Raw genomic sequence first — 72,089 nt, 5'->3', positions numbered from 1 at the left:
GGTTTTCCTCACTGATGATTTTCTCTCGAAGTCTTCGAGGATTGTGTTGCTCTCAAATGACAAGTGTTAGTTTCTCTCATGAAGGAGCCAACCAACTAGTGGTTATGGGTGGTGGCTATTTATAGCCAGGGAGCAATCCCGACATGAATTGACATTAATGCCCCAATGATATGACTGTTAGGTGGATAAGGCTAGGGACAGCTCGCGCGTAGCACAGCAACAGTCGAAACCTTTCAACTGTGAACGTCCTCATTTCACTCATGTTCCTTACATGTAGGTGATTTGCATTGGCAAAGACCTAACTCCTTAGTTAGAGAAAATTCTTTAGAGACCAACATATCTTCGTCTCTGTCACTAAAATTTTTGACTAAGCTGTTGAAGATTTCCAAAGGCTTCATCCGAAGGGTTTGAATGTGTAGGCCTTGAAATGAGAATCACTTGGAAACTTTTCCTTAGTTTTACCTCGACTCCATTTAACAGTAAGGTGGTCCTATGACACAGAATACAGAAAATGAAACTATGAAAATGAAGTCTTCACACTTCAGAGTCTTCACATCGATTTCCTCACGGACACACCAATTTCCTCACTTTCAAAGTCTTTAGAGTAAATACCAAAGTCTTCACTCGAAGACATACATTTTTAGGGGTCGATATTCTTCGAATAACTCAAACTCCTCACAACTTATAGAGCATGTGTACACTCACAAACATACCAGTCTCTTAACCTATAAGTCTTCAATACACGATAATCACTAAGGGGCATTAGATGCACTTACACTAGTCCCCGTATGAAGTGAGGGCATGGAGACCACTCTTTCGCCTGCCTTGGAGTGGGCACCACCGGGCCTTCCTCCGGCGCACGGTGAGCAATATCCGACGAAAGATAGCCGACGTCCTTCAGCTCTCGGATGTCTTGGTCGGAGATGCATGAGACCTCCGAGTTTCCGTGAGAAGCTCATACGGCCATGGCTGGTTTTGGGGGAGGACAGCTAGGAGAGGATGGAAAGAGAAATGGATATGTGTGCTTGGAAGCTAGAATGGGAGGGGTCAAGTCTGGAATGCATGTGGTGGTTGTGTGGATCTTTTCCTTTTTATGGGGGGGGCACAAGGCCAAGGGTTCCTGTTTATTACACTACAGGCCCGGCCACTTCCCGAAATGACCGCTCCGGTGAACGCGTGTGGGATTGCCTAGACAATTACCCGTATCCCCTTAAATGCGGTGCACGATCCACACGTTGAAAAGACGCGCCCGTGAAAAAGCGGCCTCGAACCGCGAATTGAGTTTTTGGCATAACTCGCTATTGCGATCTTTCGTCAGAAAGGTTGTCAGATGAGGAACTGCTCACACTCGGGCCTTTTGACCTTCTGATTAAGCAGTACCTGTAAAGGTGTGACGCCACCAAATGACCAAGTTTAAACTAGTCGAGCATGAAGGGAACTCACCTTGCAAGCCGATTACTCTGGATACAAGGAGCTCCCAAAGACCATGTACATCGGTGTTGGATGCAAGTTCGGGGGCTAATGAGGGAGTCCTGGACTAAGGGGTCCTCGGATGGTCGGCCCATCTCTTAGAGGCCGGCCATATGGGCCATATTAATGAAGACCGGACTACATGACGACTTCGTATTCAAGAAGGAAAGCTCTAAAGACTGGCGTGTCATCCAAGTTGAGTAGGCTAGTTCGGCTCATCTATCCCCAACTGGAGGCCAATTGTATGTAACCCTAGGCCCCCTGGTGTCTATATAAACCAGAGGTTTTCATCCGCATAGGCAAGTTGATACATCTAGGGTTTTAGCTCACATGATCTCGAGGTAGATCAACTTTGTAATCCTCATACACCATCAATATAATCAAGGAGGACATAGGGTTTTACCTCCTCAAGAGGACCCGAACCTGGGTAAATAATATCTCCTTCGTCCCCTGCAACCCATCGATTTAAGGTCCATAGTTCGGGACCCCCTACCCAAGATCCCCCGATTTTGACACCGACACCCTCATCCATTGTTGGATGCTCAACAAAGATTGCCCCAAGTTCAAAGATCAATATGATGCTCTAAAGAAGTATGGAGGGCTGGCAACTATGGTTGGGCATGAATATGGAGTGAACAGGCCTAGGGTCAACACTCAACACCAACTCAAAGGTGGACGAGAAGCGTGACAAGACATAGTTTGCCTTGCAAGAAACTTTACAAGGCATGATGATCCAAAAGGAAGCAAGGGGCTGTTGGAAATATGCCCTAGAGGCAATAATAAAATAGTTATTATTATATTTCCTGTTTCAAGATAATTGTTTATTATCCATGCTATAGTTGTATTGAATGGAAACATAAATGCATGTGTGGATATACAGACAAAACAATGTCCCTAGTGAGCCTCTAGTTGACTAGCTTGTTGATCAAGGATGGTTAAGGTTTCCTAGCTAGTTAAGGTTTCCTAGCCATATACAAGTGTTGTCACTTGATAACGGGATCATATTATTCGGAGAATGATGTGATGGACAAGACCCAAACTATAAACGTAGCATATGATCGTGTCATTTTGTTGCTACTGTTTTCTGTATGTCAAGTATACATTCCTATGACCATGAGATCATGTAACTCACTGACACCGGAAGAATGCATTGTGTGTATCAAATGTCACAATGTTACCGAGTGACTATAAAGGTGCTCTATAGGTATCTCCGAAGGTGTCCGTTGAGTTAGCATGGATCAAGACTGGGATTTGTCACTCCGTGTGACGGAGAGGTATCTTGGGGCCCACTTGGTAATACAACATCACAAACAAGCCTTGTAAGCAATGTGACTAAAGAGTTAACCACGGGATCTTGTATTACGAAACGAGTAAAGAGACTTGCCGGTAACGAGATTGAAATAGGTATGTCGATACCGACGATCGAATCTCGGGCAAGTAACATACTGAAGGACAAAGGGAATGATATATGGGATTATGTGAATCCTTGACATAGAGGTTCAACCCATAAGATCTTCGTAGAATATGTAGGATCCAATATGTACTTCCAGGTACCACTATTGGATATTGATCGAAGAGTGTCTCGGTCATGTCTACATAGTGCTCGAACCCGCAGGGTCTGCACACTTAAGGATCGGTGATGTTTTAGGTATAGTTAATTATTGATGTTGGTAATCGAATGTTGTTCAGAGTCCTGGATGAGATCCTGGACATCACTAGTTTCTCCGAAATGGTCCGAAAACGAAGATTGATATATAGGATTGTTGCATTTGGCTTCCGGAAAGATTTCAGGCATTGTCTGTAAAGTACCGGGAGTGACGAATGGGTTCCACGGTTTTACCGGGTGGGGCCATCCACCCGGGAGAGAACCAAATAGGCCCATGGGTGGCGCATCAGCCCTTAGTGGGCTGGTGAGGCCAGCCCAATAGGGCTATTTCGGCCAAGGCAAAAAAGGAAGGAAAAAAAGAAGGAGGTGGACAAGATAGGAAGGAGTCCTCCACCAAACCGAATTGGAGGAGGACTCCTCCCTCCTTGCCTCGGTCGAAGCCTCCTCCTTGGAGTAGGAAGCAAGCCACCCTCCCCTTGGTTCAACCTATATATAGTGGAGGGTTTTAGGGTTTTTGCACCTCAAGCCTTTGTGCAACCCTCTCTCCGTCCACTACTTCATGACACCTCGTAGCTAGATCGGTATGGCACGACGAAGCCCTACTGGAGTAGCTCCACCATCATCACCGCCACACCGTCATGTTGCCGGAGAATTCAGCTACCTCTTCGTCTCTCTTGCTGGATCAAGAAAGCGGAGATCATCATCGAGCTATACGTGTGCTGAACGCGGAGGTGTCGTCCGTTCGGCGCTAGATCGGGACGGATCATGGAACGGCAGCGATTTGAATCGCGGAAGACGTTCCACTACATCAACCACGTTTATTAATGCTTTACACTTAGCGATCTACAAGGGTATGTAGATCCAATCTCCCTCTCGTAGATGATCATCACCATGATAGGTCTTCGTGTGCGTAGGAATTTTTTTGTTTCCCATGCAACGTTCCCAGTAGTGGCATCATGAGCTCGGTTCATGTGTAGATGATATCTCGAGTAGAACACAAAATAGTTTGTGGGCGTTGATGCTCAATTTGCAGCCCTCCTTAGTCTTTTCTTGATTCAACGGTATTGTTGGATTGAATCGGCCCGGACCAGTATTACTCGTACGATTATGAGAGACCATTTTCATCGACTAACATGCAACTTGTTGCATAAAGATGCCTGGCGGGTGCCTAATTCTTCAACTTTAGTTGAATCGGATTTGACCGAGGCGGTCCTTGGAGAAGGTTAAATAGCAATTTGCATATCACCGTCACAGCTTTGCGTAAGTAAGATGCAATCATACTAGATACCCATAGCAGCCACTTAAAACATGCAACAACAAATTAGAGGATGTCTAACTTGTTTTTGCAGGGTATGCATGTGATGTGATATGGCCAAAGACATGATATGATATATTGAATCTTTGAGATGATCATGTTGTAATAGTTAAATATCGACTTCACGTTGATGCTACGGCAACCGACAGGAGCCATAGGGTTGTCTTTAATTATTTTGCACTTGCATATGCTCTTGCTACATTGCTAGGCAGTAGCTTTAGTAGTAACAACATAGATAGCGCGACAACCTCGACGGCAGCACAATGATGGAGATCATGGGTGGCGCCGGTGACGATGGAGGTCATGCCGGTGCTTCGGTGATGGAGATCAAGAAGCACAAGTTCATGGCCATATCATGTCACTTATGATGTGCATGTGATGTTAATCCTTTTATGCACCTTATTTTGCTTAGAACGACGGTAGCATTATAAGGTGATCCCTCACTAAAATTTCAACATAAAATTGTGTTCTCCCCGACTGTGCACTCTTGCGACAGTTCGTCGTTTCGAGACACCACGTGATGATCGGGTGTGATAGACTCAATGTTCACATGCAACAGGTGCAAAACAGTTACACGCGCGGAACACACGGGTCAAACTTGACGAGCCTAGCATGTACAGACATGGCCTCGGAACACAAGAGATCGAAAGGTTGAGCATGAATCATATAATTGATATGATCAACATGGAGATGTTTACCACTGAAACTATACTCAACTCACGTGATGATCGGACTTGAGTTAGTGAATTTGGATCATGCGACACTCGAATGACTAGAGGGATGTTAATTTGAGTGGGAGTTTATTAGTAATATGATTAACTAAACTCAATTGTCTTGAACATAGTCTAAGTAATCTTTGCAAAATTTTGTGTTGTAGATCAATGGCTCGCGCAGTAGCAACACTGAATTTTAATACGTTCCTAGAGAAAGCTAAGCTAAAAGATGATGGAAGCAACTTTATTGACTGGCTCGAAATCTGAGGCTTCTCCTCACAGCTGACCAAAAGCAATATGTGCTTGATGCTGCGCTAGGTGATGCACCACCCGCTACGGCGACCCAAGATGTTTTGAACGCTTGGCAAGCGCGTAAGGATGACTACTCACTAGTTCAATGTGCAGTTTTGTATGCCTTAGAACCGGGACTTGAAAGACGTTTTGAACGTCTTGGAGCATATGAGATGTTCCAGGAGTTGAAGTTTATCTTTGAGAAGAATGCCCGGATCGAGAGGTATGAGACCTCCGATAAGTTTTATGCTTGCAAAATGCAGGAGAATTTGTCTGTCACTGAATACGTGCTCAGAATGTCTGGGTACTCTAACCGTTGATACGTCCCAAACGTATCTATAATTTCTGCTTGTTCCATGATCTTTTGGGTGACATTGTTATATGTTTTGCTACACTTTTATATCATTTTACACATATTTGGACTAACCTACTAACTCAGTGCAATAAGTGCCAGTTTCTGTCTGCTGATGTCTATTTTGCAGGGGCTTTTACCCAATTTTCCGTAGCCCAAAAAATCCCAAGAAAAATATGTAAAAAGTCAGCGTAACGGAAGCTTACAGATCACCGAAGATGGGCCAGAGGGGGGCCAGGGGCCGTCCAGGCGACCTCCTGGCGCAGCCTACCCCCTAGCCGTGCCCACAGGCCTCCTGGGTGGGTCCCACCTCCTCCGGTGCCCTCCTTGTGCCTATATTTACCTCTTCGTGAGGAAACCCTTCGAGGATATCCAGAATCACGAATTTCTCCATCGTTCCGCCGCCGCAGCGCTACCGAGATAGGGAGCACTAGAAGACCCCTTCCCGGCACCCTGCTGGAGGGAGAATTGACCTCCGGGAGCTTTTCCAACGCCATGGACACTTCCCATACCTGCTGTCAGTAGTCCTCCTTGGACCATGACTCCACGACCAGTAGCTATGTGATGTCTTCTCTATAATCTTGTGCTTCAATGGTTAGTCCTTGTGAGCTACCCTACATGATCAAGACATCTATGTAATTCTCTTGCTATTGACATGCTCAGTTTGTTGGGATCCGATGGATTATGAGATTATGTTTAGATTGTTATGAGTTATATATTTGATTATCTTTTATATTATGTTCCTTAGTGGTTCATGCATGTTCTTCATTGCTATTTATTGCTTTGGCAGAGTAGTAGATTGTAACTCCAAGAGGGAGCGTTATGCATGATTGTGGGTTCATGCCCCTCGATGTCTAGCTTGAGTGACAGAAACATGAGACTAGGGGATGTGTTGTTGCCACCAGGGAGAAAACAACTGTGCTTGTGACCACGGTTGCAAGGATTGTTTATCTTACGCATAGTTCGTTAATGCAGTTGTCCATTGCTTTGAGTTTACACTTTGGGTGGTGCTCGCAACCTAATACCAGCGAGATGTTCTGGATAGATATCTCAAGGTGGATGATTAGTAAGTAGATGCTGATGAATAAACGGTCTACTTGTCTTGGCGTACTGCCCATTACCATTGAACCTCTAACTATCAAGTAGCATAATTAGCATTGTGGTGCGTTCATAATTCTAACAATTGCCCAACTGTAATTTGTTTACCCAAGCATAGTTTTTTATCATCTTTTGGGAGAAAGACATCACTAGTGAACATCATGTGACTCCGGTCCATATCATCATCATTGTTTACACCTCCACCATTTACCGTTTTCATTTACTTTTCCGTTACAATCACTATTACTATTCCCGCTTGTGTTTTGCTCATTTGCAAACTACAAGGACGGAGAGATTGACAACCTCTCTGTACTCGTTGGGAGAAAATTTATTTGTTGTGTGTATAGGTACATGCCTTCTGCTAGCGCCATGGTGGGATACACCTACTTGTTGATCCTAGGAGTCCTCCTGGTTCGATAAACCTTACAGTCTTCATGTAAGGGAAAACTTGTTGCTGACTACATCTCAACCTTCCACTTGGGGTAACCAACGAGGTGCGAGAAGTATATACATCATCACATCATCAAGCAAAGTTTTTTGGCGCCGTTGTCGGGGACTTCAGTCTTCAAGATAGGGGAGTTGCACACTATCCTTTACCTTTGCTTTTTAGTCTTGCTAGTTTTATTTCTAGTTTTTGCTTTAGAGTGTTATACCAAAAACAACAACAAAATTATTTGCTTTGTTCTTGCTTGTTGCTTCTACTATGGGTTCCACCGAAAACACTAAGTTGTGGGACTTCACTAGTCACAACAACAATGACTTTATCCGCACTCCTATTGCTGCTCCCTCCAGTGAGGCTACATCCTATGAGATTAAACCTGCTTTACTGAACCTAGTTATGAAAGATCAATTTTCCGGTGCTGGAGATGATGCTGATTTGCACTCGAATAATTTTGTTGAGATTTGTGACATGCAAAAATATAAAGAAGTAGATGGTGATATCGTTAAACTTAAGCTTTTTCCTTTTTCCTTGAGAGGAGGAGCTAAACTGTGGCTTCAATCTTTGCCTAGGAATAGCATAGATTCTTGGGATCTTGCAAAGATGCTTTTATAGGGAAGTATTACCCGCCTGCTAAGATTATCCAATTAAGAAGTAACATTATGAATTTTAGGCAATTGGACAATGAACATGTTGCTCAAGCTTAGGAACGTATGAAATCTCTTGTTAAGAATTGCCCTACACATGGTTTGACTACTTGGATGGTTATCCAAACTTTCTATGCAGGATTGAACTTTACCTCGCGGAATCTGTTAGACTCGGCCGCGGAAGGAACCTTTATGTCAACTACACTTGGTGCTTCCACAAAGCTATTGGATGAGATAATGGTAAATTATTCTCAATGGCACACCGAGAGAGCTCCAACAGGTAGGAGGGTAAACTTTGTTGAGGAGATTTCCTCCCTTAATGATAAGGTTGACATGATCATGACTTTACTCACTAAGCAAGCTCCTATTGATCCTCATGATGTTCCTTTAAATTCTTTGGTTGATCAAGAAAGAGAGCAAGTTGATGTTAATTTTATATTTAGGAACAACTTTAATAATAATGCCTATAGGAGTAATTTTGGTAGCAATCCTAGACCGTTTCCATCCAACAACTATGGGAACAACAACAATTATCCTAGCACCAAAAACTCCACTTCTGAATTAGAGAGCATGCTTAAAGACTTTATCACTTCTCAAAAAGCCTTCAATAAGAATGTAGAAGAGAAACTAGAAAAATTAGATAGTCTCTCTTTGAAGGTAGACAACATAGCTCATGATGTAGAGATGCTTAAAATTATAACTTCCCCACTTGAGGAAAGGAACACCACACCAACCAATGCTATCCAAGTCCAAATTAATGAGAACATAAGAATGCTAGCCAAACTTAAGGATAGATGGGCTAGAGAAAAAGAAGAGGAAGAGAGAATTAAGAGTCGTCCTACACACACTACCCTTGCTACTATACAAGTTGTTGAGGATCTCAAAACTTTTAGCACCCATCGCACTCCTAGTCCCATTGGACCTATTAATGATGATGTTAATACCTCAACTATAGGACAAGAAGGTCCTTTGAATTTATAGATTACCAAAAGAATGAGCTTAGATGACATCACTACCACTTTAATTAATGGTAGTAATCTTGATTTTGACAATTGTAGTCTTTCCGAAGTGATCATCTTTTTTGCAAAGAATGGCTAAAGACCCCCACACTAGTGAACTTAATATTGCCTTCACCCAGCATATTACCAATGCTCGTATCAAAGCTAGGGAGGAGAAGCTCAAGCTAGGGACTTCTATTCCTAGGAAACTAGAATATGGTTGGGATCCTATGGTCAAAATTAAATTGAATAATATCTCATGCTTTGCTTTATGTGATGTTGGAGCTAGTGCTTCCGTTATGCCCAAAAGAATGTATGATATGCTTAATTTGAAACCTTATGATCAATGTTCTTTTGGTGTTTGTCTTATTGATTCTTCCATAAAGAAACCATTAGGGATAATCGATGATGTGATTATTATTGTCAATGATAATTATGTGCCCGTTCGTTTTCTTATTATGGACATTGAGTGTGATGCCTCATGTCCAATTATTTTGGGACGTCCTTTTCTCCGCACCGTTGGTGCTATAATTGACATGAAAGAGGGGACCATTAAATTTCAATTTCTCCTTAAAAATGAAATGGAACACTTAAGATTAAGTTACCTTATGAGTCTGTTACTCGGGCAAGTTATTCTTATGGAGTTGATAATACTTGATCTTCTAGCATTATGCCTAGCTCAAAGGCATAAAAGAAAGCGCTTGTTGGGAGGCAACCCAATTTGTTTTTACTTTCCGTTTTAGTGGTCTTTATGCTTGTTACAACTGTAGCAACATCATTGTATCTTTATTTTTAAGCTTTGTGCCAAGTTATAGCCTCTAATTGCAAGAAAGTTCAAAAATTGTGACATGTTGTCTAGAAAAGATTTTGTCTGCCTGACGGAACAATTCGCCAAAAATCACCAGATCATATTTTTGATCTGATTTTTTTACAGCATGCTATATATAATTGCATTTCTGGCGTATGTTCTTAGTTTTTTGATTTGAGTTGTAGAAGTGCCACAAATAAATTATTTACTACCTGTTGTTCTGTTTTCACAGATTCTACCCTGTTTTGCATTTTCATTGTTTTGCAGATCCTAAGCTTACTTTTTATTTGCAAAATACTTTTGGAAATCATGAGAAACAGTATATATTCATGAAATCTTTATTTCTAGTAGGGAATATATTATTTTATTAAGTGCACTAACCACTCTAATCAGCTTACGATGAGTTTCGTATGAAGGGAGTTTTCAAGTATGCGATGGGAGATGATGAAGGAAGATACATGAGTGTCAAGCGCTCAAGCTTGGATATTCCCCCATGCACCCCAAGAAATATTCAAGGAGACTCAAGGTCTAAGCTTGGGATGCACCCGTGCATCCCTTTCTCTATCAACAATCATTAGTTCGTCCATCTCCATGCTATATTTTTATCACTTCATATGTTATGTGCTATGCTTGGAGCGTCCCGCTCTTTAATTTTTAGTTTGTTTTAGTTTTGCTTGCTGTTCATAACAAGTCGGAACCTAGCCTACCTTTTTTGGGAGAGAAACACGCTCCATTCCACTCTACAACACAACATAGGTTTTCATGCTTATCTCTTTTTGTGTGTTCTTTATCTTTTCATAGCTATTGTCATGCTTAGCTCTTAGTTTTCATGCCTACCTTTGTAAGAGCTTTTATTTAGGTTGCTTTTGGAACTATATTGAGTTATCATGATTATCTTGTCTACAGAGTTGGCTCGTTGCACTGAGTTATGTGTCTTGCATGAGTAGGTAATTAAGATTGCTATTTAAGTATAGTAGTAACTTGCAATAGTTTTGAGGTACTGATACGTCTCCAACGTATCTCTAATTTTTGATGGTTTCATGCTATTATCCTGTCAAACTTTGGATGTTTTGTACGCCTTTTATATCTTTTTTGGGACTAACCTATTAACTCAGTGCCAAGTGCCAGTTCTTGTTTTTCCGTGTTTTTGACCCTTTTCAGAGGAGGATTTTAAACGGAGTCCAAACGAAATAAAACTTCCGAAAAGATTTTTTTCCGAAACATAAGAAGATCGGGAAGCTTGAGAACCAAGGCAGGGGGCCACCACGGACCCCACAAGCCCCCTAGCCGCGGCCAGGGGGGCCCGCGCCTCCCAGGCTTGTGGGCCCCCTGGGCCACCTCTGCCCTAGGTATTTCGCCTATAAATTCCCATAAATTCCACAAAAAATCAAGAGATCATCGAAAGTACTTTTCCGCCGCCACAAGCTTCTGTCTCCGCAAGATCCCATCTGGGGTACGTTCTGGTGCCCTGCCGGAGGGGGGATTCGGATACGGAGAGCTTCTTCATCAACACCATGACCTCCCCGATGATGCGTGAGTAGTTCACCATAGACCTACGGGTCCATAGCTAGTAGCTAGATGGCTTCTTCTCTCTCTTGGATCTTCAATACAAAGTTCTCCATGATCTTCATGGAGATCTATCCGATGTAATCTTCTTTTGTGGTGTGTTTGTCGAGATCCGATGAATTGTGGATTTATGATCAGATTATCTATGAATCTTATTTGAGTTTCTTCTGATCTCTCTTATGCATGATTTCATATCCTTGTAATTCTCTGGGTTTTGTTTGTCCAGCTTGATCTATGATTCTTTCAATGGGAGAAGTGCTTGGTTTTGGGTTCATACCATGCGGTGACCTCACCCAGTGACAGAAGGGGTAGCGAGGCATGCATCGTGTTGTTGCCATCAAGGATAAAAAGATGGGGTTTTCATCATTGGTTTGAGTTCATCCCTCTACAGTCATCTTGCTTAAGGCGTTACTCTGTTCATCATGAACTCGATACACTAGAATGCATGCTGGATAGCGGTCGATGTGTGGAGTAATAGTAGTAGATGCATAAAGTATCGGTCTACTTGTCTCGGACGTGATGCCTATATGTATGATCATTGCCTTAGATATCGTCATGACTTTGCGCGGTTCTGTCAATTGCTCGACAGTAATTTGTTCACCCACCGTAATATTTGCTATTTTGAGAGAAGCCTCTAGTGAACACTATGGCCCCCGGGTCTACTCCACACCATATTTTCAGCCTTACACTTTTTCTTCATTGCACTTTCCGCCTTCAGATCTCACTTTGCAATCAATCTTGAAGGGATTGACAACCCCTTTATAGCGTTGGGTGCAAGCTCTTTTGTGTTTGTGCAGGTACTCTGGACTTGACGAGATTCTCCTACTGGATTGATACCTTGGTTCTCAAACTGAGGGAAATACTTACTGCTCCTGTGCTGCATCACCCTTTCCTCTTCAAGGGAAAAACCAACGCAAGCAAGTCTCCGTCAACGTGTCAATTTATGGCGCTTTTGTTTGAGAAGTAGCAGAAGGATTTCTGGCACCGTTGCCGGGGAGGATCAAGTCAAGAACTCATCCAAGTAAGTGTCGCAAACTCATCTCTTGCATTTACCTTTTTTGCCTCTCGTTTTCCTCTCCCCCACTTCTGAAAAACAAAAATTTACAAAAAAATATTTGCCTTTTTCGTTCGCCCTTTTCTCTCGCTTGCTTTCTATTCGCTTGTCTGCCTGCTAAGACATGTATGTCCCAACCAAGGGATTTTGATGCTCACTATGCGAGGTTGGAAGACATTGAAACTAGTGTTAAAGGCTTCATGTCTACATAGTTTTATTATAACAGTTACTTCTATAGGGGACTGAAGGAGAAAATTTTGTTTTTGGCCTTTATGAATAAAGAAGTTGATGATATGGCTAAAGAATTCCTTGCGGTAAATTCTCAGTTTGCTCGTCCTGAAAAGTTGGTAGGCCAGATTTCTGATAAGCAGGCTACCTTAGTCAATAAAATGGCCGCTAAACCTGAAACTCGTGATCCGAATCACGAAGATCTTAAAGTGCTTGGTGTGACTCCGATTGAATCTTTGTTTTCTTGTGTCAAACCTAATGATGATGGGGCTGGATATGAATCCACGTTGGTTGAAAAACGCCCCAATGATTCGGAATCCATCTATCTTGATGCTAAAAGCATTAAAAGTAAAGTAGAAGATATTAAAACTTTGAGTAGTAATGAAATTACTACTTTGGATTTCAAGGGATTCAATTATGATAGTTGCTCCTTGATTGGATGCATTTCCTTGATGCAATCCATGCTAAACTCTCCACACGCTTATAGCCAAAACAAGGCCTTTATCGATCATATCGTCGAAGCTATGATAAAATCTCTTGAAGAGAAACTTGAATTGGAAGTCTCTATCCCTAGAAAGATTCATGATGAGTGGGAACCTACTATCAAAATCAAAATCAAAAACTATGAATGTAATGCTTTGTGTGATTTGGGTGCTAGTGTTTCCGCGATTCCAAAGTCTTTATGTGATGTTCTGGGTTTTAATGAGATTGAGGAGTGTTCTCTTAATTTGCATCTTGCGGATTCTACTCTCAAGAAACCCATGGGAAGGATCAATGATGTTCTTATCATTGCAAATAGGAACTATGTACCCATGGATTTCATGGTGCTTGACATTGATTGCAATCCTACATGCCCTATCATTCTTGGTAGACCTTTCCTAAGGACTATCGGTGCTATCATCGATATGAAGGAAGGGAATATTAGATTTCAATTTCCTTTAAAAATGGCATCGAGAATTTTCCTAGAAAGAAAATAAGATTGCCTTATGAATCCATGATGAGGGCTACTTATGGTTTGAGCACCAAAGACGACGATACGTGATTCTATCGCTTTATGCCTAGCTAAGGGCGTTAAACAATAGCGCTTGTTGGGAGGAAACCCAATGAATTTATCTTTTTATTTTCTGTTTTGTTGCGTCCACACTATCATAATTCTGTTTTGATTGTGTCTTTTATGTTTCTTTTTGTGTTTGAACCAAGCAAAACCTTTATGACTAGTCTTGGTGATGGTTGTTTGATCCTGCTGGAAAAAGACAAAAACTTTTCGCTCACGATATTATTTTTCATTTTTATTCAGAAAGAGTTTTTGAGTTGATTCTTTTTTCTGCTGGTTTATATGCCCTTTTACCAGGCATTCGTAATGTTTCAGAATTTTTGAGGTACCAGAAGTTAACGGAGTATACATATTGCTACAGACTCGTCTGTTTTTGACAGATTCTGTTTTTGTTGAGTTGGTTGCTTGTTTTGATGAAACTATGGATAGTATCGGGGGGTACAAGCCATGGAAAAGTGAGAATACAGTAATCTAACACCAATATAAATAGAAATCAAGATAGCTACAGTACCTAAAGAGGTGGTAGTTTGTTTTCTTGTGCTAATGTTATCACGAGTTTCTGTTTAAGTTTTGTGTTGTGAAGTTTTCAAGTTTTGGGTGATGTTCTCATGGACAAAGATATAAGGAGTGGAAAGAGCTCAAGCTTGGGGATGCCCAAGGCATCCCAAGCCAAATTCAAGGACACCAAAAAGCTTAAGCTTGGGGATGCCCCGGGAAGGCATCCCCTCTTTCGTCTTCAATCCATCGGTAACGTTACTTGGAGCTATATTTTTATTCACCACATGATATGTGTTTTCCTTGGAGCGTCTTGTATCGTAGGAGTATTTTCTTTTCGTTATGTCACAATCATCCTTGCTGCACACCTTTTGAGAGAGACATGCACTCATCGTGATTTTGCTAGAATGCTCATCGTGCTTCACTTATATATTTTGAGCTAGATAATTTTGCTCTATGTGCTTCACTTAGATCTTTTAGAGCACGGCGGTGCATAATTTGGGAGTTGGCTTGTGCTATGAAAGTAGTCCCAAAGGTGATAGGTACCCAAAGAGTATACAAAAACTTCCATCTTCATGTGCATTGAGTAGAAAGAGAAGTTTTGATTCCTCTCAATTAGTTTTGAGACGTGGATTTGGTAATATTAAGAGTTATGTTAGTAGGGTGTTGTCAATCTAGAAATACTTGTGTTGAAGTTAGTGATTCCCGTAGCTTGCACGTATGGTGAACCTCTATGTTAGGAAGTCGGAGCATAATTCATTTATTGATTGTCATCCTTTGTGTTGCGGTCGGGATCGCGGGATGGTTAACACCTACCAACCCTTCCCCTAGGAGTATGCGTTTAGCACTTTGTTTCGATTACTAATAAAAACTTTCGCAACAAGTATGTGAGTTATTCATGACTAATGTGAGTCCATGGCATAGATTCACTTTCACCTTCCACCATTGCTAGCCTCTCTAGTGTCGCGCAATTCTCGCCGGTGCACAAACCCACCATATGCCTTCCTCAAAACAGCCACCATACCTACCTACTATGGCATTTTCATAACCATTCCGAGATATATTGCCATGCAATTCCCACCGTTCCGTCTCATGACTTATACCGTTACTCCTATATTGCCATTGCATGATCGTAAGATAGCTAGCAAGATGTTTCAACGTCATACGCCAAGCTAGATCTTTGCACATCCCGGTACACTGCCGGAGGCATTTCCTATAGAGTCATCATCGTTCTGAGTTTGAGCTGTGAGTAAATAAAAGTGTGATGATCATCATTATTAGATCATTGTCCCATGTGAGGAAATAAAATAAAAAAGAGGCCAAAGAGCCCAAATAAAAATAAAATAAAATAAGAGGCTCAAGAGCCCAAATAAAAAAAGAGAAAAAGAGAGAAGGGACAATGCTACTATCTTTTTCCACACTTGTGCTTCATTATAGCACCATGTTCTTCATGATTGAGAGCCTCTCGTTTCGTCACCACCATATGCTAGTGGGAATCTGCATTATATAACTTGGCTTGTATATTCCAATGATGGGCTTCCTCAAAATTGCCCTAGGTCTTCGTGAGCAAGCAAGTTGGATGCACACCCACTAGTTCTCCTTTTGAGCTTTCAAATACCTATAGCTCTAGTGCATCCTTTGTATGGCAATCCCTACTCATTCACATTGATATCTATTAATGGGCATCTCCATAGCCCTTTAATACGACAAGTTAATGTGACCATCTCCTCCTTTTTTGTCTCACAACCACCACCACACTCTATTCAACCTATAGTGTTATATCCATGGCTCACGCTCATGTATTGCGTGAGAGTTGTAAAAGGTTTGAGAAAGTAAGAGTGCGAAAACAATTACTTGGCCAATACGGGGTTCTGCATGATTTAAATTAGTTGTGTGGGGATGATGGAGCATAGCCACACTATATGATATTGTAGGGATAAATTTCTTTGGCCTTGTTATTTTGAAAGTTCATGATTACCTTGCTAGTTTGCTTGAAGTATTAATGTTTTCATGTCAATAGCAAACTATTGTTTTGAATCTTACTGATCTGAACATTCATGTCACACGAAAGAAGTTGCAAAGGACAACTATGCTAGGTAGCATTCCACATCAAAAATTCAGTCTTTATCACTTCCCTACTCGAGGATGAGCAGGAGTTAAGCTTGGGGATGCTTGATACATCTCCAACGTATCTATAATTTTTGATGGTTTCATGCTATTATCCTGTCAAACTTTGGATGTTTTGTATGCCTTTTATATATTTTTTGGGACTAACCTATTCACTCAGTGCCAAGTGCCAGTTCCTGTTTTTCCGTGTTTTTGACCCTTTTCAGAGGAGGATTTTAAACGGAGTCCAAACGGAATAAAACTTCTGAAAAGATTTTTTCCGAAACAGAAGAAGACCAGAAAGCTTGAGAACCAAGGGAGGGGGGCACCAGGGACTCCCCCAAGCCCCCTAGCCGTAGCCAGGGGGCCCGCGCCTCCCAGGCTTGTGGGCTCCCTGGGCCACCTCTGCCCTAGGTCTATCGCCTATAAATTCCCATAAATTCCAGAAAAAATCAGGAGATCATCGAAAGTACTTTTCCGCCCCCGCAAGCTTCTGTCTCCGCAAGATCCCATCTGGGGCATGTTCTGGTGCCCTGCCGGAGGGGGGATTCGGATACGGAGGGCTTCTTCATCAACACCATGACCTCTCCGATGATGCGTGAGTAGTTCAGCATAGACCTATGGGTCCATAGCTAGTATCTAGATGGCTTCTTCTCTCTCTTGGATCTTCAATACAAAGTTCTCCATGATCTTCATGGAGATCTATCCGATGTAATCTTCTTTTGCGGTGTGTTTGTCGAGATCCGATGAATTGTGGATTTATGATCAGATTATCTATGAATCTTATTTGAGTTTCTTCTAATCTCTCTTATGCATGATTTCATATCCTTGTAATTCTCTTCGAGTTGTCGGTTTTGTTTGGCCAGCTTGATCTATGATTCTTGCAATGGGAGAAGTGCTTGGTTTTGGGTTCATACCGTGCGGTGACCTCACCCAGTGACAGAAGGGGTAGCGAGGCACGCATCGTGTTGTTGCCATCAAGGGTAAAAAGATGGGGTTTTCATCATTGGTTTGAGTTTACCCTCTACATCATGTCATCTTGCTTAAGGCATTACTCTGTTCGTCATGAACTCAATACACTAGATGCATGCTGGATAGCGGTCGATGTGTGGAGTAATAGTAGTAGATGCAGAAAGTATCGGTCTACTTGTCTCGGACGTGATGCCTATATGTATGATCATTGCCTTAGATATCGTCATGACTTTGCGCGGTTCTATCAATTGCTCGACAGTAGTTTCTTCACCCACCGTAATATTTGCTATTTTGAGGGAAGCCTCTAGTGAACACTATGGCCCCCGGGTCTACTCCAGACCATATTTTCAGCGTTCCACTTTTTCTTCGTTGCACTTTCCGCCTTCGGATCTCACTTTGCAATCAATCTTGAAGGAATTGACAACCCCTTATAGCGTTGGGTGCAAGCTCTTTTGTGTTTGTGCAGGTACTCTAGACTTGACGAGATTCTCCTACTGGATTGATACCTTGCTTCTCAAACTGAGGGAAATACTTACTGCTCGTGTGCTGCATCACCCTTTCCTCTTCAATGGAAAAAACCAACGCAAGCAAGTCTCTGTCAACGTGTCAATTTCTGGCGTTGTTGTTTGAGAAGTAGCAGGTACTGATTTGAGTAATGTTTGGACTATTGGTGCCAAGAGCTTGTGCCTATTAGTGATAGGTGTCATATTTTGGGAAATCCGTGTGTTTTTCAAAAACTAAAAATTAGTTGAGAACTCTAGCTACTAAATTGATCGCTAACTTCTGGAGGGGTTGGAATATATAGAGTACCCTCACGTTATCATGGGTTGAGGATGCGCAAGGATAACCAAACCCCCAAACACTCCTCCTCGGGGTACTTGTCTCTTTGTGAATTTCCTGACTAGATAGAGAGTTACCGATAATAAGTGTATGAGTTCTTCAGACTAACGTGAGTATTCAATTGTTGGCACTTCCACCATCCATATTTTGCTAGCCTCTTCGGTACCGTGCGTTGCCCTTTCTCACATTGAGAGTTGGTGCAAACTCCGACGGTGCGTAAAACCCATGACATGATACACTCTGTCATACATAAGCCTCATTATATCTTTCCTCAAAACAGCCACCATACCTACCTATTAAGGCATTTCCATAGCCTTTCCGAGATACATTGCCATGCAACATCCACCATCTCATGACTTGATATTCATGTCATACATGCTTTTGCTTGATCGCAAAGCCGCATGCTAGTTGGGCATTGCCCTTATTATTGCTACATGAGGCGCTAGTATCATTGCATATCCTGCTACATTGGCAGATGCATACATTTGCATACATCATGATAGTTTTCACGTGGCTTTATGTTGAGTACTTCTTCTAAAGTGTGATGATCTTCTTTTTATTCATGTAAAACATAGAGTGTTGCTCTTAAGTGAGGGAAGGATCCCAAAGAGGACAAAACAAAAGATCCCAAAGAGGACAAATGAGAGATAAATAGAAAGAGCCAAAGAGGCCACAAAAAAGAGAAAAAAAGAAATGAAAAGAGAGAAGGGGCAACATCACTATTCCATTTGAAGATCCACACTCGTACCCCATTGTTATATTTGTACTACATAGAGATTATCATTCATGCATAACTATGTGGGGTCCCTTACACTATAGAACTTGGTTTGCATATTCCAATGATGAGCCTCCCCAAATGAACTCTAGGTCTTCATGAGCAAACAAGTTGGATGAACCCCCACTAGTTCCATTGAAGATCTTACCTTAGCTCATATGTGCATCCATTACATGGAAATCCCTACTCCTCACATCATATCTATCATTTGGCTTTCTCTCACCTATGGTCGTCCTCATTGATGTGAGCCTTTCACACCTTTTTGTCTTCCTTCCCCATCATTATTCTATTTGCCATCCTAAGTGCCAACATATATTTCTTACGCTCATCCATTGCATGAGTGCTCAAAGTCGAAAGGGAGAGGATCATTTTGACTTGTGCCTGACTAGTGGTCTCGGGATGAGTAAAAATAAGATTCCGAAGGAGACCAAGTGTGAAATTTTAGTAGATTGAGTTCTCAATTAAAAAATATCTTTTTATAATCTCAACCCATCTCCCACTTCTTGCACGCAAACACCATTTGGAGACATTCGAGTCACGGACAGCGAGAGCTCTTGCACCTTTATGTTCTTACTTTACTAATTTCAATACTAGATATAGACTCTTGCTTGTTATTGTCATGACTTGAATTGCATATCTTACTTGATTTACTTTGAAGTTCTTATATGTGTGTTAGCATATCACCACAGAAATTATTGTGTTATCATTTATCTACTCGAGGACGAGCAGAAATTAAGCTTGGGGATGTTGACACGTCCCAAATGTATCTATAATTTATGCTTGTTCCATGATCTTTTGGGTGACATTGTTATATGTTTTGCTACACTTTTATATCATTTTACACATATTTGGACCAACCTACTAACTCAGTGCACCGAGTGCCAGTTTCTGTGTGCTCGTGCCTATTTTGCAGGAGCTTTTACCCAATTTCCGAAGCCCGAAAAATCCCGAGAAAAATATATAAAAAATCAGCATAACGAAAGCTTCGAGATCATCGAAGATGGGCCAAAGGGGGGCCAGGGGCCGTCCAGGCGACCTCCTGGAGCGGCCTACCCCCTGGTCGCGCCCACAAGCCGCCTAGGTGGGTCCCACCTCCTCCGATGCCCTCCTTCGGCCTATATTTACCCCTTCGAGAGGAAACCCTTCCAGGATATCCAGAGTCGCAAATTTCTCCATTGTTTTGCCGCCGCGGCGCTTCCGAGATCGAGAGCACCAAAAGACCCCTTCCCGGCACCCTCCCGGGGGAGGATTGACCTTCGGGAGCTTCTCCACCGCCATGGACGCTTCCCGGACTTGCCGTGAGCAGTCCTCCTTGGACCATGAGTCTATGACCATTAGTTATCTGATGTCTTCTATCTAATCTTGTGCTTCAATGGTTAGTCCTTGTGAGCTACCCTACATGACCAAGGCATCTATGTAATTCTCTTGCTATTGCTATGCTCAGTTTGTTGGGATCCGATGGATTATGAGATTATGTTCAGATTGTTATGAGTTATAGATTTGATTATCCTTTTATATTATGTTCCTTAGTGATTCATGCATGTTCTCCGTTGCTATTTATTGGTTTCGCCGAGTAGTAGATTGTAACTCCAAGAGGGAGCATTATGCATGATTGTGGGTTCATGCCCCTTGATGTCTAGCTTGAGTGACAGAAACATGAGACTAGGGGATGTGCTATTGCCACCACGGAGAAAATAGTGGTGTTTGTGACCACGGTTTCAAGGATTGTTTACCTTACACATAGTTCATTAATGCAGTTGTCCGTTGCTTTGAGTTTACACTTTGGGTGGGGCTCGCATCTTAATACAAACGAGATGTTCTAGATAGATATCTCAAGGTGGATGATTAGTAAGTAGATGCTGATGAATAAACGGTCTACTTGTCTTGGCGCACTGCCCATTACTATTGAACCTCTAACTATCAATTAGCGTAATTAGCATTGTGATGCGTTCATAATTCTGTCAATTGCCCAACTGTAATTTGTTTACCCAAGCATAGTTGTTTATCGTCTTTTGGGAGAGAGACATCACTAGTGAACATCATGTGACTCCGGTCCATATGACCATCATTGTTTACACCTCCAGCATTTACCGTTTTCATATACTTTTCTGTTACAATCACTATTACTATTCCCGCTTGTGTTTTGATCCTTTGAAAACTACAAGGCCGGAGAGATTGACAACCTCCCTGTACTTGTTGGGAGCGAAGTTATTTATTGTGTGTGCATGTCCACGTATTCTGCTAGCGCCAGGTGGGAGACACCTACTTGTTGATCCTAGGAGTCCTCCTGGTTCGATAAACCTTACAGTCTCCATGTAAGGGAAAACTTGTTGTTGACTACATCTCAACCTTCCACTTGGGGTAACCAACGAGGTGCGAGAAGTATATACATCATCTGGTCATCAACCTTCTAGCTGAGCTGGGGATTGAACTCCCGCAAGAAGCTTTCACTGACAGAATTCTTCAGTCACTGCCACCTAGCTATAAGAGCTTCGTGTTGAACTATAACATGCAAGGGATGAATAAGTCACCCGGCGAGTTATTTGCGATGCTGAAAGTCGCTGAGTCGGAAATCCAGAAATAACATCAAGTGTTGATAGTCAAGAAGACCAATAGTTTCAAGAAAATGGCAAAGGCAAGAAGGGTAACTCCAAGAAGAGTGGCAAAGTTGTTGCCCCTTCGACGAAGAAACCCAAGGCTGGACCTAAGCCGAAAACTGAGTGCTATTATTGCAAGGGGACTGGTCACTGGAAGCACAACTCCCTAAGTATCTGACCGATAAGAAGGCGGCCAACACCAAACAAGGTATATTTGATAGACATGTTATTGATGTGTACCTCACTAGCTCTCGTAGTAGTGCCTCGGTATTTGATACCGGTTCTGTTGCTCACATTTGCAACTTGAAACAGGAACTACGAAGTAAACGAAGGCTGGCGAAGGATGAGGTGACGATGCGTGTGGGAAATGGTTCCAAGGTTGATGCGATCGCCATCGCCACGCTCTCACTTCAGTTACCATCGGGATTCGTGATGAACTTAAATATTTGTTATTTAGTGCATGTGTTGAGCATGAACATTATATCTGGATCTTGTTTATTGCGAGACACTTACTCATTTAAGTCAGAGAATAATGGTTGTTCTATTTATATGAGTACTCCCTCCGTCCCAAAATAACTGTCTCAACCTTAGTACAAATTTATACTAGAGCTAGTACAAAGTTGAGACACTTATTTTGGGACGGAGGGAGTAATATATTTTATGGTCATGCACCCAATGTGAGGGGTTTGTTCATATTGAATCTCGATTGTGATGACACTCATGTCCATAGCATTGAGACCAAAAGATGTAGATATAACAATGATAGTGCCACTTTCTTGTGGCACTGCCGCTTAGGTCATATTGATGTAAAGCGCATGAAGAAACTCCATGCTGATGGACTTTTGGAGTCACTTGATTTTGAATCACTTGACACATGCGAACCATGTCTCATGGGCAAGATGACTAAGACTTCGTTCTCTGGAACAATGGAGCGTGCAAGTGACTTGTTGGAGATCATCATACTGATGTGTGTAGACCAATGAGCATAGAGCGTGCGGCGGATATCATTATTTTCTCACCTTCACTGACGATTTGAGTAAGTATGGCTATATCTACTTGATGAAGAACAAGTACGAAACGTTTGAAAACTTCAAACAATTTCAAAGTGAAGTTGAAAATCATCGTAGCAAGAAGATCAAGTTCCTACGATCTGATCGAGGAGGTAAATATTGGAGTTACGAGTTTGGTGCTCACTTAAGACAATGTGGAATTGCTTCACAGTTGACACCGCCTGGAACACCACAGCGTAATGGTGTATCCGAACATTGTAATCATACTTTGTTAGATATGGTGCGTTCAATGATGTCTCTTACCGATTTGCCATTATCATTCTGGGGCTATGCATTGGAGATAAATGCATTCACTTTAAATAGGGCACCATCAAAATCCATTGAGACGACACCATATGAGTTATGGTATGGCAAGAAGCCAAAGTTGTCGTTTCTTAAAGTTTGGGCATGTGATACTTATGTCAAAAAACTTTAGCCTGAAAAGCTGGAACCAAAAGCGGAAAAGAGCGTCTTCATAGGTTACCCAAAAGAGACAGTCGGGTATACCTTCTATCTCAGATCCGAGGGGAAAGTGTTTGTCGCTAAGAATGAAGATTTTCTTGAGAAAGAGTTTCTCTCGAAAGAATTGAGTGGGAGGAAGATAGAACTTGATGAGGTTTCGGAACCTCTGCTTCAACAAGATGGTGGTGCACGGCAGAAAGAAATATTTGTCGAGGCAATACCAGTTGAAGAGGAAGCTAATGATGGTGATCATGAAGCTTCAGATCAAGTTATTGTCGGACCTCGCAGGTCGACAAGAGCACGTACCTCTTCTGAGGGTACGGGAATCATGTCTTGTCAATCATGTTGTTGGACAATAATGAGCCTGCGAATTATGGAGAAGAAATGGTGGGTCCAGATTCCAACAAATGGTTAGAAGCCATGAAATCCGAGATATGATCTATGTATGAAAACAAAGTATGGACTTTGGAAGTATTACCTGAAGGTCGAAAGGCTATTCAGAACAAATGGATCTTTAAGAAGAAGACGGACGCAGACGGTAACGTGACCATTTATAAAGCTCGACTTGTGGCAAAAGGTTTTTCACAAGTTCAAGGAGTTGACTACAATGAGACATTCTCACTCGTAGCGATGCTTAAGTACGTCCGAATCATGATAGCAATAGCTTGATTTTCGATTATGAAATCTGGCAGATGGATGTCAAAACGGCGTTCCTTAATGGGTTTCTTAAGGAAGAGTTGTATAGGATGCAACCCGAAGGTTTTGTCGATCCTGAGAATGCTGACAAAGTGTGCAAACTCCAGCGATCCATTTATGAACTGGTGCAAGCATCTCGGAGTTGGCATTAGCGCTTTTATGAGGTGATCAAGGCGTTTGGGTTTATACAAGTTTTTGGAGAAGCTTGTATTTGCAAGAAAGTGAGTGGGAGCTCTATAGCGCTAATATTATATGTGGATGGCATATTGTTGATTGGAAACAATGTAGAGTTTTTGTAAAGTGTAAATGATTACTTGAATAAAAGTTTTTCAATGAAGGACCTAGGAGAAGCTGCTTACATATTGGGCATAAAGATCTATATAGATAGGTCAAAGCGCCTAATAGCTCTTTCACAAAGCACGTACCTTGATAAAGTTTTGAAGAAGTTCAAAATGGAACAATCCAAGAAGGGGTTCTTGCCTGTGTTACAAGGTATAAAGTTGAGTAAGACTCAATGTCCAGTAACTGCAGAAGATAGAGAAACGATGAATGTCGTCCCCTATGCTTCAGCCATAGGGTCTATCATGTATGCAATGTTGTGCACAAGACAGGATGTCAGCCTGGCCATAAGTATGGCAGGTGGGTTTTAAAGTGATCCAGGAGTTGAACACGGCGAGGCGGTCAAGAATATTCTGAAGTACCTGAAAAGGACTAAGGAAATGTTTCTCGTTTATGGAAGTGACAAAGAGCTTGTCATAAAGGGTTACGTCGATGCAAGCTTTGACACTGATCTGGATGACTCTAAGTCTCAAACCGGATACGTATTTATTCTTAACGGGGGTGCGGTAAGCTGGTGCAGTTCCAGCAAAGCGTCGTAGCTGATTCTACATGCGAAGCGTAGTACATAGCTGCCTTGGAGGCGGTTAAGGAGGGTGTCTCAATGAAGCATTTCATGTCAGATCTTGGAGTAGTGCCAAGTGCACTAGACCCAATCAATCTGTTCTGTGACAACACTAGTGCCATTGCTCTAGCCAAGGAACCAATGTTTCACAAGAGGACCAGACACATAAAGTGACGCTTCAATGACATCCGCGATTACATCAAGGACGAGGACATAAATATTTGCAAAGTGCACACGGATCTGAATGTTGCAGATCCGCTGACTAAACCTCTTCCACAAGCAAATCATGATCAACACCAGAACTGTATGGGTGTTAGATTCATTACATTGTAAATCACATAGAGATGTGAAGCTAGATTATTGACTCTAGTGCTAATGGGAGACTGTTGGAAATATGTCCTAGAGGCAATAATAAAATAGTTATTATTATATTTCCTGTTTCAAGATAATCGTTTATTATCCATGCTATAATTGTATTGAATGGAAACATAAATGCATATGTAGATATATAGACAAAACAATGTCCCTAATGAGCCTCTAGTTGACTAGCTTGTTGATCAAGGATGGTTAAGGTTTCCTAGCCATAGACAAGTGTTGTCACTTGATAACGGGATCACATCATTAGGAGAATGATGTGATGGACAAGACCCAAACTATAAACATAGCATATGATCGTGTCATTTTGTTGCTATTGTTTTCTGCATGTCAAGTATACATTCCTATGACCATGAGATCATGTAACTCATTTACACCAGAAGAATGCCTTGTGTGTATCAAATGTCGCAACGTTACTGGGTGACTATAAAGGTGCTCTACAGGTATCTTCGAAGGTGTCCTTTGAGTTAGCATGGATCAAGACTGGGATTTGTCACTCCGTGTGAAGGAGAGGTATCTCGGGGCCCACTCGGTAATACAACATCACAAACAAGCCTTGCAAGCAATGTGACTAAAGATTTAGCCACGAGATCTTGTATTACGGAACAAGTAAAGAGACTTGTTGGTAACGATATTGAAATAGGTATGTCGATGCCGACGATCGAATCTCGGGCAAGTAACATACCGAAGGACAAAGGGAATGATATACATGATTATGTGAATTCTTGACATAGAGGTTCAACCAAAAAGATCTTCGTAGAATATGTAGGATCCAATATGGATGTCCAGGTCCCACTATTGGATATTGACCGGAGAGTGTCTCGGTCATGTCTACATAGTTCTCAAACCCGCAGGGTCTGCACACTTACAGATCGGTGACGTTTTAGGTATAGTTGAATTATTGATGTTGGTAACCAAATGTTGTTTGGAGTCCCGGATGAGATCTTGGACGTCACGAGTGTCTCCGGAATGGTCCAGAAACGAAGATTGACATATATGATTGTTGCATTTGGCTTCCGAAAATATTTCGGCCATTACCGGTAAAGTACGGGGAGTAACGAATGGGTTCCGGGGTTTTACCGGGAGGGCTACCCACCCGGGAGAGAACCAAATAGGCCCATGGGTGGCGCACCATCCCTTAGTGGGCTGGTGAGGCTAGCCCAATAAGGCTATTTCGGCCAAGGCAAAAAAAAGGAAAAAAGAAGAAGGAGGTGGACAAGATGGGAAGGAGTCCTCCACCAAACCGAATTGGAGGAGGACTCCTCCCTCCTTGCCTCGGTCGAAGACTCCTCCTTGGAGTAGGAGGCAAGCCACACTCCCTTTGGTTCCTCCTATATATAGTGGAGGGTTTTAGGGGTTTTGCACCTCAAGCTTTTGTGCAGCCCTCTCTCCCTCCACTACTTCGTGACACCTCGTAGCTAGATCGGTACGACACGACGAAGTCCTATCGGAGTAGCTCCACCATCATCACCCACGCCGTCGTGTTGCCGGAGAATTCAGCTACCTCTTCGTCTCTCTTGTTGTATCAAGAACGCGGAGATCGTCATCGAGCTTTACGTGTGCTGAACGCGGATGTGTCGTCCGTTCAGCGCTAGATCGGGATGGATCGTGGGACGGCGGCGATTTGAATCAGGGAAGACGTTCCACTACATCAACCGCATTTATTAACGTTTCCCGCTTAGCGATCAACAAGGATATGTAGATCCGATCTCCCTCTCATAGATGATCATCACCATGATAGGTCTTCGTGTGCGTAGGAATTTTTTTGTTTCCCATGCAACGTTCCCCAACCGGGACTAGAGGAAGCACCAAGAAAAAAGGAGCAAATGAAGGCCTAAATCGAGCTCCTCATGAAGAAATTCGACATGAAGGAGGCTGCCAAGAGGAGGAAGCTCGAGATCGGAGGCCATCCAAACGAAGGAGCTCGAGATCGAGACCACTAATGCGAACACCAAATTGAAAAGAGGGGACACTAGCTTTCATGACCGTGAACTTGAGCAAGATGCCTGTGACGCCCTCGATTTAATCGTACGCTAATCATGCACGCAAATGTGTATGATCAAACCCAAGGACTCACGGGAAGATATCACAACACAACTCTAGACACAAATAAAAACAATATCAGCTTCATATTACAAGCCAGGGGCCTCGAGGGCTAGAATACGGAAGGTCGATAACACACGAGTCAACGGAAGCGACAATATCTGAGTACAGACATAAAACATGGGGTGCCTTAGAGAAGGCTAGCACAAAAGATACAATGATCGAACAAGGCGAGGCCTCCTGCCTCGGAGCCTCCTAACTACTCCTGATCATCAACGGCCTCCACGTAGTAGTAGGCACCATCGGGGTAGCAGTCGTCGTCTGCTGGGACCTCCATCTCCTGGGCTCCATCATCTGGTCGCAGCAAACGGATCAAGGGGACAAGGGGGGAGCAAAGCAGCGGTGAGTACTCATCCAAAGTAATCGCAAGTCTTACATCAGAATTATTCTAAGTATGCATCAGTATCAAAGAAGGGGGTGGTTATATGTGGACTGACTGCAGCAATGCGAGAATAGAGAGAGAAGGCCTAGTTCTATCGAAGACTAGCATCTTCAGGGTCTTGCAACAATAGACGAGAGTAGAACAGGTGGTAACACAAATTAATAGTCCTATTGTTGCAGCATTATTAACGTGAGGTCACGCCTAGAGATCCTCCCTCGAATCCCTGCGAGGAAGCAATCCCGAGGCAACTAATTCCGATTAAGTAACAATTGTAGTTGTATAAGATCAGGGCACAACTCCAAGTCGTCCTGTAACCGTGGACACGGCTATCCGAATAGTTAATTTTCATCCCTGCAGGGGTGCACCACATGTCCCGACACGCTCGATAACACTCTGGCCGGACACACTTTTCTCGGTCCTGCCCGACCTCGGAATATCGACACGTCGGACCCCCACCTAAGACTAATCAGAGAGGCCAGCCCGCCGGTCTAAATCCTAAGCGCAAAGGGTTCATGGGCCCAGTTCCCCTCCGCGCTCTTGCACAATGCGAGGGCGGATGACGTCAATCCTAGCATCCCTTAATCAGAAGTGCAATGCATCTCGGGACCACTCGGGCGCGCGCCACTATGTTGCTGGCATCTGAAAAGCTTCGGCTGATACCACGACGTCGAGTACCCATAATTCTTCCCACGCAGACGGTTAGTGCGAAAAGTTCTCCGACCAACCCAGATCAAATACCCAAATCCATGAACATTTTAATTAGGCCATCAACACAGTCTCGCGGGAATCCACCCGTCTTAACAACTAATCACCAATGATCCCAGTAACATGGTCGAGTAATTGTGTGGTTGTAACATCGGGGGGAATCCGAGGTATCACCCTCGTTGGATTCCGAACGATGTATCCGTCAAGGCGGGCTTAGAGGAATCACCCTCGGGGGTCCCACACTTGAGGGGTTGCACGAGAGGGGCATCGTCGGGAATGGTGAAAGAGGAATCACCCTCGATAACCACGACCGACTAGCTGTACTACAGAGATATCATCAGGAGTACTTAACGAGGTGTCACCCACGGTACTCGATAGTATCTCTGTAGCGTCGTACAACAAAGGGGGTGTATGTGTTGTGTCGGGTCTGGATCGTCGATCAGGGATCAAGATTTGAAAACAAGCGGGGCAACCGGGCTACGGGGTCAGAGGGGATGACTGCTCCACCTATACTAAGCATATTAAAGGTACAAGACTGAAAGTAGCAGTTCATCAAAAATAGGCTATGCATGAGATATAGGAGCTAACTACAACGGTAGCAAAATACTAATGCAAGCAGTAGGAAGAAAGACATAGGCGATATAGGAATGATCAAGGGGGTTTGCTTGCCTTGCTGCTCTGCGGCAAAGGACCGATCGGCAGGGTCGTATATGTACCTGGCAGCAGCGTCAGTCTCGGGGTCTACCGGTAAGAAAAGGGGGAAGAAACAATAAATAATAGCAACGGTGCAACACAATGCATGACATGACAAGATGCAGGCTAGACATGAGCTAACGCAACAACATCCGTCATAGACGGGTCGGAAGAATATTTGACGATATTTTCCGGGTTATGGGCTACTACCGGATAGATGGAAAACAATGGAAATGTTCCATATTTGCTATGCTAGGGACGCCTGACAGACGAATGGACCGTGTATCCGGGTTCGTCTCGTTCTGCTGATCAACTTTCATGTTGAAAATATTTTTGATTTGACTTACGGATTATTTTATATTAATTTTTTAAAGTTTTATTCAATAATTAGGAATTAAAAACAGATTTAAATAATTTCATAAAATCCTATTATGACATCAGCATGATGTTATGCTGACATCAGCAGTTGACTGGTCAACTGACCAGTGGGTCCCCAACGTCATAGACACAAGTTTTTAATTAAGACTAAATAGTAATTAATCAGATTAATTTAGTGGGGGACCCACGTGTCATACTCTAACTATTATAATTACCCAATTAATTAATTAAATAATTTATCTATTTATTGATTTAATAAAAACATTATTTTTATTTTTATATTTTAATTTTCACTTTTCTTTAAAAGAGGTTGTGGGGGCTCCCTGTCATAGACAGCGGGGTGCGTTGGTCCCAACGGTAAGTGGCTTAGGCCAAATACACATATTTCCTACATACACGTATTATCCATATACCTACATACATAATTACATACATCGTGCATCTCATACATACAAAATATGTACGACATTTATACATACATACATACGCAAATACATCATTTATTTTTATTTCTCTCAAAGACTCTCTCTCTCCAACCTCTCTACTTAACAGAGAACTCAACATCACACACAGAGGGACACATCTCCAAGATCACCTACGCGAACCTAACGGCGTCGGATCGGAACGCCGTTTGCCGAAACGAAACCGGGACGGTGCGAGGAAGGAGATGGTGGGAGGAGCCTGAGGAGGGGCTCACCGACGTGACGAGAGGGCCCAGTGAAGCCGGAGTTCTCGGGAGGCAGAGGTGACGGCGAGGAGGTGGACGAGACGGTGACGGTGGTGACGATGGTGTTGGTGCCGGTGAGGACGGTCGGCGGAGAGGCCTCCCGGAGGGGCCGACCAACGTGACGAGGACGAGGGGCCTCCCTGCCCGGTCCCTCGTGGACCGAATGGGAGGAAGGGGTTGACGGGGGGAGGGGGGCGGTGCAGGGGAGGGCCGGTCGACGGGGCTTGTAAGGGAGGGACCTAGGGTCGGCCGGCGGGGATGGATGCGGTACCGAGAGGAGGGGCTGGGAGGCCGACGGGGGTTGAGGGTGACCGAGATCTGGGGAGAGGCGGCGCTGGGGGAGGATGAGGTGAGGGGCGATGGGACCCCCGGGGCGGCGGCCGGTGCGGTTGCCGGCGACCGGTGCGGCTGCAGGTGGCTCGTGCTCTCGGTCCTCGGGTGGGGCTCGGCTCGGGGGGCTCTGTCGTGGGGAGATTGGGAGGGTGACGAGAGAGAGAGCCGAGAGGAGGCGGACGCGTGGGTGTGTGCGAGCGAGAGGGGTCGAGGGGGGTGGATCGGGATTTGGTGGGTGGTGGGATCGAGAGAGCAGGGGGGCTCTCTCGTGGGGAGTGGGGGTTGTTGGGAACTGTCGGTGGGGAGGGGTTGGTGGCGAGGTGGGTTGTAGGGGGCGAGAGGCTGGGGGGTGTGGCGCTCGCGGGGGGGGGGGGGGGGGGGGAAGCCTCTGGAGGCGGCGGGGGAGAGCTCGGAGGGATGAGGGGTCGCGCTAGCTAGGGTTTCCCGTGCGGGGGCTGGTGGCATGGCCGGCTCGGCCACTAGGCCTAGTTGGGCGAGGGGGTCTCCCACACTTGTTTGATTTTTTTATCTCATTATTATTATTTCTAATTCTTTTTATTACCAAATTTTATTTACTTTCTTTTATAATTTATTATATATACTTTTAATTCTTTCTTTTATTTATTTATTTTCATTTACTATCTTTCTTTTATTTGTTTGATTTAAAGCTCCACTTTTAAATATATAGGGGTTACCCATAATTCCTAAAGTGCCCGATTTGATATTATAATCCGCTAGAGAATTTTATAACTCCCCACGTTGTTATCTCAACAACATAAAATATTTTATTGTTCGACTTTAATTTTAAGTTCCGAACTTTGATTCGGTTTCAACCAACACGAGATCATTGGTATAATCCACGGTGACGTGGCATCATTAGCGCTGGATCACTGACGCTTAATTACAATCATCACTGTATCAAAAGTCGAGGATGTCACAATTCTCCCCTACTAACAAGAATTCTCGTCCCGAGAATTAAGAGGTAGAAGGAAAGAGCCCGGGGTATTCATCACGAAGATGATCCTCGCGTTCCCAAGTGGCTTGATATTCAGAATGATTTGACCATTGCACTTTAAGGAACTTGGTGACTTTGCGACGAGTCTTACGTTCAGCTTGGTCGAGAATGCGGACCGGATTCTCTTTATAAAAGAGGTCTTTTTTCAGCTCAAGCATATCATGGTTTACTGCTCGAATAGGATCCTTGAAGCAGTGGCGGAGCTGTGAAACATGGAAGACATCGTGAACCTGAGAAAGGTTCGCCGGCAGTTCCAATTGATAAGCCACTCTTCCACGCCTTTCGAGAACATTGAAAGGACCAATATAGCGAGGAGCTAACTTGCCCTTGACCCCAAAACGGTGTGCGCCTCTCATTGGTGTGACACGAAGATAAGCCTTTTCGCCGGATTGATAGACCATATCTTCATGATGACGGTCATACTGCCTCTTCTCACGAGACTGAGCAGCCTTCAGATTCTCCAGAACAACACGGATTTGATCTCCAACATGTTGGATAAATATCCGGACCGAAGAGTGATCGGCCCATTGAACGGTGGCTCGAGAATTTCATATGAAGCCAAGTGTAAGGGATGCCTTGGAGTCAAAGATGTACAGGAGAGTCAGGTTTCAATCCTGTGGAAATTTGGGTTATGGGTCTACCATGTGGGCCGGGAGTAGGCAGAGGGGTGACATATTATACGGTCTTGGTAGCAAGACATGTCAGGGTTTAACCTGTCAGTTATGTTGGCAAGCACGTCGGTACCAATGACGGGGGACGACTAGAACCATTTTCCTGCTCGTTGAAACGAGGCGGACCAATAGGCAAGGTCCTCGTCCACCGACGGCTACCGGAATGTTATCCACAATAGTAACAGGGTCTTACTGACAGAGTCGTATACTGAGAATTTTACCTAAGCAGGAAATTAACACTGCTTAGATAAGTAATGCCACTAGAAAGGTCAAACAGACCAATAGGAAGGCAAATGTGTTTACACACACAGTTATTAAAGTATACCATTCCTGAGGAAAACATAGGGTATTATATGCATGATAGGTCATCCAGTACATAACCATCTTGATAAAGAGACAAGAAGCATCATGATGTTTACCCATACCATACGATTTGGATAATTGATCAGGAACAATTTAGCATTGCGCTTCCAATGTTCCTGTTGAAATCTAAAGTACCACATCCGTGCTTTGGGGTAGCATCGACATGGTCATCAGATAGAGGTTGGACTTATGGGTATACAAAGAGGAACCAGGAGGAACAACTTACAAAGCTAAGTCATACAATTTCCTCATGGTAGAATGGTGAACCTTACATATAGAAGGATTTATAACAATAAGTCTTGCGGCCCGGTGTGCCAAACAAGACATCACCGTACCGGGTTACATAAGACCAAAGTTATAACTATTGGAAAAATGTTCCAGCCATCATATCTGCCAGAGATTGAGATCCGATTGGTGTTAGGATACCTCAGGCTCAAGATACCTGAGAAGAAAAGATGATGATGCAGGAGTCTCAGGATATGAACTACACAAGCAATCCTTGAATCATGAGTTCGACTTTAGGACATGTGAACACAATGTCAAGACATTCGTGCCCACGTGGAATTCTTACGTCAAAACGCAACTGAGTTCTCATTAGGGAACCATCATCTGGGATAACAAGGTTCCATGTGTAAGTCTGGATTAGCTCTTATGAAGGAACTTCTTTTCCCTTGATCAAATCAGTCAGTGGCTTGGCATGCTAAGAGAAGTTATATGAAGTGAAGATAACAAATCTTCATAACATATAACACTTCGCACATGCATGAATGATTTGGTATTTCCCAAGAGGAAGCGAAACAAAACTTTCACATATTCACGGCGGAAAGATTGCACGTGAACTTTGGGGAAATACACTTATTCTATCAAACATATTCTTCACAAGCTAGGCACAAAGATAAAGCTTTCAATGGCTTCATCGTGAACCATGAATATGTTGAGGGTGTGGTCGATAGGCTCAGCATCAATCCCTCAAGATTTTGACAGGGTTGAATTCCCAAAATTTATAATATCGAGGAGATAGAATTCGTCAAAACAAATGGTAAAATGTCGTATGCGCGAGGGAACAACAAAAATATAGCATTGGTCGAAGGGTGCACTTGGAAATACGGATGGAGTAGCACAACCAATGTCAAAAATGCTGAGTCAACACCCAACACACTAAGAATGAAACAATCAGTTGTTAACCTCAAGGCAATAGGGTTGCCAGAAGTATTGGAATCACACATCAAAGTTCACTTGTTGGTATTCCGGTTTGAAACAACACGGGACCAAGAATGAATAGTGGAAGCAAGGAGTAATATTGTATCAAGAATTCTTAAGACATGAGCAACTATCACGACATTCTTGGCATAAGAGATAGTAATACTCCAAGGTAGAAGATAACATAAGCTGGATAGCGAGAACACATGGGACAACACAAAACAAGAACAAGTTTGTGTAGGAGGGTAGGCAAGAAGGTTGTCGACGATAACACATATCATCGAGGGGCAAGGAAGGCATTCCTCATCATGCATTCGGTCGATACCCCGCAAGAGCTCGGGCTGCTGATGATGATCACGACACATTTGTCGAGAAATTTCATGAAGATGTAATCGTTCAGCGACGACATCAAGCAAAGGAATGACGGAGCTAGAGGTTGTCGGAAACACAAATAAGACTGCTAGCATTAGAACTGAGATTGCCTTTTAGAACAACCAACAAGATGTGGAAAACTCGATGCAAGCTTAACACATAGTTGGAATTGTGTTCCAGGGATGAAGGGTATATATAGCATGGTCAAGTTTTAGCATGACGTTGATGATATAGCTTAACATCTTGGAAGGACATGATCGAGTACAAACTTGTAAGCCAAGGAGACTACTAAAAGTTGTTGGATCACAATGCGTACTCGATTCAGTTATCGATGTACTTGCGTGTCCAACTATTCAAAGTACGAGGAAAAACTGGAATAAATGAAAATATCATAGTTGATGAGGAGCTCACAAGATGTTATATCGCTTCGTGATATCCTCGAGCTACAAGGAATAATACTCGGAGGTAGATCAACTCTAAGGTTTGGACCGATGTATCGATCTCAAGAAGACAAGTACTTTAACTCGTCTGAGAATGAAATTAAGGTAGGACAACATGGTCCGAACCACGATTACAAAGGACAAGATCACCGATACCAGATTAAGCCACAGAATGAATGATTATTGATACGAGAAGTTTCTATGATAGGATCAACGTTGCTTCCATGGGCATGAACAGAAAGTTCAAGGTCGACTCCCACTTCATCAATGCATCACCTGCCATTTACTCCTCGCCTCTGATCAGGTTGTAGCCTTGAAATAATATCCGATAAAACACGAGAAGAGCAAGACTCGTGAAAACTCTTTGAGTCATATCGATTTAGGAAGGCATAGGTTCAACCCGTCGGGGCATCTTAGGAACATATACCATAAACTCCAAGAGTAATTAACACATGCTATAGGAGCATGGCTGTCAAAGCATAGTATACAGTTCTATCAGAGGGAGAAGAGACAATTCACCAATGGCATAATGTGTCAGGGGAAGCAATCACAAGAATTTTCGAAAGCAAACGATGTCGTCGCATAATAGCACAGAATGAGCCTGGCAGTACACAAAAGATCTGATGTGAGTATCGGTGCTCAATCAAAGGGAGATAGGATGCAATGCATCGGGTTATAGAACATCTGAAAAATATCGATACTTAATTACCAAAGGAATTATGATTTCCAGGTTGGTGTATCATAATCATATGCTCCGACCAACATACCAGTAAGTTGAATGGACTTAGATGGACAACCAATCAAAGTTGATTTATCGAGAATGAGCTCTGTTTGAAAGGAAGTCTGAGTCGGAAAGATAATTTATAAGTATCAACAGAAGATTGTGCGCATTCACACAAAGGTAGAATCAATAGGATCACAGGAAAATCACAAAGGATTTTAATGAATGCGTCTAGACATATGGATTTAACCATGATGCAAGAAGATGAGAAAGCTCAAGAGCGATAGGCTATTCGGGATTTCGAGAGATCGAATAACAATCCGAAGAACTTTCGAAACCCATGACAACTGATAATGGACGAATCCCTGATAAGATAAGTCGTTGCACCTCGTAAAACAAGAGCAATTGGAAAAGAAAGTATGAATGACATTTGTATGTACTCATCCATAGTAGTTGACGGAGGAACGGAAAATTGCAGAAGCAATGAGCACAAGATCTCAAGAGAACATCGAAGAGTAACCGCAGATCTTCTGACGGATAAAGCCATCGTCTGGAATACGGGGCTCTCCGGGAGGAAGTATTTACAAGAACCTACTGTTAGAGTTAGCAAAATCTTTATCCCGAAAGAGAAGAGAGAGTAGAGCCCGGAGTATAGGAAAGGAGTAAAAGATACTAATACCACCCGATTGAGATGTGGGCCCGTAAGCCACAACATCAGTGTTAGTAAAGTTTTTCAAACACTAGACTCAACTTCGGCCAAGGAGTTGGAAAGGGGGCTACCTACAGGCAATCAGCTCTGATACCAACTTGTGACGCCCTCGGTTTAATCGTACGCTAATCATACACGCAAATGCGTACGATCAAACCCAAGGACTCACAGGAACATATCACAACACAACTATAGACACAAATAAAAACAATATCAGCTTCATATTACAAGCCAGGGGCCTCGAGGGCTAGAATACGGAAGCTCGATAAACACATGAGTCCGCGGAAGCAACAATACCCGAGTAGAGACATAAAACATGGGGTGCCTTAGAGAAGGCTAGCACAAAAGATACAACGATCGAACGAGGCGAGGCCTCCTGCCTGGGAGTCTCCTAACTACTCCTGATCATCAGCGGTGTCCACGTAGTAGTAGGCACCGTCGGGGTAGCAGTCGTCGTCCGCAGGGACCTCCATCTCCTGGGCTCGATCATCTGGTCGCAGCAAACGGATCAAGGGGACAAGGGGGGAGCAAAGCAGCGGTGAGTACTCATCCAAAGTACTCGCAAGTCTTACATCAGAACTATTCTAAGTATGCATCAGTATCAAAGAAGGGGGTGGTTATATGTGGACTGATTGCAGCAATGCGAGAATAGAGAGAGAAGGCCAAGTTCTATCAAAGACTAGCATCTTCGGGGTCTTGCATCAATAGACGAGAGTAGAACATGTGATAACACAAATTAATAGTCATATTGTTGCAGCATTATTAACGTGAGGTCACGCCTAGAGATCCTCCCTCGACTCCCTGCGAGGAAGCAATCCCAAGGCAACTAATTCCAGTTAAGTAAGAATTGTAGTTGTATAAGATCAGGGCACAACTCCAAGTCGTCCTATAACCGTGGACACGGCTATCCGAATAGTTAATTTCCATCCCTGCAGGGGTGCACCACATGTCCCGACGCGCTCGATAACACTCTGGCCGGACGCACTTTTCTCGGTCCTGCCCGGCCTCGAAATATCGACACGTCGCAGTCCCACCTAAGACTAATCAAAGAGGCCAGCCCGCCGGTTTAAATCCTAAGCGCAAAGGGTTCATGGGCCCAATTCCCCTCCGCGCTCTTGCACGATGCGAGGGCGGCCGACGTCAGTCCTAGCATCCCATAATCACAAGCGCAATGCATCTCGAGACCACTCGGGCGCGCGCCACTACGTTGCTGGCATCTGAAAAGCTTCGGCTGATACCGCGACGCCGAGTACCCATAATTCTTCCCACGCAGACGGTTAGTGCGAAAAGGTCTCCGGCCAACACAGATCAAATACCCAAATCCATTAACATTTTCATTAGGCCATCAATATAGTCTCGCGGGAATCCACCCGTCTTAACAACTAATCACCAATGATCCAAGTAACATGGTCGAGTAATTGTGTGGTTGTAACATCGAGGGGAATCCGAGGTATCACCCTCGTTGGATTCCGAACGATGTATCCGTCAAGGCAGGCTTAGAGGAATCACCCTCGGGGGTCCCAGACTTGAGGGGTTGCACGACAGGGGCATCGTCGGGAATGGTGAAAGAGGAATCACCCTCGATAACCACTACCGACTAGCTATACTACAGAGATATCATCAGGAGTACTTAACGAGGTGTCACCCTCGGTACTCGATAGTATCTCTGTAGTGTCGTACAACGAAGGGGGTGTATGTGTTGTGTCGGGTCTGGCTCGTCGATCAGGGATCGAGATTTGAAAACAAGCGGGGCAACTGGGCTACGGGGTCAGAGGGGATGACTGCTCCACCTATACTAAGCATATTAAAGGTACATGACTGAAAGTAGCAGTTCATCAAAAATAGGCTATGCATCAGATATAGGAGCTAACTACAACAGTAGCAAAATACTAATGCAAGCAGTAGGAAGAAAGACATAGGCGATATAGGAATGATCAAGGGGTTTGCTTGTCTTGCTGCTCTACGGCAAAGGACTGATCGGCAGGGTCGTAGATGTACCCGACAGCAGCGTAAGTCTCGGGGTCTACCGGTAAGAAGAGGGGGAAGAAACAATAAAGTGCAACACAATGCATGACATGGCAAGATGCAGGCTAGACATGAGCTAATGCAGCAACATCCGTCATTGACGGGTCGGAAGATTATCTGACTATACTTTTCGGGTCTCGGGCTACTACCGGACAGATGGAAAATGATGGAAATGTTCCATGTTTGCTATGCTAGGGACGGGTGATAGACAAATGGACCATGTATCCGTCTTCGTCTCGTTCTGCTGATCAACTTTCATGTTGAAAATATTTTGATCTGACTTACGGATTATTTTATATTATTTTTTTAAAGTTTTATTCAATAGTTAGGAATTAAAAACAGATTTATCACAAAATGCTATTATGACATCAGCATGATGTTATGCTGACATCAGCAGTTGACTGGTCAACTGACCAGTGGGTCCCGAACGTCATAGACACAAGTTTTTAATTAAGATTAAATAGTAATTAATCAGATTAATTTAGTGAGGGACCCACGTGTCATACTCTAACTATTATAATTACCCAATTAATTAATTAATTAATATATCTATTTATTTATTTAATAAAAACATTATTTTTATTTTTATATTTTAATTTTCACTTTTCTTTAAAAGAGGTTGTGGGGGCTCCGTGTCATAGACAGCGGGGTGCGTTGGCCCCAACGGTAAGTGGCTTAGGCCAAATACACATATTTCCTACATACACGTATTATCCATATACCTACATACATAATTACATACATCGTGCATCTCATACATACAAAATACGTACGACATTTATACATACATACATACGCAAATACATCGTTTATTTTTATTTCTCTCAAAGACTCTCTCTCTCCAACCTCTCTACTTAACAAAGAACTCAACATCAGAGAGAGAGGGACACATCTCCAAGATCACCTATGCGAACCTAATGGCGTCGGATCGGAACGCCGTTTGCCAGAACGGAACCGGGACGGCGCGAGGAAGGAGATGGTGGGAGGAGCCCGAGGAGGGGCTCACCGACGTTGACGAGAGCCCGGTGAAGCCGGAGTTCTCGGGAGGCGGAGGTGACGGCGAGGAGGAGGACGAGACGGTGACGGTGGTGACGATGGTGGTGGTGCCGATGAGGACGGTGTGTACTTAGTGCTGGTGCTCTTGCCGACATGAACTATGGTTGCTAGCGTGAACTGTGGCCGTGGTGCCTAAATTTTAGTTTTTGTTTCATTTACAAACATTTCATGCGGCCGAATGAAACGTGTTTATTAGTAGGGCACATTGCGAGAGCATATGTAAAAACAGTCGAACGCCATCTATTTGTTCGACTCAAACATACATAATTCAGATAATACATACCTCGGTTTGGGGGTAACCCGTTGGAGTTGGCCTCATTCTTTTTTAATACGGTACGGACGCAATTGTTTATATAAACATACATACACTTATTCTTATAAACGCACACATGCACACCATATCATTATGAGAACCCGAAAGATTGAACCGCCATATCATTTTAAGATTTACTGTAGTCATCATAGATGCTTCAACGTCAAGAAGAACGTCTCCTTCCACTAAATACGTATTGTTGAAAATTCTGAAATAAATTCAGAAATAATGCGAACATCAAAATTTAAACCTCGGTGCGATGGAGATACCTAGGTGAGTGGCCGCACCCTTGAAGATATACCTGGGCAAAACTCGGGTCGCGCCTAAAAAGCTTGTGGTACAAAACTTAAGTCCCTACCCGACCGGGCCCGACCTTGTAAGCCCGACCTGACTTAGGCGTAAAGTCAGGTTTTTCAGTCCCGAGTTCGGCCCGATAAGCCCGACCGGACTCAAAATCTTAGGCTGAGCCCGGCTGTAGGCAAAGTCGGGGCGGGCTTTTTTGAACCGGATCGGATCAGGTCGGGCTTTTTGAACTGGATCGGGCGGGTTGGGTCGGGCCGACCGGGCCGGGTTTCTCATGGCTTGGACCTTGGAGATGCCCTAGCAACACAAACCGAGCTGACCTACGATCACCGCTCTCCACGTTTTCACTTCCACGCGCATTTTCCCGTCCCCGAACCAAATTTCAAAAGGAAAGCCTTCCCACCGCAGCCACACCCTACCCCGCACGCGCCTTCAAACCCTAGCTAGCTAGCTAGCTCCATCCCTCCTCCTCCCCATCCCATGGCGTCTCCGCGCACGCCCGACTGCGCCCGCGGCCTCAACTTCGCCCCCGGCGACGCCGACCTCATAACGATCTACCTCCACCGCAAGATCTCCGGGTCCCCGCTCCCCGCCGCCGCCGCCTGGTACATCCACGACGCGGACGTGTACGCGGCCGAGCCCGCCGCGCTCGTCACCGGCCTCCTCCCCGCCTCGGCGAGGGACGACGGGGAGGGCAGGGAGTGGTACATCTTCACCTCCGTGCGGGCCCAGAGCAGCCGGGACGTCCGCAGGTGCCGCGCCGTCGCGGGTGGGGTCGGCACCTGGCATTCCGAGAAGGCGCGGTGCGGCGTGCTCGACGGGGGCGGCGCCCTCCTCGGGTACCGCCAGCCCTTCACCTACGAGCCCAAGAACGGCTGGCTGATGCTCGAGTTCAGCCAAGAAGACGCCCGCCGCGGCGAGCCGATGCCCGTCCTCTGCAAAATCTACCAGAAGCGTCGTGCAGGCCGGTCCGCCTCGAAGCCCATCTCGTCTGGGTCGTCGTCGATGTCGGGATCCACATCCAAGAGGAAGGCGGCGGCCGCGGACGAGCGCTCCGGCGAGGGTTCCTCGGCCCGCGTGAGGCGATGCCTGCAGTTCCGCCTGCTTCCTGCCGCACCAAATCCGCCCACACTGGCTGCTACATGGGAGATTCCAGTCGATCGGCCGCAGGCAGAGCAAGAACCAGGGGACCAGCAAGAACCGCTGGCACGCATAGCACCCAGAGCCACACCGCTGATTTCCAGCTCCTCCATGACCGCCGACCACGCCCTGACCTTCGACCGCACCACCTTCCTCCACTCCGCCCAAGATTGGCCCACGCCAGCGAATTCGGACCTGAGCGAAGCACCACTGGGCAATTACAAGCTCGTCTCAACAGCCACCTCCGAGCTGACCTGCTACAATGCCACGACACCCTTGAGCGATAACACCGGCGCTTGGGCCTTCCAGCAGTCCCCCCTGACCACCTCCTATGGCACCACCTCCCTCCTCCCTGGCCAAGATTGGGCCACGCCAGAGTCGTCACAAGTCAGTGAGGCATCGACGGTGGAGAGCTACAGCTACTTCTCGCCTGACCAGGCCACATCCAGGCCCACCACACAGCCGATCAGCAAATCTTGGTCCTTCGAGCAGTGCAGCGAGCTATCGGCAATTTTCGGGGCTTGATTGAATGCTTTGACGCGCTTCCACGATAGGCTGAGAGGAGTGTGGGTCTGCCTCCTCTAGTTTGTAGGGATTTTTGGCCATTACTCGATTGTTCTTGCTGGACTCGTTCAGCAGCAACTCTGCTTTTTGATTGAACTGAGGCTTGGTTCAGTTAACTGACATCTTAGCGGTACTTCGGTGATGTAACTGGGATGCACACAGCACACGTAGCTGTGGATCCTTCGTTGTGCACTCTTCCTATAGCTTTTTCCATATGATTTTGTGTCTCCTGTGCCTAATTTTTCTGAATGTTGTGATCAAGTTCGGCGAGCATTATTATTTTTTGCTTTTGGCCCAGTGAAGAGTAAGTTTAAATTAGGCTTGGTTTCCTTGTAGGATTTTTCAAATTAAGAGTGAGTGATTATCCTGAAGTGTTAGTTTCTGTGTCTCATTATTGCAGGATTAATCCCTTTATCTGAAGCTGATGGCCTTTTCTTGTTCATGTTGTCATATTTTGTACTGTATAGTTTACATTTCTCGCAACTGAATTTTGATTGTTTTGCTTATATATGCAAGAAAAATTTATAGTATCCAGATGGTAGGTGTTGATATGGTTTAGTACAAGAGAGTTCATTTTCTAAGCCTCCAAGGATTTTTTCAAATTAAGAGTGAGTGATTATGCTGAAGTGTTAGTTTCTGTGTCTCATTATTGCAGGATTAATCCCTTTATCTGAAGCTCATGGCCTTTGTTTGTTCATGTTGTCATATTTTGTATAGTTTGCATTTTTCACAGCTGAATGTTGTTTGTTTTGCTTATACATATATGGAAGAAAAATCCATGCTATCCACATGCTAGGTGTTTGATATGATTTAGTACAAAAGAGTTTATTTTCTAAGCCTCCAATTGATTTAGCTTTTTAGATAGTTGTGCTTTTGTTGCCACTGCACATCCACTAAATTATTCAGAAATGGAGCACTTCTTGTTTACCTGGCCCTTGTAGTGTTATAAGGTGAAGGATTTTTTATCCAAGGGGCTTCGTAGACTCCAATTCATATGTTTTTGGGGTGATGATTCTTAATGTGGCCTATCCTTCGTTATGAAGTGACAAAAAAAGCAGCACATCAAGCAGTTTGCATGATTTCACCCAGTTGGTTAATCTGGGTAGAACAATAATTTTCCTTCTGCGTATCTGAAAATGAAAAGGTTAAGTGCGCCTCTAGGTGATACTTACATAGGAGTATATAATCAGTAGAGCCCCAATATAATTATTTATACTTCGAGGTATATAATATGAGTACATCATGAATATATAACTAGTAGAGCCTGGATATAATTATCTTTTTTTTGTCTATCAATGGCAGTTCATTCAGTTCTGGTTTGAATTAGCAATGTACCTGTACCTTCAATGATGTTCTAATTTGTTACTTACTTTTTACTGTTATTAACACAACAAAGTTATGCCATCAGTAGTCAATCTTTTATTCAGATTCAGAAACAATGTATAGCTTATACTGAAGTAAAGCAAAGTATATGTTCTTAGCTGTCTTAATGTTCAAGTCAAAGTTGTCTTGTTTCATATCACTGACTGCATCTTTGGTCGTGACATGTCAAGTGTTTTGTGTTGCATATCCCATCAGTTATCTGAATTTTCAATTAGTACCTAAACCAATTGATCTTATATCTTATTAATGTAGCTTCTTTTTTGGTCAATTGGCGTCGGTTTATTCTTTTCAAGTTTTCATTTGTGCAGGCATTAAGCTTTCCAAGGAGGAACAAGGCCTTAGATGATGCACTCTTTAGTTTCTTCAGCAAACAGTCCCCCCCCCCCCCTCCCTCCATCATTATAATGAACTTTTTTGTTTTATTTTTGCGATTCATGCGCCTTCACTTGTTCTTGTGTGTTTTTTCTGAGGCAGGAATGCAGTCCGTGAAATATTTGAAAAGAATTTTCAGCCACTTCTGAGGACTCTTCCTCACCAATGAATAAAGTTTTTGTTCTATATATTCTCTGCACCCCGCCCCGCCCTCTACATTTCATACTAGCTAGATGCAAAAGTGCACTACATTTTTTTCCTGGTTGCTATGGGGCGTGTTATCTTTCTCTGCGATGTTTTCTTTTCAGCCGTCTTTTCATTTTGTAGGCTAAAAAGAGCAAAGTAAATGGTGTGGGCAGGGATGCTTTTAGCAGATTTTCAGATTAGTACTTCTCGCAAGTTGCAAGTGCTGAAAAACCTGAATCCATACCAGGGCGCTGTTATTGGTTCAGGTTTGGGTGGCTCCTTGTATATGGGAAGCGTGAAATCCCGTCAGAGTTTGTGAGATGGGTGGCTCACAAGAAGATGCATGGGCTGCAGACACCCGAACAGAAACGGACTGAGATCCAGTGACTTCATGCGACTTTAGCCATCTAATTTCCATCCAAAACACATCCAACGGTTTACATGTGATTCTTCTTTGTCAGATTACATATTTGTTCCAGATCATATATTTGGTAGTCCTAATCTTTTAATTTGTGCCTTGTTTTTTGTTCGAGTGGTGACGTACAAGGAAATGTTCAGTTACTCACCAGGATAGTATGAGAAACGGATGTCAAGTAGTGGCAATCTTGATTTTGGTTCAGAATTTTTAGATAACTTACTGTATTAAACTGAAACTGATTTATTTTAGTGATATGTAAGTAAAACTAGATCTCCAGCATACTAACTGAACTTTTTAGCATTCAAATATTGTCACTAGCTGAACTTTTTGAATGGAAATTAGATGGCTAAATGCTCAAGTTTTGGCCTGTGTCTCATGTGGACCGTTGGATGTGTTTTGGATTGAGATTAGATGGCTAAAGTCGCAGCATGACTTCACTTCATGAAGTCACTGGATCTCAGTCCGACAGAAACAGGGTTGTTCTTACCTTAGTCCGCAGTCACGAAGATGCTGAATTGTATGATGTCTTGATGAACTTATCCCCCTTCAAGCACATAAATCTTGTCATTCACTTTGTGTTATGTCCGTTTGTTGCTAATTATAAACAGCCGTTCCTGCATGTTTGTTGCTGTTGTTGCTTATCTTTTCTTTCTTACACCCCCTTAAAAAAGGTCCGGATCTCAAAGCAATTTTTACTTATCAAACTGGGGATGCACTCATGTGTCATCCTACTCATGAGATCAAGATCTTTATTTATGAGAAATTCAAAACAAAGAGCATTTGTTAACAAGAGAGCAAAACAAATCAAGGAAGTGGCCGTTCAAGTGCCTTTTATATTAACAGACATTTTTGGTTTGATAAAGGGCGCCTTTTGTTGACGCATAAGCATCAAGGGAGAGGCTACAAATCTGCTGCGCATCCACTCATCCCGATGAGATGATGAGATGGATCGCTCTCTTCACTTGAGAAATGCTGCTCCTCCTCCCATGCAGCTCCCTCACCTGCACGCACGCAGCAAGCAAGCCAGCATCAGCATCAACAGCAACGTTCAGACAGATGAACGAACCAAGAACAACTGTACCTTGGCGCGCATTTCCGCGAGCAGCACGCCGTGGTCCGACGACGCCTGGACGGAGGTGACCTCGAGCCGGAGCTGCTCCTGGAGCGCCTGCATGATGGTCACCAGCAGGCCGCGCCGGTCCGGGCACCGGAGCTCCAGCAGCGCGTCGCTCTCGATGATGGAGACCTGCACGTCCGTGGCCACCGGGGTGCTGCTGCTGCTGCCGCTGCTGCTGCTGCTGGCCCCTTCCATGCCCGTCAGCACCGCACGCTTCTCCGACGACCCCTGCTGCCTGGCCGCAGAGGACTCGAGGTCCTGGACGCGTTTCGTCAGCTGCTTCACGTACTCGATCGTGTCCCCGAGTATCGACGCCTTGTCCATCTGACAACCACGCAAAAATAATAAAAAATTGGTTACAGATCCATGCAAGGTTACTGAATTTCCCTTCAAAGTTCCTGGTTACTGAATTCGTTTGAACCATACGTACATAACTGGATCATTTTGGCTGAAGATTGTGTGCGTACCTTGGTGACGAAGGGCACCAGGGAACGCAGGATGATGAACCTCTCGTTGAGCTTCTCTCTTCTCTTCCGCTCCTGCATGACATGGCTGGCGCCGAAGTCGACCTCCCTGCGCGCGCCGCCTTCGTCGCACCTCAGATCCCCAGGTGGCCTGTTGCAGGCGGCACTGAAGAACAGGAGGACACTCTTGAGCATCTTCTGCCGGTTGATGCCTCCGGTGACCGTGCGTCCATGGATGCTTGCAGTTGCATCCCATCTCGAGAACGAAGATTGGTGCGAGACTGCCAGGTAGGACCCGGTGCTTCGGCCGTCGGCTTGTCCGAGGGCGTTGTTGCGATGCAGGATCAACGAGACTGTCTGTGCGTAGTGAGCATTCTCAGCCGTTGCTTGGTTTTCACCTGCAGCTGGGAGGGACACAGAGGACATCAAGAGAGATCTGATCAGATGTTAGCCAGAAAAATCACAAGAGAATGAGAAATGGGAATACCTGACGACTGAGGGTAGCCACCGCATAACTCCTCATATAGAAAATGCCAGGGCTCATCATTAGCACCGTTCTGGCAGACCATCAGCATTTGGATCTCATCGCCGAGGTTGCTTGAGCAGCCATCCCTCGCCCTCTCTGACATCTCAACCTGCATCAGCTCGCTGCTCCCTGCTGCATCATGTGTTGCATGATCTGCATTGACTGCAATGTTCGGTGGACCATGCCGGCAGTAATCCCTTCCGGCGTTGGTTTCCGAAACCGACGCGCATTCCGCGTCGATCTCGTCGTCGTCGTCGTACTCCATTTCATCATCCTCGTATGCTGGGTTGAGCTTGTTTGGCTCCGGCTTCAAGTCACCAGTGTGTGCCTTCCTCTGTGTTTGGAATGACTGCTGATCAATGTGACTGGTTTGGTTGGAATGGCAGATGCTGGGGATCATGTGGGTTTCTTGTTGATCCATGAAGATGGCCATTGCATACTGGACTAAACCTATGTCTTCCTCCACCTGAAATATGTGCATTATGATTGGTCAGACACCCTCTATTTTCCATGATTTATCCTCACAGTAATTTAGAAGAGTAGCGGGTTTTAACTTTTTGGCAGAAGTAGTGAGAAGCAAGTTAGATTAATTATGAGATAATACAATGTGGATTCACCTTTTCTGTGGTCCCGATTTCCAGGACACCGTCGACAATCGGAATGCATAACACCGTCTGTCATATGATTGATGTACACAGTTAGTGGATATAAGATGAAGTTTGTACATCGAAATTCATAATTGATAAATAGCTATATGCTTATAGGGGAACTACCTTGATTCCTGCACTCTGCAATTCAAAGCCACCGAAATTTGTTGTGCACCACATGAAAAGGAAAATATCGTCAGACAAAGAAGGAAAAAAATGAATTGCACAGATTCGTGTCGGCTTCGCCATTATCATGCTTGTACACTTTGCATTTCCCGTTGTACATTTTCCTACTCCAATCACTGGTGTGCATTTCCTGCTGTTACCGGTAAAGAATTATGCTTTTCATTCTTTCTACTTCATTTGTTCATCCAGCCCTTGTCATGCTTAATTACGATTTTGCACGCACCGTGGACTGATTAAGTGCCAATTAACGAATTGCTTGGAAAATAAAGAAAATAAAAGTACCTTGGCAAGTATGGCTCTTGAGAAGGCCTTGCTGTCAACTTCATTTGCTCTACTAAGCCATACGTGCCCTCCCCTTGCAAAGGCCCTTCCAGGTAACCTGCAAACAGAGTACAGACCAGTATCAACCATAACAATGAATGAGACTTTAGATGGTGTGTGCGAGAAGTTCCGACAAGTCAATCTAGAGAATGATGACATTTTGGAAAGTTTAAAGGGATTCGATTTGGAACTCTTATATGTCCAAGGTTAATATGAAAAATATTCATAGGTTTCCCCTTACTTTGTCCGTGTAAACGACAAACAATTCGAAATACCTCGACTTCTTCATAACAGGTCCGAGTCAAATAGTCAAAAGGACTCCTGCTAGATAATTACTTTGCCGAGGCGTTCATTACGAGCTCAATTCAATAGAACGGGAGTCAGGAAATATGTGCTACTTTTCAATTTGTAGTGGTTGGTCCTTTGCAAGAAGTCTCAAGAAGCCGACATAGGGAGTATACAACCAATCTTTTTTGCATTTTGGAACGGAGTGATTATATAACTGATTGTACTTAAGCACCTCGTTTGATTTAGATATTCGCTCACAAAGTAGCAAAAAGAGCAATTTGGAGGTTCGCATGCTACTCTTGCAACTAGTAGAATGACATGGCAAGCAAGAGCATCAGATATTTGATGGTTTGAAAAAGATACTGGTACCCCCTCGCGTCGCCTCCCCTCGGGCGACGCTAGGGGCCCCCGAAACCCTAGCCGCCAGAGCTTCTCCCTCCTTCCCCGGCCGCCGCTGCCGCCGGCAAGGGCCGCGGTGGCGGCGGGCCCTGCGTCTTAGAGCCAGGGCGGGTGGTGTCGCGGAGCCCCAGTGAGGCGGAGGGGCCGTCGCGCGTGGGGAAGACGGGGGCGGCGGTCAGGGCGGCGGACCTGATGTGCGGCGGCGTTCGTGGCCCCATGGCCGGCCGTGGTCAGGTTGGATGACGGCGGAGGCGCTCCATCCGGCGAGGGCAGCGGCTGCGCGCAAGGGCGGTCATCGAGGGCTACGGATCTGGCGTTTCCTGCCCAGATCCGTCACGGCTTGGACTTCTTCGGCTGGTGGCGCGAGGAGGATCGGTGTGGGGTGGCTGGAGGTCCCTGCCGGCATGCCGACGGCGGTCTTCGTCTACATGACGTGCCTCCCTCGGTTCCATCCAGCCACGAGATCGAGGGGTCGCGACTTCCGGTGAAAACCGCGCTGACCTCGGTCATGGCGGACGATGGCGGCGTCTAGGACGTCGTTACCAGCCCATGGCATCGTTGTTGCAGGTCGTGGCACCACACTCGTGATGCTCCGAGGGAAACCTTAGATCTGGATCTACTGGTCGGACGATGATGGCATCTTCGATGTCGTTTCCCTCCTGAGGGCATCGTTTTGGAGTACGTGCTGGGTGGACGAGACAAGAGGAGGAGCGGTGTTTGATCTAACGTGAGCCATACGGTGTAGCCCGGCGGCATGGCGCTGCGGTGGTTCGTCGACATGCACGTGTGGGCGGATACGTGCAAGATGGTGGTGTTGTCTGGCACCGTGGTGGCGTCGACGGCAGACCTTGCAAGGATGATGCGTTTGTTTTAGTTCTGGAGAGGGTACGGTGGTAGATGGTGGAGGCGGCCTCTGCGCCGGACCAGTTTGGGATCCAGTCTCAGTGGTGGCTGGGCTGGAGCATCAGACTATAGATGTTAGGATTTGGTGCGATATCCGTTTGGTATTTGGCCCGAATATTCAGCACACCTTCATCAAGGAATAGGAGTAGCAACATGGGTTGCCTAGATGGTGGCTTCAGACTAACTGATGTATTACTTTGTATGGTCTCTGTGAATAATTAATAAAATGGCTGTATGCATCGTCTAGATGCAGAGGCCGGGAGTATATCCTCCTTTTTAAAAAAAAAAAACTAATAGAATGACATAAAGCGGTACTCGAAAGGATAAAAACAACTTTCGAACACAACAACAACTTCACGAAGGGGATGATACTCTAGTGCGCTCCACAATTGTCAGGTCCACGCGGCTAAGGCCATCTACAACACGACACTATCTACATGCGCTAAGGGAGAAAACCCTAGCAATTTTGCTGGAGCGGGATTCTTTCCCTGATTCAGAACTGGCATTGAGGACCAATTTCGCCGACTTTCACGACTCTTTTCTTGCAAGCATACGTCATAATGGGCGAGGATCTACCCTAGTCATGATTCATGAACATCCTTTCGATCCGCTTTCGATCCATTTCTGGTTCAATTTTGGGCCGCGTTTACGGCCAAACGGACACACGCGGACGGATGTGACGCGTGCCCTTGTCCGTCCCTGGCCCGCCCATCGGTGTCACATCCCCCATTCTCCCCCCTTTCCTCGCTCCGCCGTCGGCCCCTCGCCATCGCCATCGCCACGCCCATCATCCACCTTGCTTTGCCCATCGGTGAACAACCCCTTTTCTTCCTCCCCTGTCGTCGGTCTGCCCTCCGCCCGCGGACGCCCACCTTGCTGCCCGCGAAGGGGCTGGACGTTCCTTTTGCAGCCGCATCTCCAACACGACCGCAAGGTGTTCGACGCTTTGCTCGCAAGGTACCATGGATAGCGGAGATGAGTACTTCTTTCACAATTTCATTTATTCGTCGGATGATTCGTCCTCATACGATGAGGACATAATGGTGGCAGCATTGGTCGTCCATGACCACATCAATAGGATGCGGCCTCGGTTCAGGGGATCAATCTGCGGCCATTATCCGGCCTTGAACCGCAATAAGGAGAAATGGCACCACCTCCTCTATTCCGATTACTTTGAGAGTACCACACTCTATAAACCGCATCAATTTCGTCGCCGCTTCCGAATGGGAAGACATGTGTTCAAACGTATTTGGGAAGGAGTGGTTGCATATGACCCATACTTTGAATGCAAAGAGGATGCCATTGGCAAGCTTGCCTTCTCTTCTTACCAAAAATGCATTGCGGCTATTCTCATGCTTGCCTATGAAATTCTTAGTGACCTTGTGGATGAGTATGTTCGTATGAGTGTGCCCACGTGTCTCCAATCAATGTACAGTTTTTGGAAGGCCGTGGTGGCTATGTTTGGTCCTGAATACCTGAGAGAACCGAATGCAGCTAATACAGAGAGGCTGTTCACGATCAATGCCGAGAGGGGCTTTCCGGGCATGCTTTGTAGTATCGATTGTATGCACTGGAAGTGGAAGAACTGTCCATTTGCTAGACATGGACAATACAAGGGACATGTGAAAGGTGCCACTATCATATTTGAAGCTATGGCTTCACAAGATCCATGGATATGGCATTCTTTCTTCGGCATGGCTGGTTCTCACAATGACATTAACATTCTTCAGCGTTCTCTGGTGTTTGCAAGGCTTGCAGAAGGCCATTGTTCGGAGGTCAACTTTGATATCAATGGCCACCATTACAACAAGGAATATTACCTAGCTGATGGTATCTATCCCCAGTAGTCCACTCTTGTGAAGACCATATCCAATCTGCAAGGAGAGAAGAGATAGAGGTTTGCCCAAATGCAGAAAAGTGTTAGGAAAGATGTGGATCTCGATGGGGTATCGTTCGAACCCCTGCATTGACATGGAGCACTCAAAAGCTTTGGGAGGTGATGACTGCTTGTGTGATCATGCACAACATGATCGTTGAGGATGAGCGTGATGGCAGTATCTACGACCAAGGGTTTGATTTCCAGGGTAAGAATGTTGAGCCTGAGCACACCCACCTCCTACAACCTTTGAACAGTTTGTCCAATTTCATCGTGATATGCGTGATCGGAACACTCATACGCAACTGCAAAATGACTTGGTTGAGCACATGTGGGATCATATTGACAATCACTAGATCTATCGGTTTAATCTCTCTTCGTATGCACAAACATTGAGTGGTTTTGTAAGACTATTTGAATTTTTTAAATTTTTCAAACATTAAAATATTTGTTATGTTTGATTTGAACTATTTTTGCTATACTTGATTTTATTTTACTTGGCCTCCGATGGACGAGATGGGGCAGAAGATGCAGGCGCGCGAAACCCAAATGCGGATGGACACGACTCCATTGCCATCACAAACACACGAAATCCGGATAAAACGAACGTCTGTTTAGAGAGTTGCCCTAAACAGTGTTCGCTGCCGAGCTCCCAACATAAAGCACCTGGCAAAATTCCGGCACTACCCAGTGCAATCTGCATATTCTTTAATTTCTCCCACATGCTTTTGATTTAATTCAGCCATACATTTTACTTTGCATGACTTGCATGTGCAGCACACCTTGGAAGTGTTCGCGTATTTTTGTCTAGGTTTCGTTACAAGTTTAGCCATAACAAGATCGATCGGCCGGAACTTCTCTGCTTCCTTAGCTACAGGTTACAGCTGGAATGTTTTGCCGTACACATGCTCCATGTATCTAGTAAGAAAAGCAGTAACAAGATAGTACTAAAAGAAGTGCAAGAAAAACTGCAAACGTGGTGCGTAGCGTACCCGACGCCGGGAGGGAAGGAGTAGGAGGCTGACATGAGATAGAACCACTCCGTCTCCGTTAGGTCTTCCGGCGCCAGCGCCGCGCTGGGCCGCCGAGCCTCCTGGGCGCAGCCGTGGACGTCCCTGAAGCCCGTCCCGCCGCCCGCGGCAGCCTCCCTGGCCAGCGAGTCGAACAGCTCCCGCAGCTGCCGGCTGCGGGCCTGGTCGGCCGCCTCCGCCGCCGGCGCCGGCGCCTGTGCCTGCGCCTGGGCGACGGCCGGCTGCACCGTCTTGCGCGTCTTGATGGCGCCGTTGTAGTGCCCCTCCGCCCACACCAGCGCGCTGCCATGCATCCCATAGGGAATAAGTACTTGTCTTCAGTTGAGCATGGATGGATCAAGAATTCAAGATGGATGAAGTAATTATGCAAGTAAGATGGCGGTCTCTTGCTGTACCCTTGGTCGGGGCAGAGCTGCCAGAGGAGGGCGTACGTCCACCGCAGCCCCTGCGCCGCCGCCTGCAGCGATCTCTGCACCTCGCCGCTGCTCTCCATGGCGTCCGGCGACCCACTGCTGGCTTGCTCAGAGAGAGAGAAGAGAGAGATGGGGGAAGGAGGAGGGCCTGAAGGCTTTAAAGTTTGACCGGTGGCTGCACCAGACGGCTCATGGCGAGGCCGGTCACGTGGGACACAGGAGGAGGAGGGCCGGTTCGGGCTAGGTCGACGAGAACCCGAGACATGTTCACACATGCATGCATGCATGCACCATCACAAACACGCATATGCACAAACGCACGAGTCATACACACTTTCTTTTTCTCCACAACACTCACGTACCACCGAGCACTAACCGAAAAGGGCCTCAAGAAAGAACTTCAGCGCCATAAACAGAAACAGAGAGAGGGAAGAAGAGCCTATCAGACGTCGTTCCAAATCTAGGGCTGCAGAAAGGAGTAAAAGGCTCTGGCCCCTCGCCCTGCCGGATGGGGTTAAAGAGAATGTCACTAGATCCTAGTCCTTGGCAGATCCGTCAGCCTTCCATTTCGGTCAGGCGGGCAGCCGGTGCCTTCTGAGGCCGCCCTTTGCGCGCAAACTGCAATGGGATAGGGATCGATCCCTACGACGTGCGTTGCTGCTGCTCGCGCGCCGTGCTGTGTGTGTCTGCCTGCCGGGGGTGGGTGGCGGTGGGTTTGGAAGATCACAGCGTCTTGCGATTGGCGCCATGCTCCTGGACTGCTACGCTCTTGTGGTAAAAGTTGTCAAAGTTAATGCGCGGGAACCATGCTTTTGACTTGATGAACCCTTTTACAGCGAGAGTTTCGTTTGCTGGGATGTGGACTGTAACTGTTGGAGTTATGGGTTTGTAGCCACATTACCTAATCCAATCTACAATTCGGGCCTGAAAGCAAGGTAATGGATGAGCAGATGGCCCTTCTTAGAACAAGCTGTCTCAAACTTGAATGCACGGATATGTTCTCGAAATGTCGAAATCTATATCGATGTATTGTCTTTTTCAGCAAATTCCTAGCCTCAGTTGATACACGATTGGCTATCTTGGAGTCAATTGCAAAAAATCACCACATTTATGGCCAGGTTTGTAGAAAACCACCAACTCTTTAATCTGCTGCAGAAAACATCGAAAAATTCCTTAAGTCGTTGCAAAAAGCACTGATCGCCTGATTAGGCTCGTTTGACCTCTTTTTCGATAGGTGGGCCCGGAAAATACCGACGTCGCCTAACGGCTCGACAAACGGCGCCGTTTCGACCAAAACGGTCGGTACGCCGCTCCTGGTCAGAGAGTCCCCCTGCCCCCTCTCCTTTCTCTCGCCACGTGCCCCTCTCCTCTCTCGCCCCTGCTTGCCATCGGTGATGGCCACCTCACGTGGCGGTGACGATGACGACGACGATGGTGCTGGTGATGCATCCGGTGCCGATGGTGATCCTGCAGATCCAGCAGAGGTCTACGGTAGTTCGAACCCATCTTAGGCTTCTCCTCCGCATCCGTCGCCCCCGGCTTACTGTCTTGAATACGTAGCGGCGAGGGCGTTCGCCAAGTCCATGAAGGAAGATCCATAGGGGAGCCATCATTACGCATCCTCCTTTGCAGGTGTCTCATAAGTTTTCTCTTTCCCTACGCAATTTTGGTTTCTAGGGTTAGGGTTCTAGGGTTCTAAGTGTATGCATTTATAGCGTTCTAGGATTATGGTTGTAGGTTGTTTATGTGGTCGGAACTAACTGAATCTTTAATCGAATTGTTCTAGGGTTGTACTGAAATCTAACAAGTGAATTTGGACTGAACAAAACGTGCTTACAGTTTGTTAACTGAATCTTTTTACTCAACTTTCACTGAATTGCTAACTACAATTGAAAATTTTACTGAATTTTTAACTGTTTTCATTAATTTTTTAACTCAAACTTTATACTAAATTTTTAACTGTTTTCATTAATTTTTTTAACTCAAACTTTATACTAAATTTTTAACTGATTTTTGAAATGAAACTTTATACTGAATTTTTAAACGACACTTTTACTGCTCGTTTACTTTAGCTGAATTGTTCACTCAATGTTAACTTTTATTTGATTTATAGATTAAATGATGAAGTGTGGAAAGTTAGATTCCATTTCCATGACAGAGATAATCTTGAAAGAAGCCTAAATGTAGATGATATAACATTTTATAATCTGATTACCCTAATAGAGCTTGAAGGATATATGATGACAAACTTTATGTACTATATGACATACTTTATGTACTATATTAGAGATTGAGGTGTTGGGGTTTTAGGAATGGAAGAACTGACAGATGATGATAAGGTGGAGGAAATGCTGGATGACCTGTCTGTCAAAGGTGAGAAGGTGGTGAACATAATAGTCATTAGAAGTAATGCTCCAAGACCGAGTGATTTGAACATTGGTCATGTTTGTGAAGACCAAGTTCCATTGTCTGAAATTGGTGTGCCAGTGGTGTATGAGATAGATACAACATGAGTTTTGTTTCCTAGCCTAGTAAAGCCACAACCAGTGCCAGTGCAGGTCATTAACACACAAGAGAGTTCATATTTGAAGTGTCCAGCATAGAGCAAGACCAAGATCAACAATAAATTGAGCAACTATTGGAGCAGAAGAGATTGACAAGTTCAGGAAAAATAGGGAAGAAAGAGAAATACAAGACAACTAAAAGAAAACTTCCAGAGCTAATGGCTCAAGATTTCACTGACAGTAGCAGTGACACAAATTTACTAGCAGATGGGGATATAATTGCTAGGCTTGAGGCAATGAAGAAGCACAGAGATGATCCACTTCATGATACTGAAGGGGACACTGAGGTGGATGAGCCTTATGAAGCAGATGAGGAGGAGGAGGAAGCAGCAGAGGAGGAGAATGCACCAGAGGAGGAGGAGGAAAGAGCAAAATAGGAGGAAGTAGTAGATGAATAAAAAGAAAGGGGCCAACCACAAGATCTCATGCTAGTTTAGATGAAATTGTTGAGGAAGATTGCTTGCCTTCATTTGATGAGGAGAGCAACCCTGGTGATCTAAGTGAGGAGGACAATGATGGGGCTCAAAAACCACGTGTTAAGCTTCCAGATGATAGGAACAACAAGGCTAAAAAGAAGAAGCCCAGAGTTTGGTATGATGATCAAAGGGAGAACCAAGAAGAGCAATTTATGAAGAAACTTTGTTTCCTAGATGTGACCTAGTTCACGAGGGCACTTCTTACTTTTCACATCTCACAGAATAGGAATTATGCCTTTCACACGAGCTGTTGAGACAGGATTATAGTAGTATGCACATTTGAGGATTGTCCATTTTTTATTGCACCTTCGCAAATTGCACATGAGAGTACTTTCTGTATAAAGAAACTATACTTGCACCATAGTTGCCCAGTAGTAGGAGAAAGCACAAAAGTGACTGCTAAGTGGTCGCCACATGAATGTGAGCAACAGTTGAGGATAGACCCTAACACATCCGTCGAGACTATAATTTCAAACTTGAAGCAAAAGCATGGAATAGAAGTATCTATACATATGACCTATATGGCAAGAAAGATAGCTAAAAATGTAGTCCTAGGAGATCAGAAGGCACAATCCCACATGATAAGGGATTACCTAGAAGCTGTTTTAGAAACCAATCCAGGAAGTAGATACATTGTGGCAACAAAGCATGTGAAACAACATCCCAGCAAGAACCCAAGATTCCATGGCTTGTTCATGTGCCTCAATGCTTGCAAAGAGGGTTTCCTTAATGGTTGCAGGCCATTCATAGGTGTTACCCACTACTTTGTTCATAATTAACATGTGGATACCCACTAGTTTGTTTCTAATTAAATTGTGATGTGGTGTGATAGGTGTTGATGGTTGCTTTATAAAGTTGACAACAAGGCAACAAATCTTGGCTGCCACTCGAAGAGATGGAAATAATAACATATTTCCCATTGCTTTTGCAATACTGGACAAGGAAGACACTTCAAGCTGGTCTTGGTTTCTTACTCAATTAAAATATGCCATTGGTGGTGAGTCAGGAAAGTATGGGTACTACACAATTATATTTGACAGGCAAAAGGTACTCTCTACTCCAATCATATACTTCTTAGTTTCCAATTGCTTATTAATTTCATACATGGCATTGTTGTACTATTCTCAAATTATAGTTCATTCAAAGAGGGCTTTCTTGCATCCATAAACAATGTATTCCCCAAATGCCCACAAATATTCCGCCTTAGACATATTTATCAGAATTTTCAAACAGCTGGGTTTAGAGAGGAAGAGTTGAAGAAATACATGTATCAGGCAAGTTATTCCTATACTGAGCATGGATATGTAACAACAATGGAAGGCATGAGAAAGGAGTGTGATCCATCTTGGAAATGGCTTTCTAGGATACCAAAACATACATGGGCTGGGCATGCAATGGACAACAACTACAAAACTGACTTGGTAGTCAACAATATAAGTGAAGTTTTTAACAAGATGATACTTGATGTCACAGGCAAACACATTAGAACTATGGTAGATGGGATGAAAACAAAGCTATTAGTGAAGTTTAATGCAAATAGTACAAAGACTAAGACTGCTAAGTGGCAGATATGCCAAACATATGTTGAAAAGTTAGAGGAATCAAAACATAATTCTAGGTTTTATGAGTCTATCAAAGATGGACTTGATCTCTTCCAAGTGACAAGTGGAGAAAGCACTTATGCAGTTAACTTGTTGCTGCATACATGTGGTTGTAGGAAGTGGGACATGTGTGGAGTTCCTTGCAATCATGTTGTTTCTGCAATCAACAAGCCAAAACTACACCCACAAAATTTTGTTAATGATTTCTTCAAGAAACCCATGTAAAAGGCAGCATATAGTCCAATAATTTTCCTTGTGCCTTGGCCTGATTTGTAGCCAAAGACTAAAACCCATGACATTCACTGGTGAAGCGACGTGGGGGGGGGGTCCTTCTCGCAAGACCCAGAAACAGTCGGGGATAGGTCCTCCGGTCACACACGCTGCGCAAAAGGAGCTCGTGTGCAATCGGGCTAGCCATCACATGCAATTATACAAGCCGAATTGTTTCAATTTGTATGTATATCTCACAGAGTCAATCCATGAAGAACATTTCCGTTCGTATGTACATCGCACACGATGAATCCCAGACAAACATTCTGTTCGCATGTACATCACACACAATTTCCCCATCAAATCATGTGTGATAACGTTGCCACTGGAGACGATATTACTAATTTTATTGTTTGCGTTCTTGAATGCACCGCACACGTTGCATAGAATAAACGGTGTGGCATAGGTTGTCCATCACACACACTTTTTATGTGGAAAACATTTGCACAAGGTGGCCAAATGGAAACAGTTTTGAAGAGGAAGTCGTGTGTGACTGTTCATTGATCCAACACGTTTTCGTCCAAGAAACTGTGTATGTTGTATTAGGCCATCACCCATGGTGTTTTCTCAATAACCGTTTGCAATAGAAAACCCCATTTACCAGGCTAATTGGCCTATTATTAATAATCCATTTATTAATCAAATTGACATTTCATATTAAGCACACAATATATTTCATCGTATTACAGAACTAGGATTTCGTAATTGAAATACATCAGAGTACAACATCATGTAGCTTCAACACTTAGTTACACCATATAGGCATATAGCTAGCTACCCCATTACACAACTACATGAGCGTCAGTTTCACAGGCAACATATATAACCTTTGGAAATTAGCATCATAGAAGGTAGATAGACAAATGAATCTGATCTAGAAAACTGCTGAAGCGGAAGGCGAATATTGTTCCTTCATTGATGTTGAAGGTCTTTGCGACTTTAGGCCACTGCATGTGGATGATTGACCGTCCATCCTTCATCCTCTCCAGGAAGACTTCAAGATTGTCCTGTGGGTGTTGTATGAATACCTTCCTCGCCTGCTGACCATACATGTTGTTTGAGAGGTAATCATCAGTGGGCGCCTTTGGAAAGGCCTGAAAACAAGGACATGCATAAATATCTTTTCTAGCTTTGAAATGGTGCAAAGGAATAAATAAGACAAGGTATAATAGTTACTACCATCCTGTAGTGCATTGATGTCTTCTTCATTGTGCACACATAGACCTTGTTGTTTTTCATCGCTAGTTTCTTTATCCTAACAATCTTTGCGAGTTTCTTGACTTGATTGATATTCATGGACAACTCATTTCCCCCTATGCAAAAAGAGCCGAACAGTGGGTCAAAACGTCTCACAACACGACCTACTTGTTCAAGACCAAATTGTTAAAAACCTAAATATTAGAATGGTTCCTGCAATTGCACAATAATGTGCTACTATTAGACAAAGGACCATGCATGTGCAAACCTCGATTGTAAACCTTAGTGCTTCCCATTGTTTTCCTGCAACACATATAAGGTAGTTATTGATTAGGTTAAGTGAGGGCTGGCATGCTATGAGTAAAATATGTTGATGAAAACAAACATGTTGCAGATTCAGCAGATTAATTTGAGCCACATGGAGAAGCCATTTATCCAAACCAAGCATGATTAAGAACTAGGAAATATAGCAATTGTATATTTTTCTCATGTATTAAGTGTAGCCAAATTCAAATTATTCCTCACATGCATAACTATACAAAATTTTACCCACAACAATTGGACATTGCATTGCGGAACTAAACCAAGCAGTTAACTAAACACCACAACAAATGAACCAAACATTAACTAAGCATGACATTGCACAATATAACATACTCCTAATAGAAGATCAGACAGTTAACCAAACCAAGAATGCTTAACAACTTGGAAGTATAACAATTGTATTTGTTTGTCATGTATTTATTACAACCAAATTTGATTTATTTATTACATCGTAGACAATAAAAAAATGCACCAACAACAATTAAACATCGCATTGAAGAATTGAATCAAACAATTAACTAAACATCACACCAAGTGAATCAAACATTAACTGAGGACCACATTGCACAATATATAACATACTAGAAGATCAGACAGTTAACCAAACCAAGCATGCTTAACAACTTGGAAATATAGCAATTATATTTATTTCTCATGTATTTAGTACAACCAATTTCGATTTATTTCTCACATGGTAGACAATAAAAAATGCACCAACAACAATTGAACATCGCATTGAAGAATTAAACCAAATACTTAACTAAACAACACAACAAATAAATCAAACATTAACTGAGCACCACATTGCACAATATATAACATACTAGAAGATCACACAGTTAACCAAATAAAGCATGCTTGACAACTTGGAAATATAGCAATTGTATTTGTTTCTCATGTATTTTGTACAACAAAATTTGATTTATTTATCACATGGAAGACAATACAAAATTGCATCCATAAGAACTAAACATCACATTGCAGAATTGAACCAAACAGTTAACTGAACACGACAACAAATTAACCAAACATTTAATAAGTGAATACCACATTTCATGATATATAGAACATATACACTAGAAGATCAGATTGCATGGTAAAAGTACATAGGACAATTCACTAGAATTTGTTAAGGAAAGGTAGCAGAAGCACATGCAACGGGTAAACCAAACATGATTAAGCGGTGTAGCTAGCTAACTGAACATATGTCCTTATAGTGAGCTAATAAGACAAGTTACTCCTCATCGTCAGAGATATCGATAATGATTGGCTCCTTGGACATGAAAGAGGGCGAGGTCTCCACATCGTAGGTGCCCTCCTCATAGTAGTGAGTTGCCTGAGTCAGCTCCGGGCACCAACTTGGTGGCTCTCGATTTGAGGTGAGCACTGGAATGCTGAGAAAACACCTTGTAGTCTTTGTCGAAGGCACCGACGGTGGCCTCGAGAAAATGCCACGAGCTGTCGTTTAAAGCAACAAACCGCATAGCAACATTGACACACGAGGTGTCAATGGTGGCCTCCATGATGAGGTGCTCCTTCAAGATCTGGGGGTCGGCACGAATGGCAGCCATCGTGACCTCATCCGTGCGTGCGACCGCAATTTGCTTCTCTGCTGCCAAATGCTCCTTGAGCTCCTAGCTATACTGCATGCACCATGGCTTAGGACAGCGCTTATTTGTAGTAGGGGTTGGTGATTTGGGTGTAAGGTGTTGCGTCGATGGTCGGGGCATGTGGGATGTAGAAGGAGGAGCAGGATGGGGGTCGGGTGTGGATTACCTTCCTGGATCGACAAGGCCGAGCAACGTGAAGGAGGGTCGCTCCTCCTCACTGCAAGCAAGGAGTGAAAGTTTGAACTTGGAAAGGAAGGCAGAAACATGGGAAATGTGGCTTTTGGTAAGGGGAGGGGGCGGGGAGGTAGACATTTCCGTGAAAGCCAATTTTTTGGGTAAGTGACCTTAAAAAAATGACACGCAATGTGTCACTGGACACAACACTATGGACGATATGTGAATATCACAAACGATTCATATAGCTTACCCCGTGTGTGATGAGTTTGAACGTGCAAATTTTGGTCAGAATTTCCCTCGTTATAGTGGCCATCCATGCCATTGCATAATTTGGGTACACAAAAGAGCCTACAACACATCCGCACTTCTTGATCGAGCAAGTTCGACAATTAAACAGAGCTAGCTGACCTAAACATTACTCTAAAAAATTAAAGACCAGCGCTATAAATTAAACAAAGAGGGACTGGACTAGGGAGCGGCGCCGCACTAAAGTCTTGCCTTGCGGCGGCTCCTACAGACTGACCACGACATGCCACATGCAAGATTCCCTTTGATGTTTGAAATTCAAAAAGTTTTATCTACAAAACCATTAATTCAATAGATGATCCGTTTTCACCATTGATTTTCTCGCGACGAGTTCTTCGAAACTAGATCCCATGTCGATATGTTCCGTCAACTATTTTTTTCGTTCATACTTGCCACATTTTTTGACTCACTTGCCATATTATTAACCACTTACTTGCCTAAAAAAATAACTTGATTGTCACTTTTTAATATTGTTTCGTACAAAGCCTTGTAGTAGTTTTCATCATACATGATATAAAAAGCATGTAGTAGGTTGTGTTTGTCAAATTAAATATACCAACTTGTCATATTTACATACAATTTTGCCAGAAAACTATTTTGTGTGCTTCTTAGTTTAACCTTGCCGAGTTGTCATATTTACAAACGCTGACCAAAAAAGATTTCTTGTGGTCATGGGTTTTAAATATGTTGAGTTGTCATATTTTTGCGCGTGATCGCCTAAAAAAGTTGTTTGTGCTTTCCAGTTTGATTATGTCGAGATGTCATATTTATACGGAATTTCCAAAAATATGGCAATTAAGTTATTTTTATCACACAATAAGTACTTACTAATATGACAAGCAAGTGCAACAAATGTGGTAAGTACGAGCAAAAAAAGTTGTCGAAACATGTCGACATGGGATCTAGTTTTGAAGATCTCGTCGCGATAAAATCAATGGTGAAAACGGATCATTGATTGAGATAACGGTTTAAAAGATAAATCTTTTTAAAAATTCAACGCTGATAAGCAAGCTATTCCGACTTTCGCGCATCAGCCGTTGCATGGGAAAGCAACTGTGCATTGTGTGCGGTTTAGATTTATTACTCTGCGTGGCGCTCGGCGATCTCCGCCACCTCCTCCATGTCTAGGTCGGGCCCGATGATCTTTTGGGGAAGGGGCTCCATGGCAGCCACCTCACGTTACTCGGCAAGCATCTCGCCATCGCGTCCGCCATCTATTTGGAAAAGGCCTCCATTAACTAGGCGTGGGCGGCCGCGATCTAGGCTTGGACGGGCTCCGTCGTGGCAACGTATGCCCCGAAGGAACGGACGACTGCTCGAACGCTCTGGGCGATTGCCAAATCTTCGACCGTGGGTTGCCGATCATTGTCGGAGAAGCTTCGCTCGATTTGTGCAGTGACTGCCATGAGCTGGGCGTGGGCGGCCTCGATATGGTCGTCGGAGGCCTCCATCAGGTCTAAGACTGCCGGTGCGGAATGGACAACTTCTGTGTCGCTCTCGCCAACTGTTATCCTCGTCGCAGATGTTCCTGCCGCCACCCGAGCAGCAACATCGGCCATTTGGGCTGCATCGGCCGCCCGGTTGTAGATTCCGGCCGCGCTCACGCATCTTGTTAGCACGTGTATGGTGGCTGCGGCTGTGCTCTCGCCGGAGTGGGCCACCGAAGTTGCCCTCACAACGCGGGTCCATGTACGCATCCTCATCGGCAACGATTGAATAATGAAATGGTATTTGAGGAGCGAGCTACTGTGCTTGACGCACCCGCTGTGGACTGTAGCCGACGCACCTTCTCACGTAAGCCATACACGTACTACTGCGATGGTATGGTGCTCCAAGATATTTTGTACTGCATCTCAAATGATTGGTGATAATAAACTGTGTGCGATCTTTGATTTTTCATCTTGATTTGAAATACATAATGGGGACACAGCGGCAAAGGATGGTGTTTGAATTCCAGAACTTTTATCTACAGTGAACATGCAACTATAGGTGTGTGATACGTCTCCATCGTATCTACTTTTCCAAACTCTTTTGCCCTTGTTTTGGATCTAATTTGCATGATTTGAATGGAACTAACCCAGACTGATGCTGTTTTCAGCAGAATTACCATGTTGTTGTTTTTGTGCAGAAATGAAAGTTCTCGGAACGTCGTGAAAATTTACGGAGAATATTTTTGGAAAATATGAAAAATATCTGCGCAAAGATCCAACGGAGGGGACGGGCCAGTGGGCCACAAACCCTGTAGCCGCGGCCTCCCCCCTGGCCGCGGCTACCAAGCTTGCGGGGCACACGTGGCTCTACCACCCCCAATTCCTGCGCTATTTATTTCCTTTTGTCCCGGAAAAAATCAAGAGAGAAGAGTTCATCGCGTTTCACGATCCAGAGGCGCCGCCACATCCCGTTCTTGCCCTGGAGGGCAGATCTGGAGTCTGTTTTGGGCTCCGGATCAAGGAGATCGTCGCCATCGTCATCATCAACCTTCTTCCCTATCCAATTCCATGAAGCTCTTCATCGTTCGTGAGTAATCTATTCGTAGGCTCGCTGGGCGGTGATGAGTAGGATGAGATCTGTCATGTAATCGAGTTATTTTTGACGGGGATTGATCCCTAGTATCCACTATGTTCTGAGATTGATGTTGCTACTACTTTGCCATGCTTAATGCTTGTCACTAGGGTCCGAGTGCCATGATTTCAGATCTGAAATTATTATGTTGTCACCAATATATGTGTGTTTTAGATCCGATCTTGCAAGTTGTAGTTACCTACTATGTGTTATGATCCGGCAACCCCGGAGTGACAATAACCGGAACCACTCCCGGTGATGACCATAGTTTGAGGAGTTCATGTGTTCACCAAGTGCTAATGCGTTGGTCCGGTTCTTTATTAAAAGGAGAACCTTAATATCCCGTAGTATCCATTTGGACCCCGCTGCCACGGGAGGGATGGACAATAGATGTCATGCAAGTTCTTTTCTCTAAGCATGTATGACTACACACGAAATGCATGCCTACATCACATTGACGAATGGGAGCTAGTCACATATCTCTCCGTGTTATAACTGTTGCATGCTGAATGTCATCCAACAAATCACCGATCCATTGCCTACGAGTTTGTCCCACTGCTACTGTTACTTGCTCTGCTGCTACTGCTGTTACTACTGTTGCTGCTACTGTTACTTGCTTTGTCCTGCTGCTGCCGCCACTACTGTTGCTACCACTGTTACTTGTTGTTGCTGTTACTTGCTACTATTGCTACTTGCTACTGCTGTCACTACTGCTGTTCCTTGCCAGTGTTGTTACTCGTTACACTGCTGTTACCTGCTACAATACTTTTCTGGCACCATTGATACTTCAGTTAGGAATAATCTGCCGTCAACAGATTCTTTCCTAGCATCGTTGCTATCATACTACCTTTGCTGCTTATATCCTGCTTGCAGATACTAATCTTTCAGGTGTGGTTGACCCGACAACTCAACTGCTAATACTGGAGAATATCCTTTCAATCCCATCGTGTCGAACCAACAAATTTGGGTTGAATACTCTACCCTCGAAAACCGCCGCGATCCCACACGCTGGTCGGCCATTACAAGAGAATTGCTAATTGTTGAGCAACTGGAAGCAGCTCTTTTCTGGCACCATTGCGAGGGGACTGCGAGCAGTGTGTCATAAAAAAATGGAATTATTAATGGTTCGTTTGTACATTTTTGTATATTAACTTGGTTTTCTATGCATTTCAGGTGCACAATTCAAAATTAAACTACATGCGCATGCTTCGGTGCACCAAAATGGATTGTAAAATCATATATATGTCCATGGGTTAATGCTTATGTCCCATGCAAGAAATGGGGATGAATTGCAAACACCTCGACACCATGGTTTGTCGAAAAATGTTGAGATACTTGGTTTTGAAATTCTAGTAAATTCAAAACTCGTTTGAAATTCATGAACCTTGGCATGCTATCATGGAATGGCATTAACATGCTATGGTAAAAAAATTGTCTCATTTGTGGCTGGTTTTGGTATAAGCTTCTCACAAACCAGAGCACGGTCGGGCCGGCAAAAACTGGGGCCGTGTGCGAAACTAAAAATTGAGGCCCTATCTAAAATACCGCAGTAAACCTTTTACGATATCTATCTTTAGGACCATTCTTAATTGATTTGTCTCTTTTTGGACCCTTTTATGCTAAGATATCAATCTGCTTAGAATCAAGATAATTGCAGTTTCTTGGGTCAAATATATAATATTGAAAAGAATCATGAGCCTCAATATTATCTGTCCCTACCTCTATACTATCTACCTATGTGTGAGCATATCTTGAATCATTGTAAGAAACAATTGCAAGTACAAGGCTAGAAGGATCAACAAAATGATTACCAGATGATACTTCCGGTGCTTTTTATAAACAAATCTGTCCATACCTCCTTTATAAGATTTATCAATTAAATTTTGTTCTTGTGCATTTCTCTTGCGTTTATAGGCACCACACTCTTGATTCCCCATGATGACTCAAATATGCATTGTTGAAACATAAGATAAAGATGATTAGACGATGAATAATAAGAACTTGAAGATCAATCGGACGAGAAGATGTCCACGAATCTAAAAATTTAGAGAGGAGGCAAAGTCAGGGGCCTGTTTATGTAGTGTGTAGTCTGTACGAGGCGACGAACGACGAGACGACGAGGCGACGAGCGACTAGGCGATGAGCGGCCCGCGAGCGGACGAGGCGACGAGGACTCGAGGAGGAGATGAGAGACGAGGCGACAAAGAGGCGACCTGCAGGCTGCAGTGATCCCAAAAAAGCGGCATCAGCTTGATTAGGGAAGCAGATTAGGGGAAGCATCAGAGTCGCGCATGCACACGTCGGATGGCTGGATCCTGACCTCGATGGCCTCAGCGGGAGATTGAGCCTGGTTGGCTCGCTGGCTCCCAGCAGCCGAGTGGCCCAGAGTAGTCCATAGGTTTTTTAATACATGGCTTACCTAAAAATTTTAAGCCCCCTTAAATTTTGAGTTTGCACCACTGTGGGCCCGGGCCTGAACGAGAGATTCTCACAAGAAGGCTCATGGTTTCGGTAGGGAACGTGTCACCTTTGTGGACGAAACGATATTGGTTGCCTCTTCTTGCTTGCAAATATTTTCTTGTGTCAACATAGAATAATAGAAGTGCCGTGTTAAATTTTTGAATATTTTATGGTTCATTTCGACAATATTATACATTAAGTGAGTTTCTAGTCATTTATGTGCATAATTCAAATTTGAACTATAGACACATGCTCCCGTGTAAAAAAATGGCTTGTAAAATCAAATGTGTGTCCTTGGTTGCATGATTAGGTGCCATGCAAGAGATGGAATAAATTTCAAACTGCTCAGCACTATCGCTTGGCCGCAAACCTTGAGATACATGGTTTTAAAATTGAAGTAAATCCAAAACTCGTCTGAAATTCATGAAACTTGACATGCTATCATGGAACGACATCAACATGTTGTGGTAAAAAAGTGTCCCATTTGGGGCAGGTTGGGGTATAAGCTTCCCACAAACGAGAGCTTCACACAATAAGCCTCATGGTTCTCGTAGGGAACGGGCCGCCTTTGCGGATGAAATGATATATTTGTTGCCTCTTCTTGCTTTCACTTTTTTTCTAGTGTCAACATAGAACAACAAGAGTGTTGTGTTAAATTTTGAAATTTTTGGGGTTTGTTTGGATATTTTTATACATTAACTGAGTTTTCTATGCATTTATGTGTATAATTAGATTTTGAACTACAAGCACATGCTCCCGTGCATATAAATGGGTTGAAAAATCAAATGTATGTCCTTGGTTGGATGCTCATTATGTCCCATGCAAGATATGGGAACGAATGTCAAACACCTCGGCGCCGTCGCTTGGCTGCAAACATTGAGCAACATTGTTTTAAAAATTTCTAGTAAATCCAAAAATCGTCATAAAATCATGAAACTTGGAATGCTATCATGGAACATCATCAACAAGTTGTGGTAAAAGGTTTGAGCCATTTGCGGTAGGTTTGGGTATAAGCTTCTCACAAACTAGAGCTTCTCACAACAAGCCTCATGGTTCCGGTAGGGAATGTGCCTCCTTTGTGAATGAAGTGATATTCGTCGCCTCTTCTTGCTTCTAATTTTGTAGTGGAAACATAGAGCATCATGAGTGTCTTGTTAAAATTTGGAATTTCTCTTGGTTCATTTGGACATTTTTTACATGAACTAAGTTTTCTAGGCATTTTATCTTCATAATTCAAATTTGAACTATAGGAACATGCTCTAGTGCAGATAAATGGGTTGAAAAATCAAATTTGTGTCCTTGTGTGCATGCTTAGGTCCCATGCAAGAAATGGAAATGAAGTTCAAACACCTCGACATTGTGCCTCGGTCGCAAACATTGAGATACTTGGTTTTAAAATTCAAGTAAACTCATGAAATTTGGCATGCTATCATTGAACAACATCAACATGATGTGGTAAAAAGTTTGTCCCATTCGAGGCAGGTTTGGGTATAATTAAGCTTCTCACAAATGAGAGCTTCTCACAATAAGCCTCATGGTTCCGGTAGGGAATATGCCTCCTTTGTGGATGAAACGATATTCGTTGCCTCTTCTTGCTTTCAACTTTTTAGTGGCAACATAGAGCAACATGAGTGTCGTATTAAAATTTGGATTTTTTCGAGTTCATTTGGACATTTTTATACATTATTTGAGTTTTCTAGGCATTTTATGTGCATAATTCAACTTTGTACTATAGGCACATCCTGCAATGTAGAAAAAGGGTTGAAAAATAAAATGCGTGTCCTTGCGTGCATGCTTAGGTCCCATGCAAGAAATGGAAATGAAATTCAAACACCTCGGCATCATGCCTCGGCCGCAAACATTGAGATACTTGGCTTTAAAATTCTAGTAAATCCAAAACTCGTATGAAATTCATGAAACTTGGCATGCTATCGTTGAACGACATCAACATGATGTGGTAAAAAGTTTATCCCATTCGGGACAGGTTTGCGTATAAGATTCTCACAAACCAGAGCTTCTCACAACAAGCCTGATGGTTCCGGTAGGGAATGTGCCTCCTTAGTGGATGAAACAATATTCGTTGCCCCTTCTTGCTTTCATTTTTTTCCTAGTGAAAAATAGAGAAACATGATTGTCTTGTTAAAATTTGGAATTTTTCGGGGTTCGGTTGGACATTTTATACATTAACCGAGTTTTCTAGGCATTTGATGTGCATAATTAAAATTTGAAATACATGCACATGCTCGACTGCGTATAAATGGGTTGAAAAATCAAGTGTGTATCCTTGGGTGCATGCTTAGGTCCCATGCAAGAAATGGGATTGAACTTCAAACACCTCTACATCGTGCCTCTACCGCAAACATTGGGATAATTGGTTTTAAACTTCTAGTAAATACAAAACTCATCTGAAATTCATGAAACTTGGCATGCTATCATAGAATGGCACCCGACATGCTGTGGTATTTTTCGTGTCGAATATGAGAGTAGGCGCACTCGAATCAACAACCAATAAAGGCATTTTGAAACAAATAGCTGCCACCTTATCATCTCAAACGTTGTATAATTTAAATTGTGTGCGTTCTCTTAACCATTCACGTGATGCCATCTATCACACTTTTAATGGCTATGAGGTGTCGTGCGGAAAAATGCTTGAGAAGATAGGAGACATGCGAGGGAAAACGTGCCGCGCAGGATTTGTGCAACTCTTCATTGCAAATGTTTTAGATAGAATAACCATATGAAAAGCGAGAGCTATGGTCCTTCCCGAGTAAGCCAACCTAAAATTTACCGTATAGGATTTAAGCATCTCTTCATGGAAAAAAATTCAGATTGAAGACGGTATGTAAAGCGAGAGCTATGATTCCTTCACCTCTAAGACAAGAGAAAATCTAGCTCGCAGGATTTGCATACCCCTTCAACGCAAAAGATTTGTTGGGATGACCCGTGTGCAACAACGTTCAAACAATTTAGTAAGGTTTGCATCTGTCATATTGGGTATATTGCCATTTGTGAAACTGGAAACATTGGCATTTGTCGATCTAGTAACATTGCCCTTTGTCAACCTTGTAGCAGTGCGATTTGTCAAAATTTGCAACTAAACATCACTAGCACTATCTATTTTTTGCAACTAAAATTCAGGAAGCATAGATTTCATTCATAAATTAAGCAGTTATTCTTTATACAAACATTTCAACTCGACGTCTGAACCGACCGAACTTTTCCCCAATTGTTGCCAACCACGTACTGAAATAGCTAGTTCAACTATATATGCTAGCTAATTTTAAGTATGTTGTACAGTTCAAGCACATCTATTGTGAGATGAACTGAACAAAATAACCCCTAAATACTACTACTACTACGAAGGGGCTTTGTACTACTTCCAGCAGCCTCTCCTCTGTCGAGCATGCTTAGTAAGAGGCAGAGGAGGAGAAGCCTACCGACGAGCTGGACAACTGAAATACGATGCCTGCCGCTGCTGCACCTTTAGCGATGCTCACCTTGAACGCCCTTTGTCACTCCAGACGACCCATCTCAAAGTGGCACGAATCCTCGTAGATCTCCCCATTCCGCGCCTCTGTGATGGCGTGTGCTGCGGCCACGGCGGCGTTAAGACTCTTTGCGGGCTAGACCAGGCGCTCCTCCTCCTCCAGCAGGAACTCAATGTAGCGTGCAAGGTCGCTAACACACATTCAGGGCTCCACCTACCTTCTTTGGGTGGCGGTGGCGGAGCGGTTGATGACCGGGTGGTCGACGGTGGGCTGGCGGCCATGGCGGCCGACGATGAGGTGGCGGCCACGACTGTCACCTCCCACCTTCGGGCCATGGTGGCGGAGCGAGTGATGGCCATGGACAGTGGTGTGGATACCATGACGGCCACCTCCCGCCTTCAGGTGACGATAGCGGAGCGGGCGATTGCCCTGCCTTTCGATGGTGGTGTGGTGGCCACGGCAATAGACGGTGGGGTGGCGGCAACGGCGGCCGGCAACAGCTACCGACGGGCAGCGGCGGCAGAGCGTGTGGTGGGTGTTGCGCGCACACCCAAGAGGGACGCCACGCACACTACACTTCGCCGGGGACTTCACCACCGCCACGGTGTAGCCTCCTAGCTGGAGATGTCCTCTAAAGATGGCTGATACGTCTCCAACGTATCTATAATTTTTGATGGTTCCATGCTATTATCTTGTCAACTTTGGATGTCTTGTATGCATGAATATGCTATTTTATATATTTTCTGGGACTAACCTATTGACTCAGTGCCAAGTGTCAGTTTCTGTTTTTTCCGTGTTTTTGACCTTTTTTAGAGGAAAATATTAACGGAGTCCAAACAGAATAAAACCCGTGGAATGATTTTTTCCATAACAGAAGATACGCACGGGACTTGAGAACGAAGGCAAAGGACCCCGGGGGAGGTCACAAGCCCCCTAGCCACGACCTGGGGGGGGGCTAACAGTCTTGTGGGCCCCCCGTGGCTCCTTTGCCCTACTTCTTTCGCCTATAAATTCTCTAAAAATTCAAAACTGGCAGAGAGAGCCACGAAAATACTTTTCCGCCGCCGCAAGCTTCTGTCTTCGCAATATCCCTTCTGGAGCACGTTCTAGTGCCCTGCCGGAGCGGGGATTCGGACACGGAGGGCTTCTTCATCAACACCATTGCCTCTCCGATGATGCGTGAGTAGTTCACCACAGACCTTCGGGTCCATAGCTAGTAGCTAGATGGCATCTTCTCTCTCTTGGATCTTCAATACAAAGTCCTCCATGATCTTCATGGAGATCTATCCGATGTAATCTTCTTTTACGGTGTGTTTGCCGAGATCCGATGAATTGTGGATTTATGATCAGATTATCTATGAATATTATTTGAGTCTCCTCTAATCTCTTATATGCATGATTTCGTATCCTTGTAATTCTCTTCGAGTTGTGGGTTTTGTTTGGCCAACTTGATCTATAATTCTTGCAATGGGAGAAGTGCTTGGATTTGGGTGCATATCGTGCGGTGTCCTCACCCAGTGACAAAAGGGGTAGCAAGGCACGCATTGTGTTGTTGCCATCAAGGGTAAAAAGATGGGGTTTATATCTATTGCATGAATTTATCCCTCTACATCATGTCATCTTGCTTAAGGCGTTACTCTGTTTGTTATGAACTCAATACACTAGATGCATGCTGGATAGCGGTCGATGTGTGGAGTAATAGTAGTAGATGCAAACAGTATCGGTCTACTTGTCTCGGACGTGATGCCTATATGTATGATCATTGCCTTAGATATCATCATGACTTTGCGCGATTCTATCAATTGCTCGACATTTATTCGTTCACCCACCGTAATACTTGCTATCATGAGAGAAGCCTCTAGTGAACACTATGGCCCCCGGGTCTACTTCACATCATATTTTTAGCTCCACACTTTTATTTTGTTACACTTTCCACCTTCAGATCTCACCTTGCAATTAATCGTGAAGGGATTGACAACCCCTTTATAGCGTTGGGTGCAAGTTTGTTTGTTTTTGCGCAGGTACATTGGTGACTTGTCTTGATACTCCTACTCGATTGATACCTTGGTTTTCAAACTGAGGGAAATACTTACTGCTACTGTGTTGCATCACCCTTTCCTCTTCAAGGGAAAAACCAACGCAAGCTCAAGAGGTAGCAAGAAGAATTTCTGGCGCCGTTGCCGGGGAGTATCAAGTCAAGAATAGTCTCCCTTCAACGTGTCAATTTCTGGCGTCGGGGACTATTCTAAGTGAAGTTTATCCAAGTAACTATCGCAAACTCATATCTTGTATTTACTTTTTTTGCCTTTTGCCTCTCGTTTTCCTCTCCCTTACTTCTGAAAAACAAAAATTTACAAAAATAGTTGCCTTTTTCGTTGCCCTTTTCTTTCGCTTGCTTTCTGTTCGCTTGTGTGCTTGTCTTCTTGCTGAAGTCACCATGACTGGAAACACCAAATTGTGTGACTTCTCGAATACTAATAATAATTATTTTATTAGTACTCCGATTGCTCCCGCCACTAGTGCGGAATCATATGAAATTAATGCTGCTTTGCTGAATCTTGTTATGACAGAGCAATTTTCTGGCCTTCCTAGTGAAGATGCCGCATCCCATCTTAGTACCTTCATTGAGTTATGCGATATGCAAAAGAAGAAAGAAGTGGATAATGATGTGATTAAATTTTAGCTATTTCCGTTCTCATTACGAGATCGAGCAAAAACTTGGTTTTCATTCTTTACCCAAAAATAGCATTGATTCTTGGAACAAGTGTAAAGATGCTTATATATCCAAGTATTTTCCACCGGCTAAGATTATCTCTCTCCGTAATGATATCATGAATTTTAAGCAACTAGATCATGAACATGTTGCACAATCTTGGGAGAGAATGAAATTGATGATTAGAAATTGTCCCGCTCATGGCTTGAGTCTTTGGATGATTATACAAATCTTCTATGCTCGTTTGAATTTTGCTTCTAGAAATATCTTGGATTCCGCCTCCGGTGGAACTTTCATGGAAATCACACTAGGAGAAGCCACAAAACTCCTAGATAATATCATGACAAACTATTCTCAATGGCACACTGAAACGTCACCTACTAGTAAAAAAGTGCATGCTATAGAAGAAATTAACTCTTTGAGTGCTAAGATGGATGAGTTAATGAAATTGTTTGCTAGTAAAGGTGCTCCTCTAGATCCAAATGATATGCCTTTGTCTTCCTTGATTAAGAATAGCAATGAAAGCTTGGATGTTAATTTTGTTGGTAGGAATAATTTTGGCAACAACAATGCTTATAGAGGTAACATTATTCCTAGGCCTTTTCCTAGTAATCCCTCTAATAACTTTGGCAATTCCTACAACAATGCTCATGGAAATTACAATAAATTACCCTCTGATCTTGAGAGTAAT

The 72,089-nt window shown here is 44.0% G+C and overlaps 2 protein-coding genes across 3 annotated transcripts; one reads left to right on the top strand and one right to left on the bottom strand.

Annotated features, from left to right (window-relative positions):
• The first annotated feature begins 39,782 nt into the window (after positions 1-39,782).
• LOC123425086 lies at positions 39,783-41,335 on the top strand. Its single transcript, XM_045108757.1, has one exon. The coding sequence runs from the start codon at positions 39,897-39,899 to the stop codon at positions 41,079-41,081; it is 1,185 nt and encodes a 394-aa protein (XP_044964692.1). The 5' UTR covers positions 39,783-39,896; the 3' UTR covers positions 41,082-41,335.
• Positions 41,336-44,214: 2,879 nt separating this feature from the next.
• Positions 44,215-51,880, bottom strand: LOC123425070 (transcription factor BHLH42). 2 transcript variants are annotated; one of them, XM_045108751.1, is made up of 9 exons: positions 51,633-51,880; positions 51,199-51,519; positions 46,702-46,798; positions 46,360-46,374; positions 46,204-46,260; positions 45,548-46,052; positions 45,064-45,458; positions 44,561-44,920; positions 44,215-44,480 (listed from the first exon to the last, which is right to left on the bottom strand). In XM_045108751.1, the coding sequence occupies exons 1-9, from the start codon at positions 51,728-51,730 to the stop codon at positions 44,403-44,405; spliced, it is 1,926 nt and encodes a 641-aa protein (XP_044964686.1). In that variant the 5' UTR covers positions 51,731-51,880; the 3' UTR covers positions 44,215-44,402. The 2 variants fall into 2 exon arrangements, with proteins under 2 accessions (XP_044964686.1, XP_044964678.1); XM_045108743.1 differs by having other exon boundaries at positions 45,064-45,464; positions 51,633-51,878.
• Between the last annotated feature and the right edge of the window lie 20,209 nt (positions 51,881-72,089).

The sequence above is a fragment of the Hordeum vulgare genome, chromosome 1H, assembly GCF_904849725.1.
Source record: "Hordeum vulgare subsp. vulgare chromosome 1H, MorexV3_pseudomolecules_assembly, whole genome shotgun sequence".
NCBI lineage: Eukaryota > Viridiplantae > Streptophyta > Magnoliopsida > Poales > Poaceae > Hordeum > Hordeum vulgare.
Note: the sequence above shows the minus strand (reverse complement) of the source record. Positions and strands in the feature narration are given on the sequence as shown.

Excerpts from the sequence above, each read along its gene's own strand:
- LOC123425086 (XM_045108757.1), top strand. The coding sequence starts at position 39,897 with ATGGCGTCTCCGCGCACGCCCGACTGCGCCCGCGGCCTCAACTTCGCC.
- LOC123425070 (XM_045108743.1), bottom strand. The coding sequence starts at position 51,730 with ATGGAGAGCAGCGGCGAGGTGCAGAGATCGCTGCAGGCGGCGGCGCAG. Across the intron at positions 46,799-51,198 it reads TCCTTCCCTCCCGGCGTCGG|GTTACCTGGAAGGGCCTTTG; the intron begins GTACGCTACGCA and ends CTCTGTTTGCAG. Across the intron at positions 44,921-45,063 it reads TGGTGCCCTTCGTCACCAAG|ATGGACAAGGCGTCGATACT; the intron begins GTACGCACACAA and ends CGTGGTTGTCAG.